Source organism: Struthio camelus, chromosome 2, assembly GCF_040807025.1.
Source record: "Struthio camelus isolate bStrCam1 chromosome 2, bStrCam1.hap1, whole genome shotgun sequence".
In the NCBI taxonomy this organism is placed as follows: Eukaryota; Metazoa; Chordata; class Aves; order Struthioniformes; family Struthionidae; genus Struthio; species Struthio camelus.
This window is the reverse complement of record NC_090943.1, coordinates 56382130-56454218: the sequence shown is the minus strand read 5'-3', so window position 1 is coordinate 56454218 and position 72089 is coordinate 56382130. Positions and strand designations below refer to the sequence as shown.

The window sequence follows — 72089 nt, the reverse complement described above, 5'->3', positions numbered from 1 at the left end:
AAGACATTACTTCATAGATTGATCAATGTAAAAAAGAAAAGTGAGCTTGCACCTTTGAAATCCATCGCAAAAGCGGCACAGACTTAATGAGGAAGCAAGATGCAAGCCACTGGGTTTTATGTGAGGTTAACGTCCCATTTTTGTGTTTTGTGAATAACAAGGAGTTTTCTCCTTTCATACAGTAATTTGTGGGGTTAGGAGGATTCTGCAAAGTTGTGTGTATTTTGAGAAGAAATAAAGCAAATGCAAATGGGTCCCTGTGTTCTGTGTAAATTATAATAAATCCAGCCTTTTCCATCTCTGTAGCAATCAGCTGTTCTTCTTTCAAAAAGGAAGAACTTCACTCTATCTATCACAAAACTGAGGAAAAATGTACTAAACCAGTAAATTTCAAACCCCTCTAGAGTCTACCTGATTCATTTGAAAGAAAATAAGATGCAATTTTGTTACTACTTTAGATGATATTACTGAAACACTTTGCAAAGTTACACATGGAATGCTACCTGCCATAGCTCAGAACCTCTTAGTGTCCTTGTCTTCAGATATAGAAATAAAACCCACTCACCTTATTTACAAAGTTTACTAAGTAGGGTTGCCGTTAGGTTGGTTTCCAACCAGCCTAGCCAGTTTCAGTGTCTTCTTGCCAGTGAGACATATGAACACTGTTGTTTTTTGTTTTTTGTTTTTTTTTTTTTAATGTGAGGAAGCATGACTCACTAGGTGCATTTGCACATAGCATTAGCTCTATCATGGGATATGTTGGAATGATGTGCTTCTACCTTGTTGACTTGCTCCTCCATTGCAACTTTAATACTTCCTGGATTTGTAAGGCACGTGGTGTATCTCCAGACTGAGTTGCACTTGACTGAAAGCAATCATTTGCCAAGATGACTGGTTTCATTATGCCAACTGAGTGAAATCCTGGACTCCCACTCCCATAAACCATCTAGTTCTTGCAAGACATTAGGCTGAGGATGCTCAACAGTAAATAATAAGCACAGTATCCTCCTTCAAATCCATCCTTAAATCTCAGCTTTGCAGTAATACCTATGAATATATTGACCACTCTTTGATGCCTGGTTATCATGCAGACTGACAACGTCTCCTGTCCTTTGCTGCCTGTGTGACCACCTTTTGCCCTTTAGATTGGACGATCCGTGTATAAAAATTGCCTTTTTGATTTGTACCTTCTCTAACACAAGAAACAGCCTGATAACAATGGAAATACAAACACTAACTATAGTATGAGGCACCTGTTGTGACATCTAATTGGCTCCAGATGTCTTGTCCATCAACCCTTTCTGAGCCATTTTACCAAGTCAGTAGGACTGCTTGTTTGAATCAACGTTTCCAGAATCAGGCCTGTATTTGCATAGCCTTTCTGCATTGACAAAAGCTATTCTTTCATGCTACAACGTTGATAGGGCCACCATGAAATAAAAACCCTTGCAAACTCACAAGCAGCACAGCTAACTATCCTAACTATTGTCACAGCCATCACTGTCAGTTGTTGTCATAGGATGCTGCCTATAACATTACTCCAGGAATGTGCAAATAAAACAATATAAAATGTATACTTCTTGGGACCTGTTTTAAACCTCACCATCTGCTGTTTTAAAAAATGCTTTGCAACAATAAGAAAGAGCCATATTCATCAGCAAGGGCTTATACAATTCTATAAAAGTTATGAACACTGGCTTCTATTGAACAATTGCTATGGGAAAAATACAGCATCTCTTGTTTGGTAGTGTGTTTACTGTATCGTACTGGTATACATCCATTACTTCAATTATCTAAAGAAAGAGGCTTTGATAGATTACGACCCAGTGATGCGATCCTTGTGAGAGGCACACACATGCACTTATTGTTTAAGGTAGAAAATGGTTGCTTTGTGCGTTTATGATTGTGTAGTGGAGAATATAGATCAGTAGAAGCAGGAGGCAGCCTAATCCTTAGTCATGTATTCCTACCAGTAACGATTACTTCATTACATGAGGTGAGATACAACCTTCATGGAAGTTTATCTAGGACTCTACACTATTCTGATCCTTGTGAAGGACTTGGGTGGCTTGGGAAATACAGAAGATTTATAGAAGATTCTATTTATTAATCTTCAACTATTTTTAAAAAGCTCCATCTGGTATCTTGTTCGTACAGCGTTCACAGTATGCAAGTCACTGAACTGGCAGATAAGAAGATTCCTACTTGAGAGAGCTAGTCTTAAACAAATGCCTTTCCCTCTACTGCCCTTCCACTTGCCAATATTCAGGCAAAAAGAGTGACTTCAGAATGACCAGCAGCAACGTGAACATGTGCAGTGCACCTCCTGTAATTCCAGTTCTCTGTTTGTTTATTTGTTAATAAGTAAACCCCACTGGGGTTGGGCAGGTCTCTGTAAATCCTTAAGAGACTTTTTGTATAGCCAGATGTGTAATCATTAATACCCACTCCTGCAGCTGAACCTATACTGATGAACCGTTGTGTCTGAGCAGAGTCCCGTGGGCATAAAGGGTCTGCAAATACTGGTAGCATTGCAGGAACAAGGCCTTAGGAGAGTTCATGCTTACTGCCTATTTGCATTAGCAAGTATTTCAAACTGTAGTATAAGATACTGTTGTCATTCTTTGCATGTTCCAGTAGGAAAAAATACCTAGACATTTAATGCAATTCGGCATTTTATTATATAGTTTTAATTTAAGGAAAGCAATTGTTTTCTTCATAAGAAAAATAACGTTTCTGAGCTTAAAAAGAATTTCCTGTGCAAATGTTATACATTTTTTTCCCTTTAAAAGAAGAATGTTACAGAATGAAAACAGATGAATTTGCTATGTATAGTAGTCAGCCCTCTATGCTCTTTACTCACTTCTGAACATTGTTTCTACAAAAAATACCGGCTAAGGTGTGAAGTAAATGACTGGTTCTGGTAGGAAAGTAGTACTATGTACTCTGTACCACTGCTATTCCAGTATTCTGGCTTTGTATTTCACAGCTGTATCCTCTTGATTAAAGAATATCTACATCACACTAGGAATATTGAATAAGGCTTTGTCCTTGCAAACACTGAAGCAGTAGCATGTCTAGTACTTGAAATTAGGCTTTTACGTAGCAGTATGCCAAATCAAGGCCTTAAATACAAAATTTGAACAAATGAAGCAAAACCACTTGCTTGACTTTATTCCTTTTCATTTACCTACGAAAATGGGACTCTACCTTCTGTCACGGTTGCTGGGCTAGCTGCAATCTGGAGCGCCCTCGGAGGTCTCTCCAAGCTCACTCCCAAAGTGATGAATCTCTTTCTTCCTATCTCCTAGGCTGGAATCTCAAACTGGACAGGTTGCACCCTGCAAGGGGCAGGGGAGAGAGAGGTCAAGTATGCCTGAATCCCTCTGCGTAGGCAAGTCCTGAGCCCATGGCTACGCTTACTCTTCAGATCTGTGTGTGACTCAGCCCCTACGTCCACCCCTTGGGGCTGCACCTGACACTGAGGACGTGTTGCTTCTCTTGACCATCACAGAGACAGCCCAGCACTGCACAGCGGGGAGGACTTGAACCTCCGCATCTGTCTAATCCGCTAGGCATGCACACCTATCTTCCCCTGAGGTAACTTGCCCAATGTAGTCACACCATCCTTCCTGGTCTCCTGACCGCCTGCTTTGCCTGAACAAAATTATTGGTGCCTTGACACCAGAACATCCACCCTCCGCGTCCCAAAAGCCACTTCTCAGATACTCAGTTTCACTTTTCTAATTTTCAATGTACTTTTGTTCTTTAGGTTTCAGCCTTGGCAAGAGAGTTGCTGAACCCTTGGCTAGAATCAGTGGATATGTTCTTTACAGTACATTGTTTGGCATTATCACCTGCTTTTGTCAAAAGATGGCTTATTTGTACAAGCTGTTGGGCTTTGCTGATAGTTTATCTAGCAGCAGCTATTAAACTGAACACACCTATGCATACAGTTCCAGTTAACCCCATATAGCTACTCACTACCCGTTCCTTACAACAAACAGTGATATGAAACACTTATCCATAGCTAAAAAGCAAAACTCATTTTCTTGAAGCCGTGTGTAAGGATTGGTGAATCTTGCTTCCACTGATGTCAGTGGCAATTTTGCAATTCGTTTTAAGGGTTATACTATGTCTGATGGTCAAATGTCTATTACCAGAAAACATTTCTCAAAACTATGTTTTACGAAAACAACAAACAGCTAAAATATGAAGGTAACAGTGTAGAAATACTAAAAGCACCTTAGAGTTCAACCCAGTTAAGCAACTTACAAAAACATTAAAATCTGAAATGTAAATCAAGGAGGATGCTGAATATTGATTCAGATTGCTGTTCATATTTGTACTCTGTATTGCAAAATGCTGAACTGCTCTTTGACATAAGGAGAATAGTACTTAGTGATTTTGCCATGATGACTGAGCAATACTAGAAATAGAGCATAGTTCTGAAAGAATCAGTTATGTAGACATTTGGGATTCATAATGGAAGATAATGGTCTTTTTGATGATGAACCCACTCTATCAGCCAAGAATATTTCAAGAGCTTGTTTCAATGTAGGTCCATTAGCATAACCCAAGACAGCTCTTTGGTCTTCCAGATTAAAAAAAAAAACCTCATATTGTTATAATAACAGAAAGCTACACTTACAGAGTTTTTGAAGAAATTATGTGCTTCTAGAGCCAAACTTAATGCTCCATTCTTTAAAAGTATATATTTTAATACAGATTACGTAATCTGTGTTAGTGTAGAAAAATTAGGGTTGGGGATTATTTGCATAACATCATAGATGTATTTTATGAAACAAATAACTCTTTTTTTTTTCCATTTCTGGGTCACATGGTCATCAAATGCCCTTCTAAGACTAATTGCTAGCATGGGCTTTCCCTACGCAGGATGTTTCTAAGCTCCTTGCCAACATTTCTTCTTCTGCTGCTGCTGCTGCTGCTTCTTTTTCTTCAAACAGTCAGTAATGTGATGCCCAATGTTCTGTAAAAACTGTGGTGGAATATATGAAGCATGTACTATTCGGTTATACATTGCGAGCACTATTTGATAATTAATCCTGTACTCTACCGAGTGCCTGGGAGCACCCCCGTTGTATAATATGCTAAACAAAGCTCTTATTTTAATACCTGGAATGCCTAGTTGCATGATTTTCTGTTTTGTGAGTTTACTGATATTTGTGGTATTGATGTCCTTTTTCGGTTGTTATTTCTCTTCACCAAAGACATTGTGACAGAAGTAGTCTATTGGATATGACGCTTACTTACAGTCTAGTTGCAGCACGTTCTTTATTTCCTTGAAATATTTGGCTGAAAAATTGATTCTTATTGAAAGAAGGTTCAGTTGTGCAGGAAGCAAATATATGCCTAACTTACTTCTCTTTAAAAAGTGTTTTGACTACTTTTATTGCAAAGAGTAGTAGTACTGTTCTACCTGTAGTGTATCATTGTGCAGCTGATGCAGTTACTGTTGGGTTGATTACTGTTGCTGGTTCAAAAAATTAGTGTATTTAATTTCAGTTTGCAAGCCAGTGATCTCCCATTTTATATCAATTTATTTATTGGTGTTCTTCTAGCTTATTGTATTTATCTCCACTATTTAAAATGTCTGCAAACATCCCCATGGTAATAGAATTCACTTGACAGCAATGTATAGTTATATGAATCATAACTAGACAGTAAATAAGTGGTTTAAGGCATAACTACATACCAAATGGAAGTTGATATGTTTGGTAATAGCAGAAGGCGTTTACTGTGAATATATTTCAAATGCCATTAATATTCTCTCCTGGAAAACCCTAACCGTAGAAAAAGTTGGTCTGAGCACATTTGAGAGTTTGGTCCTGATATTTTGAGGATCTTTCCTTGGTCATGAAGTGGAAATGGAAACCTTTCCCCATTGAAGGGGTGGATCACTCTGCCGTTCTGTTGTGCTTAAGTCCAGAGAGTAAAGGGGGCTACTGTAAATCTATTCGAAGGAATTTGGGTCCATTGAACGTTGATGATTATCAATCCATTAGTGCTGGCGTGCTGTCCATAACAGATAGCTGGAGAAGTAACCCTCCAAAAAGGTCCTTAGTTTGAGGCCGTGCCTTTGACACACGGCAGGCGAAAGCAGCATTTGTGGACCTTCAAAAGATCTACTGTATGTACTTTTAACTTTCAATGAATAAACAAGTCGCTGTTTTTTTGTAATGGCAAGTAATGGAATAAGGAGGCTGAATACTTGCAGAGCATTTTTTGCAAGAGAACAGTATTCAATTTTCTTGGGCTACAATTGGCAAAGACGCCTTTTTCGGAGGATTCATAATTATCACAGCTATGAAAAACGTGTCCATTCAACTTAATATCTGAGATGGTCCCATTAGCTACTGATGTCTCGTTGCATAAATGCACAGAGTTGCAAAAATGACACAGGTTTTTAATGTAGGATGGCTTAATTCATTTTGATAGCTACGTGGCTTCTCCTTCAAAACACAGTGGAGACTGTGCAGTCAAGGGTGCTTTAATTCCATATCCAAAGTTCAGCAAATGGAAGAGAGAGCATTCAAAGTCTTAACTAAACCACAATGTGATAAATCATAACAAAGTACAAAATGAAAACATTGTTTATTTAGAGAATGTTCTCAAAGAATGGAATACATCAGTCTCGAACCAAAGAATACATTTATCCAGACTGCTATTAATTCACAGTTTATTTATAAAATGATTCCAATTTTGATAACATCTGCATATGGCAAGGTGCCTAACCTCTGGGGCACAATGGGGAAAAGTTATTGAGCTAGCACTCTCCTTTCTCTTTATTCACAAGCAAAGAAGTGTACCCAGCTGGGAGGAATCGCAGTGTAACTCTGCTGACTCACTCAGGCAGCAACACCAGGTGAGTCTTACTGGCTTACACTCATCAGAGAAAAGACCATTCATCAGAGAAAAGGCAGAGCTCCTCAAAAATGGGGAGAACAGGAGATCTTGATAGGAGGTTCTCACAATAGCCAGCCATCAAGTCAGGCACAACACTGTTGACCTGTTTTGATACAGAGTCAACCCTTTGACTTTAGTCACAGAGGAAACCAAACAAGAGCAATCACATAGACTTGACAGATTGAATCTGCCATCACCTTATGCATTTTGTGTCAGCTTGTGATAAAAACTTACCTGTTTATAGGCAGCATAAAACTTATGGTTATTATAATTCTGCTTTTCTCTCTAGGAAAATGCTAAAATATAATTGCCATTTGTGCACATCTTCAAAAGAGTTCTAATCAATAGTAATGCACCTATAAAATCTGAAAATCTGATCTAAGTTGAAACAGAGGACATTTTTGTGTACAGAAATTCCATTTGCTGCATATCACTGATGAAACTGAAAAAATTGACATAAGAGTGGCCAAAAAATATTTTTCTGTAATACTAATGACCTAAAATATATTTTTGATATTGGAAAAATAACATATTGCTCATTTCATCTGACGGATTTTACCACTTCCTGCCTGATTATTGAGGAATTCAGAATGCTTTTTGGCCAACAGTAAGTATGTCTGGGGAATTTCTTGCTCTTTTTCAGCAAACACACAGCCACATTAGTGCTGTTAATGCAGGCTTTCTCAGCACCATTTATCTAACTCTGTCTGGGCTCCAACACTTTTCTAGATCTTTCCTCTCTTATCTGCTCAAGAGTAGGCCCCTATCTTGCAATTAATTCCACTTGGGTACAGAGGTTGGCAAAGCTCAGTCTGAAGTCCCATCCGCTATAGATATCTTTATGTAAACATGAGGGAGATAGCAGTACCTGAGCTACAAAACCAAGCTGGCAGCTTTCTCACATTAGCGTGGAGATCCGATTGAACTTGCTCAGATACAATTACAGAAGCCACCATTTAACCTTCAGGGCAAGGGCTGTACTGGATCGCTCCCAGTGAAGTGGGGTCTCCATCCTCACTGCGATGTTTGCTGACTAACTCAGGGCAAGTAATTAGAAAAATAAGGTGATACTAGACCAATCTGCTTTGCATTTTCCCTGTTGCTGTCTTCTCTCAGTGTGAACCGAGGAGATATTTTGATATTCTTGAGTTTGCCTGTCTGTCCCTTCCCTCTCCCTTCAGTTTTTTGAAAAGAAAGCTTTACTTTTCTAAAACAACACACTTTTATTTCATATAAAATGGAAGGGATTTTTAAAGACTTCTCCTTAGCAAACTGGCTTTCACTGAGCATTACACATGCCCCTGGTAATTAGGAGATAAAGAGCATTAAACTCATAAAACAATTGCTGTATTTTGCTGATGGTTGGCATCCCTGCGATACAGCTGCTTCTCCCAGACTCCTGGGAGTTAAGAAAGGGACAATAGCAAGCTATGCAGTGTGATGAACATCTCTTCTATGTCATCACCGTAAAGGCATACATACATAAAGCGGAGTCATTTCTATAGTTTTGGTATCATCTTAAAAGATTTCCTGTCACCCAACCAGGAGTAAATGGCTTCACGAGAGAATCAATTTGTGAAATTCCTATATGGATAGGAGGTCATACAGGATGGTCATAACAATCCCTTTTGGCCATACAATCAATGACTGAGTAGACAATCATACTGTAGAGTAGACCATCCATCCAAATGTGTCCTTTTTTAAAACATCTAGTCTGACATGAGCAGCTATGTTTGTAAGCAGCCCAAAATAGCCAGCTGTTGTTATAATAAAATGAGAATGGAATCCTGAAATGATGGGGGAGAGGAGTCCTTGCAGAAGACTGTAAGAGAAGAAGAAGGCAGTGACTTGGTGCCTACTGCCCAAGCAGATGAACCTTGACTCCTGTTGCACCTTTGCTTTCTTAAGAAGCCCCAACTGCTGTTTCTGATCAGAGGAGAAAGAGGCCTGCTGCTGTGATCCCAGTCACCACCTGTTTCCACTCCAAACTGAAGGTAACACCAAAGATCAGCAGTGCTCTCTCCTGCGTGCAACCTCCACACTGTTGTCTACATGGGGCCCCTGATTGCTCTAGCCTGGTCCAACACATTTCCTCCTCCACTGCTGATTTATGATGGTTTTTCATTAATCACACCCTGTTTTCCTGTGTGTGTATCCGATGAGGAGCGCTCTGCATTGAAGTAGGTGTTGAAAAGGGAAGAGGAAACAGGAAGGTAATAAGTAACTTGGTGATGTTTAATTAAATTAGCCTTCCAGGAGCTAAGAGACAAGAACCCTCACACACTATCAGGAGAAATCACTCCTCAGGAAATACTTATGGATCATTATTCCTATGGAATAGGAAAACAAGCCTCTCACAATAGAAAATATCTTCTCATCGGCAGCATTGGAAAATGATAAAGCAACTAAATTGTGGCAGAGTGAGTCATCACTCAACAATTTTTCTTCAGTGCTTTCCCAGTGATTGCTAGCAAAGGTCGTGGGTTGCTTGGCCAGAGTCTTGAGGCTCTAAGATGGGAAGCGCCATCTGAAAGTGTTGACTTAACAAGGATGCTGACTTCTAAGTTTCAGTCAAACTCAGAAGTGGAATATCAGCAGAGATATCTATCTTCATTGTTCTAAACTGAAGACCTGTGTTTTAGCAATCTCAGAAAATTGTTGCAGTTTTTAAGGATAAAATATATGCAAGGTTCAAAACTCAGAATCCACTTTTTTAGTAGATAAAAGCAAAGAAGGCAGAGGAAGTTAAAAGAGTTAGTGCTGTCATCCACTGCTGAGATACCCAGTTCAGGGTCCGCTCCAGGTTATCTCATGGAAAGTAGCTTTCACTGCGGTGTTCCCCTGCCTGTCATGATATCTAGCCCTAATGTCCTTTTACTCCACCAAAGTGACTAAAGCATGGAAGGTCTCCAAGTCATCATTCAGCTCCCTCTTCATTCCCTGTTTCAGCTGTCCAAGTAATTCATTTGCTGCCTGTAATTCTGTGATATTACAAGGAATTGAATTTTAAAAAGGTAAATCCCTAGATTCTGCTTCATTTTTCTTAAAACAAAAATCCTACAAAGGTGTCACATTCCCTTCCCTCCTGCAAATGAAGGCTTGTCTGAAATAGCCATCTTCCCCTAACATTCAGTTATCTCTGTGTAGCACCACTGCCTGTAGCAACACTGAGAATGATTAAGACATAAGTGTTTTATCACGGTGTGGGCTAACCCTGCTTAGAGCAAGTCTGGCTGATGTGGTAATAAAGAAAAATACCAACGCCTAACAGTAGTTCTCCTGCCCTAAAGCTCATGTTATTACTATTGACAATTCAGCCACAAGGGAAGTCCCAACAACAGAAAATGTTGTGGAGGAAGGTCTGGTGGAGATACAGGTTTTGGAGTGACGGTGGAGTAGTAGGAATAAGGACAGGGAAAAAATGGAACTAGATTTCATGTCTGTTGTGTTCTTATCTTTCTATAATATTCCTGTGGAAAATGATAGAAAAGCACTTAGGTATTCTTAATCGACTATTAGCAACCTAGCTCTAGGGAATTTACAGCTTTCATGGAGCTCTCTGTGGCTCTTTTTTCAAGATTACGGGGGTATTGTTTCATGTCTGCGCTTCATGATGGTTTGTTTAGCTGTGACTTCCCACCACCACCCTCAAGGAGTAGGCTGTGTTGCAGTCGAGCTTCTTTCCTGAGAATGTCCAGACGTGCTCCAAAGCCCTAATGAGATTATTTTTACTTTGTCTTAAGGGTATTTTAGATCTTCACAGAAAATGGGTTTTAGCTGCATACTGTACAGGAATATTATATTGCATTGTTTGTAAAGACGGATGTTGGCTGCACACAGTACTGCATGAAGTATTTCAGAAATATGCTACATATGATAAACACAAAGATGTGCTTGGGGTTGCTATCATCTTTCTTCCTAGTGAGGTATTCCAGGACTTGAACTAAATGCATATGTCTGACCAGAAAAGCTTATCAGGATCAGAATACGTATATCCCCATTTCCCTTCAGCCTGTGAAGCTGCATTACTACCAAAGCTGAGTGAAGTGTCTTTATTGAATCACTGTAAACAGGTCCTATTTAGCTCTCAACTCTGCAATCACACTATTGGATTTTTTTTTCCTGCAGCTTTTTTCTTTTTCGGAAATGAGAACCTTCTCATGCCAGTTGATCTCATCAGTCAGGAATTTAATTCAGCAGTCACCTTAAAAGGCCATTCATTTAGCGTTTAGGGAGGAGCGCTTTTGCTTCCTTTGTAAAATGTGAGTCAAGGTTTATAGATTTTTTTCTCAATTCATCTTAAAATAGGAAACATGGAGAGAGTAGGGTTTCTAATAGGAGACAGCAGACATTTATACAGTCCACCAAATGAACAAATCTGAAAGAATGACAGGCGATATGTTTCTTATTGAATGTAAGTGCACTGGATGTTCTTTCTCAGGGTCACAGGTACAGAAAAAGGCATAACCTATTTTGACAGAGTGCTGACTCAAGCTTCTTAACTAGCCAACTAAAGAGATCAAAGAGAAAAAAAAAGTCAGATAAAAGCTAGGTGCTAGTGTGGTTGTAATTCCTCTCCTAAATATCTGGTTCCCAGATTACAATGATGTCAGGCTGTGTCTGTCACAGTTAAAAGGGGGAGGAGGAAGATAAAACAAAGGCCTGTTTACTGTAGGCTTCACCAAAACAGTTTTTGCATAGAATTCTCCACATTAAATCAGTCATTGTAGGTGAGATTGGTGGCTTCACGTGTTATTTAAGTTGTCTATACATCTCATTATAAGGCCCTGTTCTCAGTTGCTTGTAACTTTTTCTAAGTTCAGCTGCTAGAATTGAACTGTTCAAAGCTGTTGGGCTGTATTAGGCACATGTGTACACACATATAGGTATGTGAAGGTACTTTTCAGATAAAGGATATAAGTGAAACATATCTTGGTACGGCCAACGGTTTTTGCAATGAATATTTGGCATTCGGTATCAGGAGGTATGGAGATAGGGAGGGGGGAAGAAGTGGTCTTTCTGAAATAGCTGTTTTTTGCAGTCCTTGAGCAGATTTGGTCACAGTTATCAAAGACAGAAGCTTTTGAAAGTTTGCAGCTCACACGTGTTCAGCAGAAACTTTTCACATTTTAGCAGCTAACACCCCCAATGATTTTGTCTGCCCTGAGCATACCCTAGCCCAAATTTAAGATTTTTCATGCAGTTGTTAGGAGGGATTGTGTCAGGTCAAGCTGAATGTTTTGGTCTGAACTGAGAGCAGGGGTACTGCCTGGTTTCCAGCCGGCATCACCTTGCTGGCAGTATGGAGGGAGCGTGGAGGGAGAAGGAAGCTGCCCAGGAAGAGGAGCCTCAGGGCAGCAGAAACTAGAGCCAGAGGCTGGCAGGAGGAAGGGCAAGAGGTGAAATGGTGAGGGCAAAATGGGGAGCTGAGCCAGGCAGAACGCTGACACTGAAGCAAACTGAAAGCCAAAAGCTGGGAGGGAGCTGTGCAAGCCCCAGATCTGCTGAGGGCTACAGGGGAGCCTGGAAGTATCTCTGAGCAGAGACTGGGGCTGAACCCGCAGGGCAGGGAAACCCACATGGGAGGAAAGGGGAGAGGATCTGAGGATGCCCGGGTTGGACAGATGGGTCAGCCTCGAGGACCTTGGGGAGGAGCTTCAGAAGGAAGGTTTGGCCCAGGAACCAGCGTTGGAGGGAGGCTGGAGGCCTGGCTGAGGCAGCATGGGAGAAAGGGAGCTGGACAGTGATGCGGAGCCAGGGAGAGGATGACCGTGCTTGTCCAGATAAGGAACTGGGGGTGGGTCTGCACCTCAGGTGTCCGGTCCAGATAAGGCAGTCTAAGATTTGCTGAGGAAGGAGATTAGGACTGGGTGGGAAGCTTAAGGAGCAGGGATGAGGACTGGCTTCATCAGAAAAACAGGACTTAAAGTCAAGGGTGGGGAGAAGACAGATCTGTGATGTGGATAAATCACCCCTGGGGTTTAAATGCTGCCTTGGATATTGTCCTACTGCTCCAGAAGTCCTTGTGTGGCGGACAAACTTTACATATGGTTACCTGTATGCGCCTCCTTTCTCTGGTACCTGATGTGAAAAAGTGTTGAGTGCTTAGAGCTATAAATTAAGTCAGTGGGGGCTGTGTTTTTAGAATATAATATCCACATAATATTAAGTACTTGAAAGGAACAGGTTTTAATTTCTCAAATTGGATGGCAACAATTAATTTAGCTTTCCTTCCATTTTTCATTCATCCATTTCAGAGTATTATGGAAAAAAACATTAATATTTGTGAAGTACTAATTCTAAAATGTTAAGTGCTATTAAAAACACAACCCTTGGGGAATTAACAATTCTGCCTTCAGAGCAAAATAAAAGAATACAGAACAGTAAAGTCTGAAGCCATATTAAAGAACCAGGAGAAAGCAAGTTATTGAATAGTGGCTCATTACATGAACACCTCTTCTTCTGTGTATTGGCTGAGGCAGTTACTCTGAAAAAATAGTTATGTAGCATGTCCCTAGGAGCTGAGTCATAGTGTATCCATGGAAGTACTAATTGGAAAAATACCATTAATTTCCTTTCATGTAACAGTGTAAAAGCAGTGGTTTTCAACCTTTCTCCATTTGTAGATCCTTACAAACTTTGCAGGAGAGATGCAGACTCTTGGATAGGGACAAGATAACTGGCTTGTTCCTTAGCTACCTCTTATGCACCCCTCAGAAGTCATCTATGGATCCCTAGGAGTCTGCAGACCACATGTTGTAAACTACTGTCTCAGAATGTATAGCTCACAGAGGCAAAAGCACTGTTAAATCAACACCATATCCTTGCTCTGTGTAATAAGAAAGTGTATGAAACATTCAACGCCCTTGCTGCTAGCAGTAATCTTGAAAGAAAGGAACGAGTTTGTTTAGACTCTGCCATATCAGATGTTCTGCCTAAGACTGTGTCTTCTTGTTTTATTTGTTTTCTCTCCCTCTTCCTTAAGACAACTACCACAGCAGTATCTTGCATTTGCTATAGTCAATGATTATTATTAGAAATAATTTGTATCCCTAAATATCAGTCAGAATTAGGATCCCAGTGCACTAGCTCACCTCTGCCAACTCAGTCTAGCTCCTAACGTGTACCAGGCAGGGCTGCAGTCTGGTTTAAACGCTCACATACTTGAATGTTTCCATTCCATCGCAAATTGAGAGTGTTATTTGAGTCTGCAAAAACAAACATTATGAAGGTGTTTCCTCTTGGACTTTGGGAACTTCTGTCACCAATGTGTAAGGATCTCTAATTACAGGAATGTTCCCCTCCATCCACCGCCGCCGTCTACAGGAATGTTCCCCCCTCATTAGAAATCTACCCTATAATTTAAGATTAGAACCGGAACATAAGGCAGTAATTGCCCCTTTCTCTTTGAGTCTTTCCAGAATTTACTTTGTCAAGCTGAGGCATTTGTGGCGCTTAAACCTTTCTGCCCCTTGGCAGTCGGGCTTTACTTGAACTTTATTTCGCTTTGCCTCGTTTGCATAATCAGTTCGCCGAGTTCAAATGCTGTGAGAGCTGCTTGTAGACAGCGTTTGCTTCAGGGAAGCACAAGCCTCAGGCTCGCCTGACAGTATTACGGCCACTGGATGGTTTTAATTTTCTTTTTTTTTTTTTTTCTCACCACTTGACACTCAGCCTTTTGCTACATTGGTGACCTATGTTACCTTCCCCTTAAGTTACTCTGGCTGTAAAAGTTTTGGAAGGAGAACTGAAAGTGATGTGAAGTGAGAGGTTTATTCAGGTTTCTGTTTTGAGTATCTGCTGGTTTCTAGAATACGGAGGAAGGCATACATAGCATTATTCTATGGGTCATTTTTATCTTTAAAACAATGTATTATTTTAAATTGTTGTCGTTCCATATATAAAATACAGAAATATAAAGACTTTCTTCCTGAGCTCAAAATATGTCACTTGCTGCTTCTGTATGAAAATCTTACTGGTAAGTGTTGGGCTGGAGACATAGGAGGTAGCTCCCTGCGCTCTTGTTCCTGCTCCTTTGTTCTTCCAGGCCCTGCGTCTTGGCTGCTCTCCTCTGAAAAACTCTTTGTTTGCTAGCGGGTTTCTAACAGCACATAGATCATGTAAATTTGCCAGTGAAGTTCTTTTAGCTCTTTATTTGTTTTGATTTCAATTTGCGAAATATATTAAAAAAAAAACAAAACACCAACATTTCTTCCAGGCTCCAAACACATTTGACAATGGATTAAAAATGTAATCCAACCCCTAAGAGCTTTAGCAAACCACTAGTTGCTTTTTCCCATATGCCAGGGCTCTGTGTCAGATTTTTCCAGAGTGGCAAAATGGACAGAAGGAGCTGTGTGTGGGTGGGCTTGGAGTAGAGGTCTAACCCGTGTGAACACAGGCCCAGAGCGCTTGACTGTTGACTTCTCCGGTCCTTCTGGCTCTTGCCTCAGTGTCTGTGCGGAGGAGCTGCGAGAGCACATACCCGTGTGCGTACATGTGCACATCTCGCTCCAGATACAACACCCACGTATTGGGAATTACGCTTTGACTGGGAATCTATTCACTGCACTAGCTGTTACTGATGTTTCCTGTTCCAACTTTCTCCTTCTGAACTGCCAACATTAAGTTACTTCCGGCTTTAATGTCAGCACACAATACAATACAACAGAAAAGTTTCTAAGGTCCACTGGTAATTTATAATGTTTTCTTCCTAATTACTGCCAGTTAGTGGGGATAAACATTTCCTCAGAAGACAAAACACTAACCACTTGCCAGGATTCACCTTAACTTTCCGGATAGATTGGCTTTTAAAAAAGCAATTTGCTTCTTAATGGGAAAAAGAAAATTCTGTCCTACAAAGTGCTTCTGAAAATCAAGTCTTTTTTTTAGAGAAAACCCTGCAGTCTGCATTTGCTGACTCTCTTCATGTGCTGCCAATTAGTTGGGGTGGCCATAGCCTGACTTTCCCTTTTTTCACTATATTTGGTGTGTGTTTGCTTCCCTCACAGGCTGTTTTGAATGAGTTTGTTTAGTTCTTCTCACTGTTTGTCATACTGCCTTCTTTATTCTTTTCCTTATGAGTTTACTTCTGTCTCTGAATCTGCACTCCGCTTTGCTCTGCTTGGCTGGGTTTAGTGTACTGATTGTATGAGGATGTGCCTTTTTTTTTGTCATTTTAACCTCTTGGTGGTTAGTGCTCTGTGGAAGACAGACTGCAGAATGGAACTCCAAAATTTAACACCCTAAAACAAAGTCTTAAAGAAAGAAAAATTAAAAAGCAAAAAGCAACAAAAAAAAGCACGCATAACTACATTAATAAAACAGGCATGGGATAAAAAAACTGCATATTTTTTTCCTCAGATATAATCCAGGTGTTACTTAATAAAAGAATTGCATTTAAATATAAGACAATCATATTTATTGCATTGTATAATCACTGGGTTTTTTGAATAAGAAAAATATGAAAAACCCAATTTCAGTAATGCATACCTTTCACAAGGATCCCAAATCTTTCCTAGCGTAGTTTAAGACTATTTTGGAATATGATCCTCTTACCTTTAGGAAAAGTCTGCAAGGCTTATCAGCAGCTTTTGACACAACTGAACTTAAGATATTGCTGCTGTTCCACAGAAACTATCTGGAATCAATGCGGTCATTCTAAAAATGAAAACTATCTGCACTCCCTGGAGAAATATCTGAGATGGTCATAATGGATATCGTCCTCACATCACATCCCCTCATAGGAGTCCATTGTCAATACTGGTGGCAGTGGGATGCCATTTTATAAGATACCTCAGTTGTATGCACCACATAATTTGTATTGGACATTACATTTACCTAGCTATAGCCGGGCCTGGGAACAGTGAATGTCAGAAGGAGAAAACAAGCCAACTCAAAATAAGTTTGAATAAAAGATGAGTAAGGCTGACAGATGGTACAGCACATTTAAGAAATCATGACTTTCCCCTCCTTGCATCAGTTGCTAAGGAGAGATTATATATGAGAGAGTATCAGTAATATCAGCAGTCGGGTGGTACTTAATGCTGACCAGTGTCTGTTCATCCATGAAACCACCTTACACTTCCATCTTAATCAGACCTGCTTCTGGGGGATTCAGCATTCATCCCTGTGGTTCTTTATTTCTAAGATGGATGTTAGGAATGCGCTATATTTTAAACTGACCAGGAAGCTGCTCGGAAGTGCTAACCAGCCCAACATGCAGTTGTGAATCTCTTGAGCTTGCAAAGACAAATGGGAACATGTCAGAACATATTTCCCCACAGCTTAGAGACTCCACATTCAGTAGCTGTTCTAAACCAAAACAGTGATCTTCTTTTCAGCTTCCCACAGGATAGGGCTTAACGCCATTAATGACTGTATTTCCCTCCCTACCACTCCAGGGACATTTGCCGAGAGGAGATGACTGAAATGAAATTCAGATGAGTTGAGGAGAATGAGTGTGAAGAACACTTGGCTACTTTCATATGGCAAAGAAAAAAAGGAAAAATTAAAAATAGCAGAAGCTCGTTGCTTGTTTTTTAAAAAGATTGCAAGATGCATATTGTTTACTCATGCCTTCCTTCAACAGAAGCAGTGACATATGTCTGCTAATCACCTCCTCCATCCTCTACTTTAGGTATATTATATCCACTAATTCCTCCAAAGACCAGAGCTATAGTGTACACATTCCAGCTGAGGCTGGACCAATAGTATCATCGCTGATGTACTAAAGTTTAGTATCACCATCTTAGATACTAAGTTTAGTATCATTGCTGATGATACTAAACTGGGGGGAGTGGCTGACACACCAGAAGACTGTGCTGCCCTTCAGAGGGACCTGGACAGGCTGGAGAGCTGGGCGGAGAGGAACCTCATGAAGTTCAACAAAGGCAAGTGCAAGGTCCTGCACCTAGGCAGGAATAATCCCATGCACCAGGACAGGCTGGGGGTTGACCTGCTGGCAAGCAGCTCTGCAGAGAAGGACCTGGGAGTGCTGGTGGTCAACAAGTTAAGCATGAGGCAGCAATGTGCCCTTGTGGCCAAGAAGGCCGATGGGATCCTGGGGTGCATGAGGCAGAGTGTTGCCAGCAGGTGGAGGGAGGTGATCCTGCCCCTCTCCTCAGCCCTGGGGTAGCCTCACCTGGAGTACTGCGTCCAATTCTGAGCTCCCCAGTATGAGAGAGACACGGCACTACTGCAGAGAGTCCAGCGGAGGGCTACAAAGAGGATGAGGGGACTGGAGCATCTCTCCTCTGAAGAAAGGCTGAGGGAGCTGGGCCTGTTCAGCCTGGAGAAGAGAAGACTGAGAGGTGATCTCATCAATGTGTACAAGTATGTGAAGGGGGGGTGTCGAGAGGATGGGGCCAGTCTCTTCTCCGTGGTGCCCAGTGACAGGACAAGAGGCAACAGGCACAAGCTGAAACACAGGCAGTTCCCTCTGAACATGAGGAAAAACTTCTTTATTGTGAGGGTGACTGAGCACTGGAACAGGTTGCCCAGAGAGGTAGTGGAGTCTCCTTCTCTGGAGATATTCAAAACCCGTCTGGATGTGATCCTGGGAAACATGCTCTAGAGGAGCCTGCTTGAACAGGGAGGTTGGACTAGATGATCTCCAGAGGTCCCTTCCAACCTCAACCATTCTATGATTCTGTAATTCTGTAATGGTTCTCAGAGCTGGATGAAACCATGTTTGCTACAAGCTCCTCTCAAACGACACACAGCACGCTAAAAAGTTATTTCTGGGTGGCCACATCCCCCCATCTGAGGTAAATCAGGCTTTTGTATTACTACAGTGATGCAGAAAACTATTACTTTTATTTGGTGGCTCTACACAATAATGATCATTATGATAATAACGCATACCAATTAATGAGCACTGAGACGTGTCAACAGAAGTGTTTGCAGGTATATAGGATGGAGTTCCTCCCCAGTGCAGAGAAGGATGCAACTGGATGCTCTAAACTAGTATCTAATGAAAGGCCTTCAGGGGAGGGAAAAAGACTAGGCTTATTCATTTTTGCAGAAAGCACAAAAGAACGCCCAAAGCACCCTTACTGTTACTGGCAGAATCGCTTCAGCTGTCGTGTAGGTGTGCCTCAGGTGACTGGTAGCAAAATGTATTGCAGATTAACAGCACATGATTGTGATACCTAAAATGGAGGGTACAGAAAAAATGAGACTTGAGGAATTGGTAAGGAGGACAGGGCCAGTGGTGGTAGCCAGGGGATATTCCTAAATGTTATGGATAGACAGGGAGATAATAATAAGCAAAGGCTGTAAAAGTGACTCATAAGGTTTAAGGCCACTAGGGAGGAGCAAAACTGAATGAATGAAGCGGTCACTGTACGATACATTTGTGTTAGAGCACAACAGTGAGGATAAGGATGAATAAATGTTCCCCAGACCTGTTTCCCAGACCCTTCTTAAGAGGCACCGCCTCCCTTATTCCACAAAACAAAGAGTTTCTTCCTTAAGATTGCTCTTTTTTAGCTTGACTTTGACTTAACTTTAACAAGCTGTCTTTCATAGTGGCCCTGCGTGGCCTTGTTCTTCCACTTGCTTTTTGCCATTTGGTCGGAAGTTTTCTCAGTCAAATTGCAAGCTCCATAGTGCGCTCACGGCTCCCTCTGAAGTCTTAAAACTCTCTCTCTATATTGTGTTTGTGTAACGACAAAGTATAAAGCACAGACTACTACAGTACCTAAATGCTATCTGAAGCACTCTTCTGATATTCTATGAATAATAACCTAACAACCTGTAAAAATGAATTGCATAAATATATTATAAACAGATAGGATGCAAAATTCTATTGTTGAACAGTGCCTACAATAGAGTTGAAATAGTAGCACAGCAGTTTTGAGGGAAAAGAGTAGTATCAAAAAAAGTAATTTTAATTTTGAGAGGACCTTATGTGCAACAAGAAGGCTATGAATATTATAAGCATGCAGAAGAGAGTGGTACCTTCGCTACAGTACAATGAACCAGATGTGCCTGAGATTTCATCAGATTAAGATGCAGTCAATAATTTTAAGCATTAAGCTACAGATTTTATTTAAAACAAAATCTTAGTAGCATAAAGAAAATTCTGCACCTGGTGAGAAAGGTGTCATATTTCTGACCAAGAAATATCACAGACAGAGTTGTCACCAGTCGAAAACAATCTGGATGCAAGTGAAAGAAATGGTTAAAAAAAAAAAAAAGATAATAGGAAGCCATTATAGGACACTGGGGGAGGATGAGAAAGCAGAACAGGAAATGTTTATGCAGATAAAGGAAGCCTGCAAAACAACTACAGCAGGGATCATAGGAATTTCAATCTGCCTGTCACTGAGTGGAATTGTAATTAGGAAATATCAAATAAGCGTAAATAGCTGAAGACTTAACATAGCCCTGAATTGTCTTTGTGCAGATTATGCAGAGTTATAGATAGACAAGTAACTGCCTCCGAAAGCTCACGTCATGGAGTTCCTTGCTTATCTCTCCAACGCCAAAATAGTACAGGTCTGAAATAACCAGAGGTTATCGACCTCCTGGGTTACCCTACTCGTTCTCTTTTTCTCAGGCTTTTTTGCAGATGGCTGGGGGCTGGTATATTCACAGAGGATGTTGTCCATTTAACTTGTGACTCTTGTCATGTTTGTGGAGGGAATAGCATCCACCCTCCAACTTAGCATTGTTGGGAGGACAAGTTGGTAAGCTACGAGAGGGCTGAGTCTTTATCTTTCTTGACAGGGAAGTGGGTATATGTTTTTTATCACCTGACCTTTTCTTAAACAAAGTTGGAATATATGATTGGCTATAACTAGTCATATATAGAAATTATCATGCACATTAAAAAATGTATTTCCATTTTCAATTTTAAAAAATTAGCTAAAAAATTCTATTATCAGCAGGATGATTTCACCTTGGCTTTTGTGAAGTTTAAATTCTCCACCGCAAAACTGCAATTAAGAATGTGAGGCTTTGTCAAAACTTTTATGTGCTGCGGTTGTGAGAAAGAAAAGTTAAGTGAAAGGTACTGGAGCACTCAGCTGATGTTACCGCATCAGGCCCGGCACCATTCTTTGTTCTGTCCATCCCTGGCTCTTGCTTGCCTTTTGCCCAGGCACTTTGTGTATGCTGTGCTGCAGCAGGCCTGCCTTTGCCGAGCATTGCCGTCTGATCCTTCCATTTGCCACTCAAATGCCCTTGATACTTGCCTTGTTCAAAAAAAACATTTTGAACATTGTTCAAATGTTCATTGGCCCAGCATAAAACATAGGAAAGCCTCCTCAGCTCTGGAACTGAATAGACTCACGGCACATCATGCCATATTAAAGGGACCAAAGCTAGGAAATATGAAGAGCTATGAGAGTAACCATCAAATATTTATGGGCAGTAGTTCAAAGTGTGTTCTTCTAAGAAGCTGAAGCAGTTAAATTTATTGTCCTAGGCTTCATTTTTGCAAAGATCCATCTCAAGACTCATCTGTTATGTTCCAATTCATAGCATACGTGTTTGCTAATGCAGCGTTCTGCACAACAACAATCACTTTAAGACTAGTCCTGACTTTGTTCAGTTTTACTACTATAATGCAGATTATTCCTTGACATCTGCTAAAATTAATTCTACCCTTTAATCGTCTTTTATCTTTTCTGTTCTTTATTTGTCCTGGTGAAAGATGATCTGATTTGATATTTCTCAAGACGTAATTGTTGTGTCTGAAGTCATACTTGTTTGTGTACTAGTGATTGCACTTGTAAGCCTTGAAGATAATTCAAATGAGCACTGATTTTATGAAGAGCCTGAGATTAACTAAAGTTTCAATGAAACTGCAGAAGAATAGTGTAGATAGTTAATTCCACTTTCCCCTGGTTGTGTGTGTATGCTGGGCTCCAGCAGCTCTGCAGAGAAGTCTTCAAGAAGAAACTGTAATCAAACCTTTTGCTAGGATACCCTTGGTAGCAGTCTGCAGAAACGCCTGCTTTATTTTAATGAGCTCTTTCAGCAGTATCACACAACTGTTTTCATATCTCAAAGCTCTTCTTTAAATAGCTGTGACAGTCAAGTCAATTATGCTCCCATGGACCAATTTTTAGTTATCTTTGGTTGGCTTCCACAAAAAACATATTTGTGTCCCTTTGCTGTCAGCCGAAATATTTTTTTGAATTCAGTATTTATTTATTTCACTAATTAGCCTTTAACTTGCTTTTGCTTATTTTTACAAATTTCCCTTTTTTCCCCTACTAGAATATTTATTTTTTTAAAGGCTTACTACTTATTGTTTCTACTGACCTTTGGATTCTTGAACCTAAGAGGCTCTGGACTATTTTTCCTATTTAAAATCCAAAATGATGTATTCCAGTTTCTAGTATTTCTTTTTTTCTCCCTAAATATTTTCTGCCGATAATTCCCTTTGATATCATTGCTTAATTTTGTTTCCCCAACTCCTACAAATTCAAGTTAAAATAGGACTAGAGGAGATTCTTCTGGCAGCCTGCCTGCTGAACTTCAGAAATGCCACTTCACATAGTCCATGCTTTAGAGGGTTGTATGGGTTCTAGAACATAGCTGGAAAGACAAACCTGCAGCCTGAAGTCTTTTAATCTGAGGATAGAGGAAACCATCCTCTGAATTGCTTCATCCTAATAATCACGTCTCCTTTTTATTCTAAGTGCTTATTCTTGACAAAGCAACTCATTCTCTTTGCCACTTCATTTGTTGGCCATCGTGATGGCCAACTGCAGGCACTAATGGTGCCAGTGAACTTGGTGACACTGACACCCATTTACTAATAAACATATTAAAATACATCATATGGACAATTATACAGTTATCAGATAGTAACAACTTTAGACCTTTGCTTACCTGGATCTCCTTTAAGACAGCAGTCTGGCTGTGAAAGGATGATTCTGTTGTCACTTCATGGTCATGTCCCAAAAAAGATGATCCCAGTTATATAATTTAGCAGTCCTAAAAGCATGCTAGTCTTTACTAAGTGAGACTAAACCGCAAGTTTACACTCGGTCCTTGTGTGGAAAATGACAGCAGATTTTCAGACATCAGCTTCCCAACTGTTTTTTAAAATCTAGGTCATTATATATAGGTGGCATCAGATAAGTCTCTTTGGGAGCTTTCAGAATGTTTTAAACAGTAAAATGGGTCAGCTTTCTTTCAGACTTACAGCTATCTAACACAAGTTTTTCATACGTGCACAGTCCAAGAAAGGCTAAATATCTCTCTTGACCCCTCATTTTGTGTGAATTATCAGCGTTCCATGTTCTCATAGCTCTGTAAGGCACACTTTTGAGGTAAATCCCCTTGCTATTTCAATCTGTAGTTTCCTGCCATCCAGTGTGAAACCAACTAATATAAATCATTCCGTCTCGTTCCAGGCCTTGGTTGTTCATTTCCACATGCTGTGCAGTCACAGTGCTGTAGGCATTTTCCATGAGCTGAAATGTTTGATGTGCCTCAGATACTACAGTTTCTTTGATTTTGTTACTACTGTTCTCCTCTTTATATTGGCCCAGCCTGGGGCTGAAACGGAGCTTCCAAGATATGCCACGCTCCCTGTGTGTTCTTTTATGCAAATAACTTATTACATTCACGTGCATGCTTTCAAACAAATTTTCGGTTAACGAGCAACACACACTAGTCTAAGCCATGGCAGAGCAAAGGCACTCCTGACTGGGTGCTGCTGGGAAGTAACAAGGGGAGAGATGGTTGCCAAGGCTGACAGTGCCAATTGTGGGGAAGCAGAGGGACGCTGAACCCAAATATGCAGATGATTTCAGTGGCTAGAGCTGTTGGATGGATAAAGCATAGCAGCTTGAGGTGACTAGTGCATGCTCTGGCTCCTGGACTTTCTACAGGTAAAGGTAAAATGTTTGCTGGCGGGGAGCCTGTTGTAACTGGTTCCAGACATGTCCACTTGGGAACCTTTATCCTTGTTCCTTTGGCCTGGATCAGGTCCACTACTTCTGGGCACAGCCCAGTTAAAGGCAAGACATGGTTACCTGTCTAAGGAACAAAGCCACAGGGGCCTTTAGCAGCCTCAGGACAGAACTACGAGCAAAAAAGCCTGCCACGCTTCCCTGCAGCTGGCCTGAGTGCCTGAGAAAGCAGCAGAGAGCCAGGCCAGTGTGAGAAGGTCCCCGCTAGCTTCAGTAAAATGCACGACATTTGGCAGTTCCACTGCTCTACAGGCTATTGAAACCCATGACAACATTTTCAGAGCTTTCAGAGGACTACAGATCCTTCCTACAGGCTCCTTTTCCTGCACCGGGACATCATTCCAAGAACTTCAGAAACTGTTATCATCTTCTGGACATAAATCCACCTGCGTCTCAAAACATTTACTATTTCTTTCCTGAGCTTTTTACATCTGTTGCTTATTTTCAAGTACTTGCCCACAACTGGCAAAAAAATAAACTTCTTTCATTTCTTCCTATTCTGGCCAATACAATTTCCTTGTGCCAATTATAAATTCCTCTGCCACCGAGCTCTTCTGGCATCATGCTGGGCTTGTATTTTTAGGGCAGAGGGGAAAGGTTTTTTGTGTGGTCATTTAATGCATGAGAAAACTTATGAATAGGCTTTCTCGGTAACCAAAATGTTTTTTTATCTGCAGAATAGAGGCAGCCTAACACTGCAAGCTTATTCCTGCTGCCCTGGCAGTCTCTTGCAATTCCAATTTGGTGTGACTGCTTTTTGGAAAGGAAGAATAGCTAGAACTCTGTACTTATTCACTCTCATTGATGGGGCTAATCAATGAAACAATTGTATTTTCTGGTGTATTACAAACTGACAGGAGACCACTGAAAGGTATTATTGCATAACCAGCAGGTAACAATTAGAAGAACCCAGGATAGTAACTATGAATATGGACCAGATCTGAGCCCACGACACACAGCATAAAAACCTCGCAGCCCATTTCTTAACAGCTGAAATATCCAGTTCCTCCATAATGGAGTCTTTGTGATTTCACAACCCGGGGTGTGAGTTTAAGGTGAGTTTAAGTAGATTACTTTACTTCAGGTAAGGCAAAAAAACCCAACAGATAGACTGCTAAACCAGAGTGTTAAAAAATTCTGTGCAATTAACAAATAGACAAAAACGGAGGAATAATATTGTATTTAAAATGGAGCCATTTTAAAACATCAAAATGCAAAGGTCTCCATGTACTCTCAGTGGCTCCTTGTATCTCTGGGAAAAAGCTTTCCCTTTCTTGGCCATAGAAATGGAAACGTATTCCCTGAAGACAGCTAGAAGCAATACAGCCATCTACCGACTGACACGGTTAACCACAGCATGTTTATATGCTTGTCATTTATGTTGCTCTCTACTTCCATCCTAAAATTGTGGCCTGTGGAAAACCGGTTTTCAGCAGAAGCTAATTACTGAAGCATACAATTAATATCTCATAGTAACCGCTGACTCTTCTTATTACTCATTGGTTTGACATCTGGTTAGGCAGTTGTGTGTAGAAGCACCTCTAAGCACGTGCAACATATTTTTCCAAGTGTAAGAAGGCACCACATATGCCCTGCAAGGGCTCCATTCCCAGTCTCCACTGCCGTGTCCAGCTAGGAGAAAACAATAATCACAATACATTTCAGTGGAAGAATAGGACAAGATTACCCGACTGTGGCTATCCTGTTCCTATTTTGACATCTGAGGGTGGTGTTAACACTGATCCTCTTGTAGATGTCAGAGAAAGACTGCATATACTGAAAAGGGGAAAGGCCAACATAATGCTGACAGAGCAACCTGGCAAAATAAAGGAGGTGGGAGTGTTTGACTCAAGAATTAGGCAGGGTTTTACTTGTGTTTGTCTGAGAGCTGTTCGTAGGTTGTGTGATGATGGAGATATTTGGAAACAGAGCCTGGCATGTAACACCCTGTGTGCTACGTGATTTGAGAGCTCGTATGCTCTAAGACCACAGAATCTTGCAGGAAGACCACATCTTGCCACAGACTCTCTCATTAAAACAAATACGCAACATTTCAAGTTCACTCAACTGTAATGAAAGATATGAAAATGGGATCAGAGTACACTCTGTTTCATAGATGAAATCCTACTTTTAAAGATGGCTTGTATTGCAGTAACACCTAGATCCTAGATGGCTATCAGGAAGTTCCCTCTTTAACCACATGGAGCTTTGCTTAATAATCATGTAAGACTCAGCAGGAACTGTGTCAGTGGCAGCAGACTGAAAAAAATACCTAGCATACTTGGTGCACAAGTAGCTCATTGAGCAGTCTAAAAGGCACTCATGAAAACATGGTGAGGCAGCATGCTATTTGTAAATATAAAAACAGTCTTATGTTATTATGAAGTGACTGTAGGGATCAAGACTGACCAGAGTACCTGGCTCTGCAGAAGAAGCCTTACAACAGCTTACAGAATCATGGTTTTTATATAAGGTGAATGAAGGCCCATTAATCCTCCTCAGACTCAGGAGGAACTGGGCAACCTGCAGAGCTGCTGTGAAAGTCTTAAACACTCTGTAGACAGAAGACTGAATCTTCTGATCGCACCTACTGGAATTAGGTGACTATATATACAACTGGGAAAAAAAAAAAAAAAAGATTTAGTGTGGTATCCACCCTTCCTGCAACCGGAGTATCCAGGTTTAAACTTTTCTTTGAAGCATTACTATGAGGAAACTGGGCCCTTCTTCTTTCTGAAGACACTTTAGCATGGCTTGGATTAAATTTTAACCATGTCTAATACCTACTGCCTACACAACATATATGCGGAAAACACTTGTGGGCAAATTTTAAAACAATCGAAAGCCAAGTCATCAAGAACTACAGGCAAAATTTCACTTTTAGCTTATTTTACTGTATCTTGCTATTATAAATAATATGATATGCTACTACAGATTCTCAGATAACTGCATAAAGCTCCATACATATGAGCAAAAAGCATTGTTTCCTTTAAATTGAGACTTGAGACTCTGCTTATGATATTCAAGAACCTGTAAAATTTTCTTTATACAAGTGTGTTATTTAATGGACTGAGATAAATATCACGCTATTATGAAATCTTATAGCTACAGGAATACGTTTTCAGGCTGAGGTTATATTTGCCAGGGAAGCATTTGGAAGCAAAACATTTGAAAGCATTTAGAAGCAAAAGCTAAAACAGCTCGTTTCTACTCAAAAATAATTGTCAACACAGCAGGCATGAGACAATGGCTCAAACAGAACAAATTATGAAAATAAGAAGTATATTGATTTCCAGAATAACTGGATCTCAATTCTGTAAATACTTGAGTGGATGCATTGAGTGGATGCAATGAGTTTATCAGGACTGTTCATGTATAAAGTTATTAGTTAGAGTCCATAAGTCTCCAGTCATGTGCAATGACATTTTCAAACCTGCAGGACTGGAACTTTAAAAATGATAAACTCTTCTAAAGAGATATGGTTTCTTTTCCATGGTTTGCAAGCATTTGGTCATTTCTGTTATAAATAATAATAAGCAGGACATGTAAAGCTATAAAAGCAGAGGCTGAGAAAAGGTTTGACATTTCGTAATCATTTGTCTGGCAGTTCTTGAAGTTCTTCCTCTTCCCCCTCTCTAAGACACATGCTCTGCTTTGCATGCTCTCTCCACAATTTGCAAATTGTTTATGTGGCAGTTTTCTACCTGTGAAGCATCGGCACAGGGCATACGGTAGCAGCGGAGAGAGAACTGCTGAGGACAGGGCTGGGAGAAATACTGCCAGGAGACAAGGGCTACGCTGCATTTGGGAGCAGTGAGGAGCCACGTTAGTAATTCTGAGCTTTTTAATCGCTGCATGCCTCACATCCTATTCCTACCTGGACATTTCTTCTCTAACCTCACTCTTAACTCTCCCCGTTGCGCCTCAGATGCCACTGGAAGAAGGCAGTGGTGCTGGGCCATGCTGAGCCTGGAGCGTGACAAAGAAAGCTTGGAACTGGCAGCGTGGCTCTGCTCTGCCCTTACCGTTTCCTCCATGCCACGGCCTGAGGGTAGGAGTGGGAGCAGGAACAGGCAGGATGTGTGCTCCTGGGAGGAAGCAGCAGTGGCGGGGATGGGCCTGCCAGGAGTGCTGTGGCTACTGGGGAGGCTCACAGGGACCCAGAGCGCTGTAGCTGTTAACGGAAGAGCCGTCCTTTCTGTAACAAGAAAGCTGGGTATTTACTTACATATCTTATTTCTTTCCATGCCTGTACTTTCTTGCCCCCACCCCCTAAATTTTGTTCAAGCAGAGAAACAGGAATTTGGCCTCATGTTTGGGATTTCTGCACAGCTAGCAATCTGACTGGATCGGCAATAGAGCTGATCAGGTGCTGGCTGTCCTGCTAAATGACTCTTGTACATATACAGATCGACTGCACTTCAGATGAATATAAATCTGAGGTATCTGGAGCATGTCACGCTTATTGCACAGGTGCTAGTTATCAGAGTATGTGCCAGGAGATGCCTATATCCACATTTCTGCCTCGGCTGTCCTGAGTTGAAATTAGAGATGCTGGCACAAATTCTACATAAGGCAAGATAAAATACTTTTTAAATATCTGACAGAGCCCTTGTGATGTAAATCAACAACCAATCAGGTTTCAAAAGAATTTTTCCTTTGAGCATGAAAAATGGTGGCTATCATCAAGTTGCTCATTTTCTTTCCCAAGTTTTTAATACTGAACACAGTCAAAGAACATTTAGACTATAGGGAGGAACGATCTTTCAGTTATCGTAAACGTATCGTAAATTTCTACTGATCCAGGTGAGTCCTTGACTGCCTCCCGCAGGTGGAAGGGATTACCCCTGCAACCCATCTCTCAGTCTGGGTTGCCGTACGTTGTGGGAAACGAAACGAGGCATCTTTTCAGACTGCATTTGAGCAGTTCTTAGATGGGTTGGAGTTGCGCTGTTCCCCCTGAAAGCTGTTTCTTTCCCTAGCCAGTTCCTTCTTGACGCTATCCCTGCACAGGGGCTTGTCAGTATCTTGAGGAAATGAGTTCCATGGACTAATTACATGCTATTTTAGAAAGAATTAAGAAAAAGGGGTCTACTGGTTTTGTTTCTTCTTACTTCAGGTAAAATATCACTGTCTTCTCAATTATAAGGTAGCGCTTAAGGTTTATTATTTCTATCGTTACGGGCCTTAGCACTCTCAGGCAGCACGTCACCGTGCCAAGATGTAATGCACAAATAAGCCCTGATTCTGCACAGTTATGCACATACCTAATTTCACACACGTCCATAAAGGATAATGGGGCTAGTTATATAGCACACAGCTAAGCATTCTGAAGAATGGTCTCTGCCCCAAAGGGTTTATAACCACAAAAGAAAGTCATATGAATAAAGAATGCTGTGGATGAAAGAAGTTGTTGGATCACGGCACTGATCTCCTTAGTAGCCCCTTGTGGGCAATATACTCAAAGGCTTTTTAAGACGAAATATATTAATAGATTTCCTTTTATTCACAGCCCTGTGGAAGAGATCTTCCTTTACAGTGATGCTGATTTGTTTCCAGTTTTTCTTGGTAGAGAGTTAGGACTATATGAAATTTAAAAACACAAATAATTTGCTAAGTGGAAAATGCTCGTTTTTAGAGATGAATGTTCTTTTTGAAAAATTCATCATAGTAGCTGGTTGTGCTAGATTTCCTGTGATCATTTTAACAATTCATTTCTGACTTGTATGTTTGAAATGATGTTTCTTTAGCGTTCCAGGAGTAGCCATTTTAATAATGGCTTTGATAAACCTCATAGTTTTTCAACTGGATGAAAAATAATTAAAGAAAATGGTCTAATGTGAATTCTGTGCTTTGGGAAGAACTGAAAGCATAAAAAATATTCTCCAGACAAAACTCCAGTCTTCATGGTGAACGTGTAAACAAGAAGCTGCTCGACATAACACCACTCCATGCCTGAGATCAGTTTGCAGATCTGAGACTGTGAAACACAGCAGTATAGCACTTATATGCTGGAATTTTACAGGATATCCTTTACAGGATAAAGGAGAGTCTGTTCAACTTCTACCTCAGAAAGCTGCTGCTCACTTAAATCTTTTCTATCCCTGCAGCTGTTTAAACAGCATATTTACTGTTTGACTTTCCTTGAAACAATAAGATACCAAGACATTCTCTTACCTGTATACCTCCTTTGGAGCACCTCACATGTAAGAAGGAAAATTTATGGATGAATATTGCTCCTCTTCAGTCTTTGAGCCACCACTAGGGCGAAAATATTTGCAGATGAATCACATTTTCATCTAACCATTTCAAGAAGTTATTCCTTATATCTTTGTTGACAGTTGGACTACCAGAGCTAGTAGCATTGCATCCAGTAATACATGTTTTCAGGATTTGTCAGTAAAAACATCTTCACGTCCTAATAGAAACCAGATAGTTGGTCTTGCAGCACTTTATTCCAGGTGACTGTTGAAACTGTATCGCCTGGCTGAATTCATCGGTATTCCAGTTCTGTCAGTCAGCCACCTACTGAAGGCTAGTGGGGCCTTAAACTCTCATGTTCTTTAAGGATGACTTGCAAGTGAAAGCAAGTACTTCTGTATTTCCCTCATTTGAGCTCTCTGATGGCTAGAAAGGAGAAAGCTTGCTAGCTTTCTCATCAGCAGGGACACTTTGAGGGTGTCTCCCTCTTACTGGCCACCTAGTTCTCAGAGTCTGCAGTACTGCAGCGTCTAAGCCTGCTACTCCTTCTGAAATTTGACTGAAATTGGCCAATGAGCTCCAAGGCTAGTGGGAAGATCAGCCGGTAGGTATAGAAAACATCACTGTATAAGTCTTGTCCTGACAAACCACCGAGAAGCCATTATATTTAAATACATGTACATTTCAGCTTGTTTGCTTAAAGAAGTATCAGGACCAGAACAAATTGTGTGCCTCTGTTGGCAGACTCAGATATGCAGTCAAACCTGTTTGTCAGTGTTGCTAACATAGCAAGAAAAACAAAACCTTCCAGAGCCATTTTTGCTCATGGACGTTTCCTGATGGAAATTCCTATAGCCCTGTTGGGAATTTGCAAAATTTCTAGTACAGAGGAGATGCTATACACTTCCATGTAAACATGACCTTTCCCTTAGTTTTCGTAAGGAATAAACCTCTCAGGCTTCACATACACAACTGAGAGAAGTCAAAATAACACAAACCCACTCCTTCCTCCATGTAGATCCTCTTTAAAACTTCCATATTATTAGACAAACATATATTCTGTGATTAAGAACAGAAACTCTTGGTGGGGTCTTAAATTTGTTTTTCACAAAGCCCTTTATTCTAAAGAAGGAATGTGGGATTCCTTGTAATCTTTCCATGGTAAGGCAGAGTTTTTAAAGTCTTCTCAGAGGAGACTGTTTCTGAGGTTACAGATTCTCAAGCTTTTTCTGTTTGTGATCCCACTTACAGGTCACTAATTTCACATGACCCCAAATACTAGTAGAAATAGCAGAAGAGACTGAATTTCTGTCACTCCAAACCCAGTTCGTAACTGCTACAATCTTACTTGGTGTTACAGCTCCTAGGTTGAGCCCTGCTGGTTTGTGCAGAAGAATGAAGGAACAAGTTGATCCAGAGATTATGTTTTAGATTTCACTCTATCAAAAAAAGAAAAAAAATCAAGAAAGTGGGGAAAGAATCAACTGGTAATAACCTGAGATTTCTATCTATTTCAACTTGATAAATGGACACTAGCATGTAGCATTCATACAATCTATATTCTGTGCCTAGTTTATTTAAGAGTCTAGAGAGGTGGGATCTTAGATGCTTCGAATTGTCCTCTGGATATTCCAATAGGTGTATAAGAAGCCTAAAGTCCTGAATCAGGTACCTCTTTTAGACACCTCAGGTCAGAAGATGATCTCTCAATCTTTCATAGCATTTTAAAGCATGAATTTCTTTTTTTTTTTTAATGGAAAAATGAAAAAAGATTACTACATCCTAAATGCAAAGTTTAAAATTATAATTTGTTTTGCTTTTTGTGTATTAATCCTTGCAAGTGCTCCTCCAGCCAGTCCGTTTTGGTGCATCGCCATATCTACAAATATTTGACTAGTACTTGGAAATTCTATTCTATTCTTGGAAATTCTTGCGCATTCAAGTTACATGCCCTGGACAGCATGTCCAGAATTTCAAGTGCAAATAATTGTTCTTCTATAACAAGGGAAGGAACTGGGAAACTGATACAAGTATGTTAAACATTACATTTGAAGATGTTGTCAAGTACCAGTTGTCCACATTATGACTTGGTAATACGCATGATAAGCTATGGCAAGAGTAACAGGTGCTGTAGAAAAACTGAAGTCACAGGACCCATCCAGAACATGAGGTTTGCAAAGGAGTAAGTTACAAAGGCAAATAATCGGAAGTGAATAAAGAATAAAGTTAGGACTGTTTTCTCTGCTTTTGCACGTTCTCACGTTAGCTGCCGTCTGTACCCTGGTTTTATTTAACAGAAAGAACTAGGTCCCTGGTGCTTATGATATTCCTTCAGGCTCTTCTTTTTATCTTTCCCTTCAAACACTAGAGTTCCTTAGGGTCATTTCTTTCTCAGCAGTCTTTTCTGTGTCTCACTGCTTGTTCCAGCTGCAGAGATTAACGAAGGGTATGATTCTTTGGCGCTAAAGGGACACTGCCGACTTAAAAAAAAATCAGACCTGTTTGTAACGCTTGTGCCGTCTGTATTTACAAATAGCGTTTGAAGATTGTAAGTCATAGGAGGAAAGCCTTGTTTCTTGCATCTTTTCAACAGATACTAGGAAGCATTTTTGCTCATAAGCGATTTATTGTTTTCCTATCTAATTAACGAGGCTGACTTCTACTGTAGAGATATCTAATACTACAAACGGAAGAATTTTTCCCTTCCTCATTGCCAATTTCCATCTGAAAACACTAGGGTTATACTTTCGAAGGGTTTTCTTCTCAGCAACCAAAAAGCACATAAAATGACCGTAAGTTGACAGTGCTAACCTGGGACTCCAGAAGCTTGTTTTACGATGTGAGACATCAGGCACACCCCTCACTGTGCCTTAACCCCCTTGCTGTAAAGCAGTACTTTCTGACCTCACAAGAAGGTTGCGGACAAATACAACATGGACTCCGAGGGCTCCCCACGCAACAGGTAACAACGTTTCAGCCCGCTGATAAAAGTACTTAACGTTTCCAGTCTCAGGACCGGCTGATGAACCAGTACCACAACGCAAGCAGCTTTGCCAAAATCCCATCTCCTGTATTACGAGCCACCACCTTCCCCGGACACAAAACCGGTGAGACAACACCCGCCTTTCCGTGAGCCCCTTTTCCCGGTATCCCCGCCCCGAACACCATCCCAACGCCAAAATATCATTTCAAAACGCCGGAAACGTTCCTCGACAACAGACTTTCCCCCCGCCCCTTTCTTTAGCATTCACCAGGCCAAAAAAAAAAAAAAAAATCTCTAGAGCGTTTTAGCGTTATTGCGCGGCGCCTACACGCACATCCGCCGCTCGCCACGGCCCGGCCCCGGCCCCACCCCCCCCAGCAACCGCCCCGCTGGCCGCGAGGCCTCGCGCGTGACGCCGGCAACCCCTCCCCCCGCCCTGCCCGGCCCGACCCCGCCCCCGGTCCCGGCCCCGCCCCCGCCCCCGCCCCCGCCGAGGCGCCGGCCAGTGCGCGTGCGCAGTGCGGCGCGGCCGCACGGCCCGCGGGCGCCCCCTAGCGGCTCGCTAGCGGGGAGAGGGGGGGTGGGGAAGGAGGGACGCTTCGCTTCCGGTCTCCATTTTACGCAAGCGACTTGGCGGCCGGAGGTCGAGGCGGTGCCGGGGGCTGTGGGGCCCGACCCGGGCGGCCTGGTTCCGGGTACTGAGCTGTCCCATTTCCTCTTCCTTCCTTCCCGTGGGTGTGAGTGTGGGCGCGGCGGTGGGCTGGGGGCGAGCGGTGTGTCCGTTGGCCTGCGCGTGGGGGGCGGGGCGGGGCGCGGCGGGGGGGGGGGGCTCAGCGGGGCGGGAGGTGGCGGCGTCCGGTGTCGCCTGTTTGGGGGGTGCCCGTGTGCGACGAGCTAAGCCGGTTCCCCTCCCTCCTCTCTCTGTCTCGTCCCTGTGTTTTTGTCTCCCCCCCGCTTCGCGGGCAGATCCCACGCCGGGGCGCTGCCCGCCGCTGCCCTGCCCGCGGTGTGAGAGCGAGGGCGGGCATGGGCGCCCCCAGCTCGGCCAGGAAGTTCGTCCCCGGACACTGAAACCTGCCGCCGGCGTCGAGAGATTCAGGCAGCTTTCGTCTCCCGGGGGGCGGAGAGGGGCGGGCAGGCCGCCCGTGCGAGCAGCATGGACCAAAGCGTTGTGGATCACCCGGTGACCCTCATCATCAAGGCTCCCAACCAGAAATACACCGACCAGACCATTAACTGCTTTCTGGACTGGACCGTGGGCAAACTGAAATCTCACCTCTCTAAAGTCTACCCCAGTAAGCCGGTGAGTTGTTGGCCAGCCCTTCGTCTTGCTGCGAAAGCTGGCGTTACAATAATTTCTGGACTGCCCATCCAGATTTAGGCTAGATGCTCTACAAAATAAATAAGGAGGAGTCCTGCTTCTGTAACGACTGGCTCTGTGCTTTGGAGGAAGTAAGAAATATAAATAGCCACTCTTGTATATATTTTAGAAAGAACAGAATTTAATTTCCTGAAAGGTGGTAACAGTGAAGACATTTATTAAATGCTATATTAGTCTTTAGGAATTGGAACTTAAGTATCTCAGCTGAATTCAATATTATTTCTGTAAATAATGATTCTGTCTAAAATAATTACAGTGCTTATGTGATACTAATGAAACTAAAATGATTTAGTGAGCTCGCTGAAGGGTGGAACAGGTAGATGATTATTCTTAATATTATTTGAAACATGCCATTGAACAAACTCTGCAAAAATCTTTCTTTTCTTTGGGAAGCCTATTTGTTGAGGTTGTGCTAAAAACTGCTATGCTCTCAATTGTTTTATATGCTCTTGTGACAGGTCTGACTGTGTTTTGAAGTTCTGTTAACGTAAAAACCTATACTTTTTTGTTCACCGTGGAAAATACGGTTTGTTTCTAAGCTCTTTCAGTTCTAAAGTTGAGGGTTAAGAGGCTGTGAAAAAGTATATTGTTGTAGAAAGATAGTAACATACCTGTTTAGAATGGCAGTTGAACGGAACAGTGTGTATGTTTGTTTGTTCTTGTTTTAAGGGAAATTTGCTCCAGAAAACTGTATGAAGGGAGTGACGTACTTTGCCTTCACATTGCAGCATGTGGGGCATGGACCTTGCTGTAGAAAACATCAGGCAAAAGCTACGTTTATACTGTAAATGATGAATGTACGTCTCGTTCTACAGAGGATTTATTAGCATTGTTAGTTACTTTTGAAAAGCGTTTCAGAGGTAAAATAGTAACTAGTTCTGTGTTTGGAAGGGATTCTTTCCTTTTGGAGAGAGCAGGAGAAACGCAGGCAATGGTTTAGGCTGTATCACTGATACATTAGAGATCTGTTAAATAGTGTCTAAGAGCTTGTGGATTTAATTACTGCTGTCAGTAATTCTCTCCTAAGAGAGCCTATCCCCTTTAAAAGAAACAAATATACAATTTCACTTCTTCCTCCCTAAAATGTTCTCCTGTAAAATACTTGTGTGTGTTTACCCGTTAGTTTTCTAACTCGCCTTGTGATCTTGCTAAATTGGGCTTCTAGGAAGAATTAGTAATGAAAGAGTTTTAAACAGCACATTGATATTAAACTTCAATTTCCTGATGCAACTTTCTTCTGCTGAAAATTGATTGATTTCTCCACATGTTTCTCATGATTAAAACTTACTTTAAAAGTTCAGAATCCTCAAAATTATTTTGGTTTTGGGTTAAAGATGGGGGAGTTTTAGTGGAAGTTCTGTCAGTTACTGAGATTTCACTTGGATTTACTGTACTTAGTACTTTAGATGGACCTGAGCACAATATTTTGGTTTATAGAACCTCTCAAGTTAAAGTAATAGCATGGGGGGAAAAAAGTGTTTTATAGGATGTCTACTCTATGGGGTAAAATTGAAAAGCTTATTTTTGGCTTGATATGTTTTGACCTAGAGTCTTATTACTCTTTCAGAGTCTGTTTAAACTTTTGTGCTAGTAGGGGCCTTTTTTAAGACCAGAACAGTGTCAGAGGCTTGTCAGTCAAATTTCTACATTCCCTGAATGTGCCAAGTCCTGGAAATAACTTTGGTTACTGTGCTATTTTAAAAGTGCAAGAGTACATTAGCTCACAGATGCTATACGGAGGTATTGCGGTGTTCTTGAAGTTAAGAGTGTAAAACAGAAACCAGCTGCCAGCACTGCCTGAGCATAGTCTTTCAAGTTGTCTTGTGTGACTTGTACCTTATTCTCCTATGCACATTTGTAAATTAGTATCTTTTCCAATTGGTAAACTGAGGATAACTCTGAAAGTAATCTTTAAATTTACCATTTATTAAGAGCACATCTTGAGAAAATGAGCTGGTTAAAGTAGGCAAATGAGAAGTTAGGCTTTGAGGCAATGTTGTATGTAGTTTTACCAGATTAATCTGGTAAAAAATAATTTAGCTAAATATGTTTAAATTCCAGTCATAGGTACATTTAAATATGCTTAATCATTATTAATTTTGACGTAGTTACTTCACTCAGCCACTGTAAACTCGATGGGTTTAAGTCGGTATTAAATGAGTTTGTGGGCCTATACTAAGGTTCACATTTGTTAGGTTTTTCTTTTCAATTGCACTAATTTTTCATAGCTAGAGTACTGCAGTTATAGCATCCCTAAAATAAATGTTTATTTCAAAAAAAGAAGAGTTTGACAAACAATCCATGTGTCTTAGTTGGGCAGATCTTATGTACAGTGCATTAATCAGTGCATCAATCATGCTTACAAATGTTCACTTAAAATTTGCTGTTCCTCACTTCCTTTCGTACCTGTCAGCTAGTATATATTTTGTCCACAGTCTGCCCAGCTGTGTTCAGATTTTTATTGCCTATGGAATAATGGCAGATAGACCGAGTGACCAAAACAATAGCTGCCCTGTCACTGGAACTGAGGAGAGCTCAGAGATGGACTGTATTTCCAGAAGAAATTGTTGCACGAGGTTAGGTTTGGTCTCCTTAATAATGTTCTAAGCATAGTTAACTTGGACCAAGCATTGCAGAAGGACTTGTGCGGGGGGGAACAAGTGTGTGTAAACAGACCCAAATCCTAATGTTTTCTTAATTTAAAATACATAACTTTTAGGTTATGGTCTGGAAACTGTCTTTCCCATCTCAAGTATGAGCTCTAAGATCTAGATTATAGAATTGTTCTATGAACTTGCTTCTGAAAATGGGCCACTATTACTAATAACAAAAATCGTAAGACCACTGTTTCTGTGACACTGGAGTGTTTCACTCTAGCAACTAGCATATTGCTCCTTGAAGTGGAAAGTGCAGTGGGGAAACTCCTCTGGCGCAGGAGTAAATTACTGTGTTTTCACATTTATCGTCTCTTCTGCCACCTGCGTTTAACACCCTTGCCCCAGATCTCAGAATTCCAGGTTAGCTTTCAACCCTGAGAATTCCAGGTGGTAATTCCTGTAGTGCACAGTTAGGTGTTTAAGTTGCATGGGGAGGAATGTGGATTTAAGACCTCTTCTTCCCCAATTAGTATCTCTGGCTGAGTGTCATTCACAGCATACACTGTGTTTATGATTTTTTTTTGTGTATGTGTGGTTATGTATGGAGCTGAATTGCATTATTTGGGACTATGTAGTAGTCTGCTCTGAGGGATCAGTTTAACCTAGCTCTTTCTTGTTTGTGAAGTCCTCACATTAAGAAATCTGATAAATAATTTATATACAGGGGTAGTTTTGGAGAAGGTATTTAGTTGTGTGGGAGAGAAGGGGAAGTGCCTGTATAAAATGCTGCAGGAAAAAAATCTGAATTTGACCGTGCAGAACTTGTGTTATGAGTGGGGCAGGTGAAACAACTTCCCCTGTTCCTTCATCTTGGATGATAGTGCAAGAATTTTTCTTCTAGGTGCTTATCACAGTTCTAATTAATCTCTAGAGAAGCTATCTCAGGACCCAAAAATACGGTTTCTGAGGCTCTTCTTATGGCTCCACTGATCGTTCTGAAGCAACAAGTTTCTCACTTATAATGCATGCTGCAAGTTCCAGAGAAGAATGGAGAAGAACATAGAAAACGTTTCTTCAGTATAAGTGATCAAAACAGTTTTGTACTCTATGTGGCAGGTTATCCACTCATTGTTTAAAGCTGTGGATTTACTCATGAACAGCTAATGAAAAGACAGTATGCATTTGGTTTAAAAAACAAACAAACAAAAATAAACTTGTCAGGTTTACTATATACTACTTAGAATTCTTTGCTTAGAGTAGCCATAAATCTTTCTAGTAAAATGATTAGATCTTTTGGAGAAAAAAAATTTAGAAATGTTCTGTAACTCTTCTGTGTTTGCTGAGTTATTGTGAGTCTGTAACAGATTATTGCAAGAAAAGAATGTGTCAGGACTTCTGTGAAAGCTTTTTTTCACCTTAGTTGGATTTCAGGTCTGTAGTTCTTACCGTTAGCATGAATTAGACTGCAGAGTGAAGGGAGCGTGAGAAAGAGGAGAGATGCAAGACTAGCTGTTTGCATGATGGGGAAATTCTTCAAATTTTTCTCACTGATAACGCGTGTCTGTTCCACTGATGTTAGGCTAGATTTCTTCTTCTAGCAGTAGGTTAGGCTAGCTCCCTCTTTCAGTATGTGTCAGTAACGTGGTGGGAATTGTTACAGCACTGCTACTAAGTGCATAATCGCAAAAGTTCTTTCAGAAATCATTTGAGAGTTGGACTTGAAAAGCCTCTGAAATGTTTTTAAGGCTATCAGTTGGTGGTTGGAATTATAAGGTATTTCTCATCTGCAAATGCTATCTCCAGCTCTATATCTGTACAGCTAGAAAAAGCTAAATTCCTTTCTTTGTCCCATCTCCTAGTCTACAAAGGATCAGAGACTGGTGTATTCTGGCAGACTGCTTCCTGATCATCTGCAGCTGAAAGATATTCTCAGAAAAGTAAGCCTTATATCAACACCCTATGATACCTGAGCAAAACCAGTTTTGGGGAAATAGGAATTTAAATTTGCATTGTTAACGTCAATTTTTCATTGTTACATTAAGACTGAACTTACTGCCATCCAAATAATGTTGATATGTTGTGGAAAACGTATTTTCAAGTATCCCCTGGTTGTAGCACTACAATCAGTGCTTGAAGACTTGGAGGTTTCCCATTGGTGGGAGAGGGAGTAGACTATGCAAGTCCCAAATAAGTGATATACATATATATATATATAGCATAGAGTGACTTTTTTGGATGGTTCCTGCTATAACTTAAACAGGACCAGTTAACAGCTTTGTGTTTACTTGAGACATCGTTTCATTTCCTGGACTTAAATCCAAGAACTTACATTAAAAATGGGACTTCTGTAAGCAAATTAAGGGTAATATGTTTATATGTAGAAATAGACTTTCAAACTCCTGAATGCTTTTGCTGGGAAAGCTGTTCGTTATCTGGCTTTATTCTTCAGATATTAACTGTTCCATGTTCATGTTCGTAGAAGTTTGTTGATACTTCCTGTTTTTGATATTTTGCTGATTCATCTCGGGGAGAAAAATTTACTAACCTAACTCTGTCTTCTTTAGGCAACATGCCCATTAAATCCAAATCCTAAATACACACGACATCCCACGTAGGAAGTCTTGAAATAAATACTCTTAGTTCTCAGATTGGGTCAAATAGCCTTGATCAATGCTACTGAGAAATGGGGACTTCGTTAAGTTAGTAAAGTTTCTGAAAGTGTTATAAGATGATGTTTAGGGCAAATTATCAAGAATTGTGTATGTTACAATTTTTGTTGGTAGCAGAAAGCATAGTGCTTTATGTTGAATATTCTTTAAATTCTTTGTAAGCAGATCAGGAAGTATTGATAGCTATATTTTCAAAATAGTTCAAGTTATTAAGCAATCACACAGTTTTTTAATCCTGCAAATTATGTGGATACTGTGATGCAGTACCACGGTGTTGTTGATAGGTTTTTTTTTTTTGGTAAAATAATGATGTTAAAATCAGCATACAGACTGCAAGAGTGGGTTACATTTAGTATTTAGTATGCACACAAGTTTTTGTAGAAGAATAATGCTTTATAGAAGTCAGTCTCTTAAGTGGGCAACTGAAGTACTGTGATAAATATGAAGAAGCTGATGAAGAGGAATCTTGGGCATTGCTTGCGCTGACTAATGCCGTTTTTCCTTTTTAATCTTGATTTTGAAATAGGTCTTATTTGGATTTAACTGATTAGGATAAGGGATTGAAATTTACTGTGTGCGGTTTTGCTAGAAAACTGGAGATGAACTATTGCCAACAAGTGTGTATCTGGTACCACTTACAGGTGTATATGAAAATGCTTTGCTAACTTATCTCAAAGCTTAATTTTGCTTGTTATGGGCAAAACGTAGTCTGAATCACTGAAGTTTGGTCAGCCTGTCTACAACGGTGTAATTTTTAGGAAACAAATGCAACCCTTGTTTATGTGCTAGAGGAGGAGGTTGCCTAACTAATATCATCTTCATTCGCTTTACAGGGGAAAGGTGTGTGGGTGGGTGTTTTTGTTTTTTTGTTAAAGCGTTTTAATAGCTTGTCTTTAATGGCCTTGGGTTTAGTTAAAGGAATTTAGTGAATTTAGAAACATACTCATCACTCTAACTGCAGTGATAAAGATCTGTGATGGAAAAGTTCTTTGTGTTTAAGCTTTCTGGAAAAAATATATGATTACTCTTAAGTTCAGTCTTGCTCTTTGGTATGTTCTTCCTACTTGATAATCTATAATTCCTGAAACTACCAGGAGATTTACCGGATGCCTCTGAAATTAGTTCTGTGATACTTGATGTTTGATGTTGAGTGATATTTAGCTGGTATGAAATATTTGGAGGTAGAAAGTCTGGAAGTCTGTATGCATAGTGATGTCCAAAACATTAGGTATGAATAAAAGTATATTACAATGAATATCCCCTTGAGTAAAGTTGTACACTTTTAACTTGGAGAGACAAAGGAAGCTAGTCATATTACTTGCAAGTGGTTTAAGTCTTTCTCCGGAAAGAAGATAGCTAGTTAGGTTAAAGGCTTTTGAGTTGGTCAGAATGCTGATCATCTGTGTTTGGTGCTCTCTGATTTCTGCTTGCTATCACTGACTAGTAAGAAATTGCTTAGTGTTCCACTTAGTATAACAGTGAGGGCATGCTTGGGTGTAGGAACAAATACAGGTGGAGGAGTGGAATGAGCATGGATATGGATAGCCTACTTTAGCAGGAATACAGAGTGTTGTATAAAAGCGGCTGTCCCGTTGTCTTCCAAGAAATTCATCCTTAATAGTTAAGCATAGAGAAGCCTGTATTCTGGCATTTTTCTAATTAACACAAAAAAGTGTTTCTAAATGTCTTTTCACTAAAAAATGCAACTTGGCTGGGTACCACCATGTGACTCTTGAAGATGACAAGTGTTTTTTGTCTGGGTGGTTTTCCGTGTTGTGTCCGCCTGCCCCCTGCTTATTGCCGCAGCTGTAGTGCGCAATTTAAATATATAGTCCCGGCTGTTTTTGTTGCTATCACCATATAAGCTTCATGCGTGTTGATCTAATGGGGTGCTTTCATTTGGTACAATGAAGTAGCTGTAGATTATGAAGTTGTTATGGCTCTATGTTTGAAAAACAACATATTCTTGAGGAATTGGCATGGGCTGATTACTTGCATGTTGACTTAGCTTCAAGTGGTGCCACTAGTTTCTTTCCTTACTTTCAAGTGTTTTTGAATACTTGAGTCATGTATAGTACTTCAAAAGGGTAGATTTGAGACTAGCTTAGAGTGGAATGAGGTAGAAGCATGAGCTGGGGTGTTTTCTGGACTACTCCTGATCTTTTAGCTCCTACGTTTCTTTTTTTTTAACTGAGCTGCCCTTATTGACTAACACTCCTTAAATCTTAACACAAATGTAAGCCTTCTTAAGGGAGACTGAGCCCTAGAAAGAATTGAGATTTTTTCCAAAATATTTTGAGATAAGGTAAAGCTTGGGCTATGCTTCCTCATGTTTCTCTGTGTGGTCTTTTATTGGGGTTCTGCCATGCTGCAATTTTAGGGAAAATTGTGGGTAAGTGAACGTTCAGTGTGTTGTTGTAGACAGCTGCTAAGAAAACATGAGTTTTGAAACGCTGAGCTTCTCTTGTACTAGGCTCAATTTTGCTTTGTGATCTCTCCATTTTGTCTAACGTGTCTTTATTGATTGCAAACTTAACTTTGAAAGTGGATTTTAGAAATAAGTTTTTACTTGCAAATTTCACACACATTGTGCTTCACCTCTTCAATTTCTTTAATTTTTAGCAAGATGAATATCATATGGTTCATCTGGTATGTACTTCCCGGACACCCCCAAGTTCTCCAAAACCCAGCACCAGTAGAGAAGGTCATGGAGCTTCAACATCCAGCAGTAGCTCAGTGAGTTTTTTCATATACAGGACATGGATTTCTTCTACCCTGAGGAAGCTTTCCAGTAATTTCTCTTTTAGTTTTTAAAACTTGCCTGTAAAATGTTACGATGAAAGTACAGCATGGGATATGAATTTGTACAATTTGACTTAATGATTTAAGCATGTCACTTTAAACAGATACAACCCTTTTTCAAATTGTAACACAATTATGTACATTAGATGATGAAACACACTACTTTCTCTAAGCTAGTCTTTTTTAAAATATATTTTCTTTATGGGACAGTATGATTTTATTTTCCTCCCTTTCCCCATATCTTTAGTAGAAATTGAGCCATGGATTCAGACATATTTTAATTAAAGTTCTTGTTTTGGGAAAATCATCGGCGCTCTATGGAAGAGACCAGTCAAATTGGTGTCCTTGTTGTGGGAAAGGCAGGTGGAGCTTGGCCACTGTTCATTCCGCGTGGCAAGAGTTGGCCAGTACTTGGGTAGCTTCGAAGTAGTCACAGTGTTTGTAGTCTGTGAGGTAGTGAGGAGTAAAAAGCATTTATAAGCTTTTTATTAGGTCAGCTGTTTACAGAACGCTCTTGTTCTGTGCGTTATCAATCGCTCATCTAACAGAAGTGCAGTTAATGTTTCTGATGAATTGCTCATCATTGCTGTGATACTCTTGGCTTCTTCCAGAGGTGATGGTATCACTAAGTGACCCTTGAAGGTTAGTCAGAAAAGAATATATGCAAAACCATTGTACGTACTTTCATTTGTGATATTTTGATTATCAGCACACGAGCAATGCCTTTGCACATGCGGTAATAAGATGACTTTCTTCCTTCTTCTGTTGATAGAGTACTGTTTGAGGCTGCTATGTTGTAAGTATGAGCAGTTTAAGCAGTAGTAGAGGGTGGATAGTGGTTATATTCTCTTTCGAAAACCTATATCGTTGTTTGCAAGCAGGACAAAGGGGGCTTCATTTGTGATTATTTTATTGCTGCATAGGTGAGATGTAAATGATATGCTTAAATGGCTGTATACCAATGACTGCCTAAAACGGTCAGTAATACACAGTGCCAAATTCTTAATACTTTGAAGGAAACAATTCCAAAGCATAAATGGCCTTTGTTCTTCCATCTGTTTTTTCCCCACTGTCTAGTGGTAAATTTTTCTTGTTTTCCTTTGTAGGGCAAATGTGATATGGATGTCTTAAGTAATTGCAGCTCCTCACTTCCTGAGTTGTCAAAGTTGAAGAGGATGTTCTACTGAGTAAACATTACAGTAACACTTAGAAATAGGATTTGGGGATTTATTAAAGCTAAAATAATGCATCTTACTGGCAAAATTATAGCCTTGTTATGGTGACAAGTAATCTAGGAGAGCCAGCTGTTATTCTACTTCCGGATAGATAAGTATCTATCTTGTAAAGCACTGAAGGTCTGAAACTCTAGTTTCACGTATGCCTCTGGGAGCCTGAGTAGTTTTTGGCTACTTCCCTATTCTCTACCCCCAGCCTCGTCAGTTGGCATAGAAATTTGGATTGGGCAACTGGTACGGTGAAGATGCTGATGATTAGAAGAGTAGAAGGGGAAACGGAAGACAAGGACAGAGGAAAGGTAGCTTTTAAGCTACTGCAGGACTGCATCCTCTGAATGTAAAGCTATAACCTGAGGTTGCAATTACTTATGTTTAACAGTAGCTACTAGAAATCTTACTGCTGCTAAATATCCTTCGGATTAAGGTTTAGTTTGGTCCAGCTTTTTTGAAACTTTGTCCAGTGACTTGTGGTTTTCTCTGGGAGCTATGAGGTGTTGAGTTTTTCTGTAAACTTCACTTTCTTATATGTGCACCCAAGTGTAATTTTGAGTTTGTTTTAACTATAGGCTTGCCAGAACCAGTAAAACCCCACCAAACTTGCCTGTTGCTGCGTTGCTTATATATACACGCAATAAGACTCACGACAAAACATAAAAGCAAATAGATTTTTAAGACGAAGCAGTAAATCTTGTAACTGAGGCAAAAAAAATCCCCAACCTCAAATTTTCTTTTTTTTAAGAGTTTGGACCGTTCTGGATCAACTACTGCTTCACCCACAAACCAAGAAGCTTCGTCTACGTCTTTGAACACTAGTGCAGATGGAATGAGGCATCGTAATCTTCCACAAGCACAAAGCAATCCCATTCCAAGCCACCAGTTCCCTTATTTAATGCAAGGGTAAGTGAAATTGAAGTAATCCTCAGCTCTTTGATACTCTTCAGAATATTTTTAGATGTTCAATTACAATTACGTTTCTTTCATAGTCCGCAAAATGATTTTACTACTTCATCTTGAAGCCTAAATTAAATTTAGAAACATTTTTCATGTGAATGTTGATGTTTTTAGCCAGGAGTCGCTCAAAAAGTAAGTGTTTAGGTGCCCCCCTTCAGGTGGTTGTTTATTTTTTCTTCATGCTTTCTGCCCTGGGCTTTCTGTTGATAGGTGCAGTTGTAATATTTATCTAAGTGCACTTATCGTAGATGCACTTAGTAATATAACGAATCAAATGATTGCTTCTGGCTGCTTTTTCTAGTCTGTTATATTTCAATATAGCCATTAAGACTAAAATCTTGTCAGAATACGATGATGCGTAGTTTTTGGCACGTGAGTTTGTAACTCTTCACTTCTGCCCGTATTGGATTTAGCAGCGGAAATGATATGCAGATGTTTTGAGTAAGTGTGAATCTACAACAGAATTTCTAAGTATTTGCATGCTCACATAACAGAATGAAATGTAGCCAGTGTACTTTTCTAGATTAGATCTGTTATTCTGTAACTTTCAAAGTCATGTCTTTTTTTTGTGAATTTAAAATTCAGCTTCAGGAATTTTTAGCCCCTGTGACTTCTGCAGCTTCTTAAACATTCTTTGTTTCTTCCAAGGGGAGAAGAGGAGGATAGTACATTCTGGTTTGATAGCTTTAGTGTCCTCCGGGGACACTTACTTTCAAGGTTTGGTTCTGCCAAGGTGTTTTCCCCGTCCCATGTAGTTTCCAGTAATTTTATTTTGCATTTATTTGGCAGGGGGCGGAGGGAGAGAACGTCAAAGCAAAAAACTATAACTTGCTAACAGATTAATGACTCTTTCTTTCACTGGAAAGACAATAATTGTCAAGAAGTGTTTAAAATTTAGTTCAGTTACTCTCTTGTTAGAATCTAGACTTTATTAGTTTTACTTGCCACTTTTCATCCTTAATTCTTTCAAGTCCTTTTTATTATCTACATGAAACTTATGTATGTAGATAGAAACTTATGTATGTAGAAACTTATGTATGCTAGGATGGAATCACCTTTGCAGTAGCAGGAGCGCTCATATTCTGACCATGTTAATCTTTGCAAAAACAGTTATGTTTGCCTCTTTGAAGAAATTAGGTGAGACTAGTTTGACTGTCAGGGATACTGTTCTGTCTACAGTAAATTCATTCCGGAAGCTATTTATTGCATGCTGTGTAAATTACTAATCTGTAAGAGGTTTTAATTTAATCTTTCATGTAAACGTATGGCAAGCGTGAGCTTTTCATCAGTATGTGTGATGAACAAAATAGATTTTGAACTTCAAATAGATGGCAACCATTGATTCTTCCCACCTGTATTTTAATATTGATTTTTTTTTTTTCAGCTGGATAATCTGGAATATATTACTATGTTTTTAAAAAGTTGGGGTTTTTTTTAGGCTACTCTAAGGCTACGTCTTAGCGTGGGTTAAGAGGAGTGGATCTACAGATCACTGAAACAGTTGGTGCTGAGAACATAGCATCAACACTGTCCGTATTTCAGGGCTTTGTATCTTGTTTGGACTATCTGTAGCTTAGTCACCTGGAGTGGGTGCTCATTTGTGGCTGAAGCACTTTAGGAGTGCACCTAAATCACATCTTTCAATTTAGTTTCATCCAAAAGGAATCCAGTTCGTGATCCAAGAGTGTTCTATGTCATAACCAAAAAGTCTAATAAGAGGGAACGATTGAGAGGTTTGCTTCAAGAATGCAGTTCAGATCCAAACAGAAATATGAACATAAACGCACCCTAAATGATTTTAGGTCTTTCTCATAAAGGTAATTTAATGGAATGCTGTCAGAGCTTTAGGCAGATTTTTTGCTGTAGGCTACCGGGCACTGGCTCTGCTCTAGTCCGAAAGTCAGTCAGTTTGTGCCAGTGCCTGCTGCAGTCTGCGGTCTTTTTGAAGCATCCTTTTTAATGCTTTCAGTAGTCTTTACCAGTTGGATGCATCTTTGTTCTTGCCCTGGGTCGCTGCTACCTATATTCCAGCATTAATAAACACCTTCTGTTTTTAGCCACTCTCTTAACGCATCATTGGGGGCAGTGAAATCGAACTTTAATGTAATCTGTTCACACAATGAGACTTATTAGGAACAGTCAAGATTAGAAGCTTAAATTCTTGTTGCCTTGTGGATTTTCTGTATTGTTCTATGACCAAACACTGTTTTATTCTAGCTGCACGATGAACTGTAGACTCTACTGATCGAAAAAGTCACCAGATACTTGAAAACATATGTGAGGGTTAGTGTCCTTGGGCATTTTGCAACACTGTCATTAGTAACAGTAATTTGTACAAATAAATAATACAAATGTCAGGTAGTGAAGTGTGATTTTGCTGTTTTTTCATTCTTAGAACAAAGTTGCAGTGTGTGAGTTGCATACACTTTGGGAAAATAGCTAGCTCGGGTTGTTAAAACATGGCAGAGAAATAGATCTTTATGTTACTTTGAGGCAGAAAACCCAGTTTTTCAAAAATCTAGATTTGAGGTGGGAATATGGAAGGAGTTTATATTTCTACTAAGCCATTATTTTGCTATGCAGAGTAAAGGTAAGTTATTGTCTGCTCCTATGGACTTAGCACAATGGGGCTCTGGCCTATGGCTACACAGGTGAAAACTCAGAACCAGTGAGCTCAGTCCTGAAGTGGCTTGCATTTCAGATTAGAGAATACTTGAAAGCAATCAAGACATGAGGAGCATCAAGGCAGTAAGATTATTTGTCAGCCTGAACAGCTCACCTAATAAAGCTGTTACATACATAATATGTAGTCATGTTGGAAAGTGAACAAGATGGCATACTGGCAGCATACAGTATGTTCTGGCACACAGATACCAGCTTTGCTTCATCAGTAGCCTCAGTTTGCTCTGTGTGTGTGTGTGTATATATATATATTTTTATATCTATATCTATTTTTTTTAAGTAGCAAATACACAGTCAATATTGAAATAGCATTTAAAGCTGATGTCCCAGTCTCATATGAGACTATGTAGTAAATGAGATTGGTCTCATCATGGGTCACGACCATTAAACAAATGCAGTGATGCAAGATGACAAAGACTGAGCTTGTAAGTGGGAATAAAGTCATCTTTTTTTTCCACTAGTGGTGTGCAGTATCTTTATTATAATACCAGTTTTTAACTGTAAAATGTTAACCTGTTCCAAAACCTTACTCTGAAATGAGTATTAACTCATTTTAGGTTTCTACAATATACTGAAAGTAGTGAATTCTGGGATTTTTAGCCATTTGAGGAGTAGTGTGCCTCTTTCTTCTCAGAATATTCTGAAGCTACCTCTGCATTTGAACCTTAAATCTATTTTCTGACTTACCTGACTATTCTATTGTCTGCAGTGCTTGGTTCTCCATTTTTAGAATGCCTTTGCCTCTCCAGTTTACTTCCCTGTTCTTCTGCTGTTGCTGCCATTCTCTTGAAATACTATTTCCTGCCTGTTTCTCCTCCTTTTGGAAAAAAGATGAGAAGAAAGCATGTGCCACTTTCTTTTTTCCTCTAACTGCAAGCCAACTCAATTTGCTTAGAAGGACCTCTTCCTTTGGAGAGGTTCTTCTCAGTGAAGTGCCCTATACCAGATTTAGAGTTGCTTCTGAGTTTCAAAAGCAAAGTTAATAGCTTGCCACCTGTAATGGCTATATAATTTACACCATCTTCCTCATTATGTTTTTTGATGAGCAAATAAAATACTTCTCTGCTAGTTAGCATTCTAATGGAGAGACCAGTTCTTTTGATACTGATGTCTGCTTCATTTCTCGTTAATGATACCGGATTTTGAAAAAGTCTTGCTTCTCAAAAAGTCACATCTCCTAGAAAAGAAATAAATATATAGTCTATATTGTGTGTGTGTGTGTATGTATGTATGTATTTGAATGTGAAAGGAAAGAACTTGACATAACTGAAGTCTCCTACGGTTTATCTTGCTTGACCACTTCTCGTTCTATGCTTTACCCTTAAGCTTTAAGACATTGAGAGAACAACTTTGGAAAGAATTTGGAAGAAAGCGGAGACTCAAATCCTGTAATATTTATAAAAGGCTTGTTTGTGAGGAGGGCTATTAAGAGTAAACCTCCCAACTTTTATTGAACTCAGCTCGACAGTTTTAAAGAAAAACAACCCTAAAATCTTTATCTAATTGGAAAAAGAATTGTTAAATTCCGGCAGAACTCACTCTACCAGGTTCTTAGGTAGCACTGTCTTTCAGTGACTGAGCTGCGGATATATTTGTGGTGGAACAGTGATCCTGCTTATTCTCATTCCCATACCATAATCCACCTGCATGAAATTGAGACAATGATCAGTGTTTTGTCACAATAAAGTACTTAAGTCAAATATGCTATATAGGTATTTTATCTTTACATTTTGAGGGTCAAGTGAGGGGTCAGTATTTTATGAGAAATAGGACTCCTCTAAAATTCTTAGTGTTTGTCAATTTAAGAGGATGCAGCAATCACATTTTTAAAGTTTACAGCCTTAAAGATAAGAGCTTGATTTTCATTCTTGAATAAGAGCTTGACAGCTTTACTGCTCAAACATGTTGATTTTGCAGAAATAAGTTGCATCAGCAAGGCTGCTAGTTCACCCTTGCAATTTACAAAAGAAATCTAGATTATCGCTTATAACCGTCTAATTTTGTATGTGGTTCTAGGAAAGTAGCTTTTGCTTTATTTTCTTTTTTATTTTTTTTAACTGTTGTCAAAACAGGTAATGACTACAAAAATAAACTCTTTTAGCAGACGTCGCAGAGTTGCATGGCAGGCTCTTGTCCAGAATTGCAGTGAAACATTCACTTTATCATATATAAGGTGGAAACAGGTTTTAATGTCTTCCTCCCATCTTTCTGGGCATGTCTTGCATATCTGGATGCCTGGTAGACTAATGAAATCTCTTGGTGATATCTTTGCAGGGAGTTCCTTACTTAGGGAACAGGTGTAGTCTGCAGTACAATTACAGCAGTCTCAGCTTTTGCTACCTGCAGTCTGAATAAACTTATCTTTATGCTTTATACTCTCGTGCTGTCCTGAAAGATGTCCTGGTTTACTACCATTTACTACATCAAAATCTTGAGGGAAAGAGTTGGAAATCTTGCCAAAACATGCTATATACTCTAGGAGGTAAGAGAGGCTAAAAGAAGTTTAAAAGCAGACAATACCAAACCTAAAACCTATGTAGGAGCTGTATATCTCTTGCACGTGAACTTTTGTTAAAAGCCTGTACAGCAGAGAATCCCTTATGCACAAAATGGTAAGTGGGGAGAGTAATGCATTTGCAATGTTCTCCTAGCTGTGGTCTTTGGAAGCTGCATCTGAAGATGAAAGATGAGTTTGCTGTCTTTACTCATATTCAGTTCCTGATGTCGTTGGTCACTGTAGTGTTTCAGGTGTTGCTTCTAAAAGCTATAGAAGCTAGTAAGTTTTACGTTTATAGCTCTTGCAATGCCTTTAGGGGTGACCTCTGAACATACGAAGTATTATTTGGAAGAATTTCTGCATTTACATACAAAATCTTGACAAACTTTTACTGTGGTTTTGTCACAGAGATGTAGCTAGCAAGAGAATTCTAATCGGAAAAATACACATGCTTTTGGTACAGAAATCACCAAGTGTTTTGCACGAAAATGAAGTATTCTTTTTGGAATGGGTTGGATAATCTCACTGTATGTCATTTCAGTTATGCTGAAATTGCGTTACTGTAGGGGAACAAATGAGAAGAAAAATGCTACTTTTATTTTTTTATACTAATGCATTTTATAAACGTGGCAATTAGTAAAATTCAGTGCTTTACTTTTACAGCAATATAGGCAACCAATTTTCAGGCCAAGGTGTTCCTGCTGGATTTCCTATGTACCCTGCATTCAGTCCCTTACAGATGATATGGTGGCAACAAATGTATGCACGTCAGTACTACATGCAATAGTAAGTTGTTCTGTGCGTTGTCTTAGATAGTGCTGAGTTACGCTAATGCAAGGAGGGTATTAAAAACTGAAACGCTGTCTGTAGGATCAGCACCTCTGTGCTTCTTTTTTGTGGCTGGGCTGTCTTATGCTGATAAATTTTGTCCAGCAAACTGTAAAATCCAGTTTCGAATTGGAATTAAATGAATGTTTTAATAAGCAAAGATATAACGGAAAAGCGTGTTTTGTTTTAACCTTGTATTGTATCGGAAGGGTTTTTTTTCTCCAGTTAGTGCAGAGAAGAAGACAGAGTAGGTTTAAATGTTGTGATGCATCATGTTTCTTTTTTTCACAAACCGGTTTTGTATTTAAATTTTTAGCCAAGCTGCTGTTTCAGCACAAGTGACTTCCAGCACTGAGCCAGTGAGATCTGCAGTTGCCCAAGCTGTAAATTCAGAACGTGCTCCTGCAAATGAGCCCGCAGCAGCGCCAAATGTAGCCGTCCAGGAGAACAGGCCTGTAAACCCAAATATCCAGATGAATGCCCAGGGAGGGCCTGTAGTGAATGAGGAGGACTTCAACAGGGACTGGCTGGACTGGATGTACACATTTTCTAGAGCAGCTATTCTTCTCAGCATTGTATACTTCTATTCTTCCTTCAGTCGGTTTGTCATGGTAATGGGAGCCATGCTACTGGTTTATTTGTGAGTACAACAGTTAAGTACAGCTGCAGATCAGATATGTGGAGTATGGTGTTGGTGCATAACCCATCCAAACTTTGAAAAATTACCCAAATTCAAAATTTTAGGTATTACTTCTTTAAGATATGGTACACGCAAATTTGAATTTCAAACAAGCAGAGGAGCTGATTTGAGAAAAGTTTAAAAAAAATACATTCTCGAAGAACTTTTACAGTAAGTTAGATACCGATTTTACCTGAAACAGTGCTTCTAATTGTTGGTGATGTTAACAGATCAGTGTTTTAGAAATGGAGGCTTTTGGGATGGAAATATAAAAAGTGAGAATGGAAAAGAAGTTCATATAATTAACTCAAAGGTATGCTTACATAAACTTAAAACATTTAATGCTTAGATATGAAGGAAAAATTGCAGAGCTAAATTCACTGTAACTTAAAAAGAAATTTACAGAATGTGTGCAGTAAATTACGTTAGATCGAGTGCTGCTGTAACACTGGGTACTAGACTTGCCAGAAGTGCAGGGACTAAAAAAATGTTTACGATGCATGCTGAAGACCTATGCTCTCTGCCCATTTTTGTTAAGAAATATGAGACGTCGTCACTGTTTCACCCTATATATGAAAATACCTCAGTGATACAGCGTGGAAAATGGCAGTAATGCTTGATATTGTAGACACGTCATTCATTGACAGTTCCCTTTACATGGTAGTCTGATCTGTGTAACTTAAAGAACGTATTCACAAGAGCTTTTTGTTTCTGATACAGGTATGATAGAAGCGGAAATCAGAGTATAGACACTTGAAAATGTAGGAGAGGCTTCTTTAATTTAAAGCAGTAATGTGGTTTGAGCCTTAGCAAAATTTTAAATTGTTTTTCCCCCAGAAAAATCAACTCTAAGCTTGAAACTTAAGGCTACCCTGTGAAAATGAATAAAACTTAGGCACTCAAAAATGGGGAGGACACCCTCCCCACTGCTCCACCCCCACAAAAATATATTCTGTGTATTTCATCACCTAATCCTGGTAGACTTCATCTTCTAGAACAGTGGGCTGTGAACAGCACTTCTTTAAACTTACAGAGCAGCTCTCAGAAAGGCTATTCTTTGATATCTGGGTTAATAAGGGTTTTGCTATCTAGAAGCAACACTTCTGAAAGAATACATGCAGCCTCGTTCAGTTGAAAGTAGTTGAGGAACCTACTGCAGTAGGTAGCAGCAATAGCAGATCTTTTTCTTCCTTTCAAAAGGGAGGTTTTCAACTATTCTATTTTATTAACTAGACACCAAGCTGGATGGTTCCCCTTTAGGCAAGAGGGAGGCCAACAACAGGCAGCCAATAATGTGGAAGTGAACCGTGATGGGCAAAATGTAAATAATCCTGATCTTGAAGAGATGGTGAGTAGTGGCAGACTTTTTTTGAGACTTCTATATGTTACCTTGCAAAGTATTTGTAACTATCTGTTGATAGTACAAAACTAACTTGAATTGGGAATGAATAAAGCTGGCAAATGCAACTTTGTTTTTTTTATAGTTCAGTAACTTTGTTGTAGTGGCTGGACAGAAAGTCAGCTTTGTGAAATATAGCTGGCTCAACCAGAAAGCTGTCAGCGTTGTCCCCAGTGTTGTGCCTACTACTTAAATCTGATTTTTTTTATTTTTATTTTTAAACAGACACTGATTGATTCTTCTTCATTCACCAATTTTCTTTATGCTAGTTATTCCTCAGGACGTTCTTCTCAGAAGCTATTTGGCATAGGGAGATACTGCTGTTAATTTATTTCAGGGCTCTGAAATGAAGCAGTTGAATTGCTTCAATTTCTATTTTTAAAGGAACGACTTATGGATGATGGGATTGATGAAGACAATGGAGAAGATGCAGGTGAAGATGCCAATACAGAGCAGCAGCCTGGATTCATGGCTTCTGCTTGGTCCTTTATCACTACTTTCTTCACATCGCTTATCCCTGAAGGGCCTCCACAGGTTGGCAATTAAAGTGCAAGAGGAACTGTGCCAGGCAGCCTCTGTAGCCATACTTAGAAGTGGAGCAGATTCTAGAGAGTGTTTTAAATACAGTGCAATTTCAGAAAATTTATAAAGTTTTCTTTTTGATCATGGTGTACAAAAATGTGTATTTTTTCTTTTGGCTTTCTCATGCATTGAATATTTTAAGCACAAGTGGACTTCTAAACGCTTTCTTTAAGATTCTTCTTTTTCTGAAGAATGAAATGTAAAGATATTGGTCTTCCATGTTTTGTTTTTAATTTCAAACGTGTATTACACTGAGGCAAAAAGCTTGTACTTAGTCTGCACCATTGTCTCTTTAAAGAGCTGTTAAAGTGTGAATGTTGACAGATTTTTCCAAATACAGTCTATTCATCTGAATAGCTTCAATATATCTTGTGTTAGTTTATGCAGGGTATGAGTTCTTATTTGTGATTTTGTCATTCCAAAAAGAACGCTATAAACACAAGGATTAGTTACTAATGGCATGTCATTTTCATGCCGCAAAATACGAAGCCACTTCTCATATCTTTAGAAAGCTAAAAGCTTTTTCTTGCAGTTACACTGAAGTTCCTTAAATTTGGTTGTGTTTAACAGCTCTTCAAAGAGAATTAACAGTGATGGGATAAAACTTAAATGTTTGATACATACAGTACTTTTTAAAATAAAAAATAAAAAAATAGATGTACCTGGGAAAAACATGTAAATTAGTTTTTTTTTTTAAATAAAAACTGTTATGGTAACACTTTTGGATGTTTATATGCATATTTGAATGCAAGCAACTTAATAGTGCCTCATTTAAGGATGAGGCTATAATCTGAGATCAGAATAAAGTTATCATGGTGGCATTACCTATATTGACTAAAGTGGTGTATGTTTGTAGTGGTACATATGCAATTATGAATATGATCTCAATGTGAGGATATCTGTTTTCTTAAACTTCATTAACCTTTTTTTGTTTTGCATTCCTTCTAAAATTAAATTGCCAAATGGAAAATTGTACTTGATAGTAGCACAGTGCTTCTGGGGCATGACATCTGGCAGTGAATTCTGAAGTTGTTTTCTTAGGATTTTTAACCACACAGTCAAGAAGCTTTACTTTATTTTATTTTTCTGTCTGTGAATTCTGAAATAATCATATCTGACGTAATTTTAAAATGATTTTAAAGATTCTGTTCATACTACAACTAAAAGAAAGCTTGTCCAAATTTCTGATTTCCAAATACAGGGCAAAGTTCTGAAATAATTTTGAATGAGTAGAAAAATAAGGTTTTAATTTTACTCACTTGCCTCTACCTGCTGAAGCTCTGCAGTGAAGATTTAAAGCTTAAAATAGCTTCTTTAGATTTATACTATGTAAAGCATTTGTCAGGGTTCCTAGGCCCCATTGAGAAGTAGAATTTCAATTGGAAAAATATATATGAACAGTGATTTTAATTTGAACAGCTTAAATAGGATGTTTATTGAGTTACAACGTAATTCCCATTTGCAAATCTATCGGAAGAGGAGAAATAGAAATGTAATTTTCAAAAGCATCAGTTATTTTATTCATGGAATAGGGAGCAATGATGAATAAATCATGCTTAATTATGCTTTTTGGCTCCTGCGTTACTGTGGAGAGCTGCTCTCAATTTAGGTTCTCTTTACCACATGAACATAGAACACACAGACCTTGTCCAAGAAATTTTGCCCTTTTAACTTGGATGGATTCAGTTTGACTGACATGTAAAAACTATTGCAGAATCTCTTTTAAGTTTTTAAAGGAGTGGCATAGACCTGCTGTGGCAGGTGGCAACCTTAGATGTCATACGACTTAGTCATTCCTAGAAGTGCATTGAACACGTTTCAGCTTTTTGGCTTATGTGTTCTCCCTACTTCTTTTTCTAAAAGTTTACTTTTCTTTGTGTATTGCAGATGGTGCATCTGTAACCTGTACAGTTATGACCTAGTGGTATCCAGTTACTAACAGCTATTAGTAACTTCTTGCTGTCATGGTGTGGGTTTTTCATTTTGCGTGCTATAGGAAGCAATTGCTGGTGGCTCTCTACAATCAGCAGGCTAGATTAAGAAAGTTACGCTTAGGCTGTTAGCCCTGATCTTGATCAAAAGTGCAGAATTGTCACTGCTTGGTCGTATCCAGATTTTTGCAGAGAAATCTGAGTATAAATGAGGTAAAGTTGAAATAGGGTAGTGGGAGATCCTGGCAGTTAGATGTTTTTACGGGATGTGTGCTGATGTTTTATCTAGGTCAAGGTACTGGAGCAATGGGTTGAAGAACCTAGATTCCATAAGAACATTTTTAGATCATTGAACCTCCCTGCTTCCAGAATCATACTAAGATGTAAGCAAGGAAAAACTTAAGAGGGTTATTGAGGCAAGAGAAGGGGAGATGAAGGATGACCAAAAAGAAGTGGAAGAGAGTGGAAGGTAGAGGAAAAGCCAGTGGGAGGAACAGAGGAGGGAGAGAACGAAATCATGAGTAAGTGTGAAGCAAGGATCAAAGAGAAGGTTGAGCTAAGAGAAGTGCAAAGTTTTTTTTTTCAGGAAAGGGAAGTAAACTTGATGAAAACTAGTCAGATTTTGTGCTTGTATATAGGGCTTTTTGAGCATTTCAGATACAGAAATGAACAGCATGAAATGTGTAGCAGGTAATTAGAACAGAATGGAATAGAAATGAAAAGCCTAGAAAAACCTGCTTGCTTTTTTTCTGAGTGTATCCTCGTTACAGGCACTGTTCTGTGGCATAAAACAAAACACAGTCATATAGTGCATGTGTATAGGCAAAGCAGATGCTGAATTGTAGCGAATCTATGACACCAGATGGAACAAGAGGCACAGAGTTTAAAGTAATATAAGATGTGCCACAGCATTAATGTATACTGGTTCTGTCACATGTCTGTGCATCACCCGTCTTTAACGTTTTAATTTTTTGAACATAAAGAATTGATTTGAAATCCGTTGTCTTTCCTTCACCTTACAAGAAGAGAGGAAATGACAGTATCCTACACGTACAGGAAGTTGGTATACCTAGTAGCAGGTCTATGCTAGCATGTCCAGCAGTTTCACCATAGGCTAAGGCAGAAATGGACACACAAGATCAAAGCATATTCCATTCTTAATACCTGTTGATGTTGTGAAGAGATAGATGAGATCACCAGCAGTGATGCAGCAGGTGTATGCAGAGAATATAATAGCTGCTCCTTTGCGTAATTTCTTAGTACTGTGGATATTCCAGAAATATGTAGAGGAAGCAGTTTAAACTTTCATTTCATACTTTGCTCTGTGGGCCTTATGGTTGCATAACTGTTATGCCTGAGTTCTGTAATAAAGCTGGTCCTAAAATTTGTCAAGGCTGTGGGAGAAGTAGAAGGGAAGGAAGGATTGTAATTCTCGAATTTTATTTAGACTTTTTTCATTGCAACTCCAGGCAGTGTTAACTTTTATCTTCCTAGAAATAAACTTTAGAATTAGTAGTCATTTTTGGAGTAGGGAGCTTGCATTAGGGCAGCTGTAATTGTAGTTTAAATCTCAGAGAGATGAGATATGCCTGTGTAAGTTGGACAAAATTTACAGGAAGACTTTAGACTGACACTGGAAAAATTCCAGGAGGGAACATCTAGGTGTGAGGAGTTTGTGACACAGAATAAAATTGAGTTGTGGGTATGTTCATTTATAAAATGTTTATTTTTCTTCAGAAAGACTGACCTTAACTGCTGGTTAGAAAGGAAAACCAAAACCTAGTGTTTATGTTAAAGTTAGCATGTTTGAGTGGCTTTCTGGAAGTGTTTTGATTAGTAACTTGGTGCTAAGTTAAATTGTAGTAATAAAATAACCACAGTAATATGAAAATAAACTGCTGCAAAAATAAATGAGCAATTTGTCTAACCAGTGTGAATTTTGTTAACCAAAGATAATTCAGGAAATGAGTAATACACAAACTAAGAAAGTAAGTCATGTGTGATGAGGTGATTCTTAGCCACCTTTCCAGAGGGAGGTATTAATGCCACCCTATTCCGTAAGGGTATATTGAGTGCAAACAGGAACAGACAGGAAAGTGCATCATCAAGGGCGGCAGCATTTCTCTCATACCCCACTAGATGGTGGTACAACTACGGTCACTGCTACCACAACTGTATTGGTTCAGAACTTGTGGTATGAGAATAGCTTGTTCTTTAGAGAGCACTTTCTGAACCCCAATTTGTAGGATCATGACCAAGAAAACCTATGCTGGTGCAATCAGTGTTCTTGGTGATGAGAAGGCAGGGCAAGGTAATGTGAACCTGGATTGCATAGCAGTCGGTAAAAGTGATTGTGATAGGTGTGAGGAAAGTAACATTTTGGGGCAAACCGGTCCAGAGTCTAACTGTACAAACAAATATTTTAGAATATGGAGTGATACACTTTATTGTAAAGATCTATACAGTCACTTGCCCATGGGAAAGTTTTTCTTGTAATATCAAAGAGTTTGATAGTTTTTTGTCTGGAACATGTCTTTAATGTGTTTCCGTGTCCCAGATCCGTTTTAACAGTACACTTCTTAAAAAGCAAGCCTGTTACATGTTTGCCCTCCTGCATCAGTGATTCACTGAGGTTAGTAAACATGCTGAGTAAACATTGTCTGCTTTAAAATATGTTCTCTGTCACTTTTACCAAGTATCTTTGCTAGCAACAGAGGTGATTTTCACTTTGTGAGGTGTCTGGGTCTCTCATTCTTTTTCCAAGCATTTGCTTTCTTTTTAAAAAGAAGTACAAACTCAAAGTCTTCTGTGGTACTCTCAGCAAATATGAGTCATTTAAGTTGACATGAAGGCTGATGGTTCCCTCACTCTTAAAAGATGCAAGTCCTACTTGAGGTAAGTGGACGAAGTATTGTGAGGGAGCTGTGAAGTCGCTCCCGTTGTTGCATCTCTTTTCTGGCTTGAGGGCTTCACACTGGAAGCTGTCTCCAAACAGTCCTGTTTGTAGCTTGCCTGTTTCCAAGAAGTTAGATTTTTCTCATTCAAATGCATGTGGTAATACTCCTGCTTGGTGAAGCAGTGCTGTAGTGGGTTAGGCACCCTGCTGTCTTCATCTGGTTGGAAAAAACAGCCTCTAAATTTTGTGAGATTGAGTTGGTTCAGGGAAATGTGGAATCAGCTCGTTGGGCTGTATGCTGGTCTCCTAACATAGTTATTTCTTTTTCCTGTGGCCACAGGGAAAGTTTGTAGCATGTAAGTTTTATAGCATAAAAACCATTAATTAGATGTTTATGCCTGGCTTGGTCTTGATGTACCTTTAATCTTCTTAGCATTTTAATTATAATGTAAAAAACAGCATGGGTCTTCCTAGCAAAAAGCTATTGTGATATATGATTCTTCAGAGCAAATATTCTTTTTTTAGTTGCTAAAGTAAACATTCATCTGAAGTCATCCAAATAACTTTTCCCCTAAACCAACAGTTGCTGGTAGAGGACATCTGATACCTTCTAGGGTTCACCGCTTTGCTCACTGCACCTCTTTGGTGAAGGGTGGAATTTGTATGGTTTCTGACACAGCTCATGAGGTCCTTCGAAAAGTGAGGTGGCAGTACCTATAGATATCCAGTGCTGTAATATGTATTATTGGTGACATTATTTAGTATTACAACATGGCACTAGACATGGGCTGGATTCTGTAGAGGTTTTTATGGGATTTTCAAAGGCTGAGTCAGTTCACTGGTCTGATTCTCAGCACAGCCCCATGAGCAGATCTTCTGGTACAGTGGTGGGGGGGCAGCATGTCATGCCATGAGAGTGGTACTTGGCAGTAGAAATACCTTAAGAGGATGTTGCTATCAAAAACTTTATCTCATGAGACTATAACCGTTGTTCCAATGTCCAGTTCAAGAAATAGCAATGCACTTTTTTAAGGAACTAAGCTAGTCTGGACAAGGTCTAGTTTTCTGTATTTCAAGGGAAATGCATATGAGTAAAAAGTAGGCAGAACCCTAAAGTAACTGGCGCTCTTCGTCTGGCATAGGTGGGCTCTATGAAGCAAGATAATAGGCTACATGGATATGGGCCTGCTTGCACTGCACAAGAGTCTGGCCCCAGCGTTATCTGAACTAAGCTACTACTAGGTTATACTAGCTAAGCATGAGACAGATACTTTATGTACATGTACAATTAAATATGTGAAATGTATATCTTTCAGTTTCCTCTCTACCTTGGACTCTTGGACTGGGGGGCCTGTCTTAATGTGGAAAAAAGTAGATTTTTTTCTTGCATCCTCTTATAGGTGCAGTCAAGCATATATATGTGTGTATGTATATATGTAAGCACTCAAAAGACCTCTGATGAGAAGCGGATCCCATGGATGGGATGGGTTTCCTTCCATCATCTTTGTACTTGTTTCATCCCCCTTTTTTGTTACTGCAATTTAATTGTAAAATGTGAGGCACAGATTATAGTGATAACTGTGCAGCTGAAGTTTGTGTTTCTCATTCCACACTCTCTTACTGCTTTGTTTCTGTTGGGCTGGTGTAGCATGAAGATGGGCAGCTGTGCAAAATGGTTTCAGATGGTGAAGCTCATGGAATATGTCATGAGGGAAAAAACCTTGTTGGAAGGGTTTCTTCTCCATTGCTCTGTGTTTGTAAGCATTCTGAGATGCCTGATGTCTGTTAGAGAAGTACAATTTTAATATTTACTGAAAGATACCAGTGTCTGATTTTCTTGTCAACCAAACTGAAGAACTTATGCAAGCAATTGTAGGTTATTTTGCAATAGTGATATTTTTTTAAACAGCAGTAATAATAAATCAACAGCTATCTTTCCATTGCATTGTAAATACCCAAGGCGATTTCTCTTTGGCTGGAATGACACTGCAGTGCTTCAAACTGCTGTTGGGGCCTCTCTTAATGTGGACAAAGATCCTAGCCTCTTTTGTGCATTCAGGGCTGCTGTTGAAAGGTGCTGTCTGGGAGTTGGCTTTTATGATGTATGAAATCACCAGATGATCACTTGGAAAAATCTTTGCTTCTCCCTGTGCTCTGTTCTCCTCTCCCAGCAATTCTGTGTCAGCTCCAGAGTTGGGCTTGCCAGTGCTTCTGATTTGTATCAGAGCTATTGTGAGGAATTTGGCAACATGAAATGCCACTGATTGAGATGGAGGTTATGAAAGCACTTCCCTTAAGGTATCAGGTTAAACTCGGTGTCTACATTTCTTGGGGAGGTACTTCCAGTTCACACAGTATAATTGCCCAGCCCATCACTGAGGACTTGTGTTGTTCCAGCAGTACAAAGAATAGGAAGGCTGGGAATACAAATAAGGTTTTTATATCAGGTATTTGAATGCAAGAAATAATACTATTGAACAAGTTTCAGAGAGTTTTGTTGATTCCATAAAAGTAGAATTTTGCTTTGTCTTTCAGCTGAGGCCGTGTTGCCTTGGTAGCTGCATCACAGATGATATCACTTAATATTCTCTGGCTAGTGTGATGCCAAAAGAGAAATTAGGTCAAGGAACATTACCGGTGAATTATTTGATTTTCTAAGTGTAACAGAAAATTGCAGAGTTCATTGCAATATGTTTCTTTTGTGTAGACTTTTCCCTTTTTAAGAAGAAAAGCCGTAACTGCAAACATGGAGAGCAATCATCTCTAAAATCAACTTGATTTTGATGTTAGTGGCTACATTAATGTTTTTCACCATTGTAATTTAATAGCAATGGTGACCTTCCTTGTGGGGATAACAGACTGACTCACTCTGTATAGTCACATAGACACACACGCACTCACATTCAATTCCATATGTATCTAAGGAGCTACTGTTTAGTTTGGTTTAGCTTACTCATACATGTTAGCAAAATCTGCCGCAAAAAATCTTCTTGCGAAGAATGGGAACTGTGGGCCCTAGACTGGGAGAGATTTTCTGCCTTTACTTGGAGCAAATGAACTGTCAGTTGTTGATTCCATTGAGGATATGGAGATAACCTTGGCAAAAGGCAAATAATTGCAGATCGGGGAGCCCGGAGCCATAAAGTTGGAATGAGAGTGCTGCACTCCATGCTTTAAAGACAAAGTAACAGCATAAAAGAAGTGGCTCAGGTGGCTCCTGAGATAACAGTGGATCTAATCTGAAGAGGGAAGGTGACTAGATGCCAAAGCCGTGGGATGCTTATTGCCCTTAAGTTATGTGTGTGTGAAATATTGCTGGAGACAATAGGTAATTTGTGGCCTAAAAGTATAGCTGGACATAATGGTGTAACTCAGACATAGATTTGAAGATGCAGAGGAAAGAAGAGGTATTGAGCACTGAAAATTTGCAGACAAACTTTCATGCCAGTTTCTCAGTGGAATGGATCAAGATGACTACAGGCTAGGAAAATAGTAATGAAATGAAGTGTCGGAGGTGTACAGTAAAAGTTCTTGTGGCCCTAGGGAGAACCAAGGCAAGTTAGCACAGGCCTCTTGTTGTTTTAAGGACATATGCTGTGAGAACAAGGTTATTTGACCACAGGAAGCTTTCATGGCCTCTTCATGAAGAAGACCTCCATGTCCACCCAAAATTGGTGCTCTAAGGAACTGAATGTAACTGATAGGAAGAACTAGGGAGTGCAGAATTTAAGAGGCTTGGTGGTGTCTGTACATAAGAAGAAGAAAATCAGGTATGGAGGATACAGTAGTAGATAAAGGAGTGTCAGCATTGAGAGATGGACAGGGAGAAGAAAGCAAGCACTGACTTTGGTGATTGCAGGGTCAGGGAGGTGACAAGGATGATCAGAAGAATTCTTCCCCAGCCAGCTAAGGAGCAAGACATATGTATATAGAGTGATATATAATTCTACAAACATCTCAAATTTTTTTTTTAATATTACAATATCAAAGCTGGCATGTTATTAGTGCAAACATATAATTAACTTTGCACTGGAGTAATATGAATTACCAGTGAAGGATCTCAGAGGGATTATGGGTACATTTTGGCAGCAGAGATTGTATAAGGAACTTGGGTGTTCAAAGGGGTGCACTGTTCAGGAAAGATTAATAAAGCTAATTTGATTGATAATTCTATGTTCATGGTGTGACAGATGATAAAGAGGCAAGAAAAGATAACATTCGCCAAACGTGCCCACTTTGGTTTAGATATTTATGGGAAGGCTGGTAAAATGAATTCCACTAGTCCTAGTGTTATAAGTCTTGTTATAGACAGCCAGGGTTAGGTTTAGAAACGGATGTATTTCTATGCTTAAACTTGTGCTGGAAATCCTTTATTAGTAGGATCCAGGTATTCTTGGATGCAGTAACCAGCAGAGTTAATCACCACTAGTTACTGGCCTAAAAGGACTCAACATTATTGCAGACTCATTTGGGATAAGCAGCAAGGATATTACTAAAGACCTGACTATCAAAACAAAACTTCTTTGATTGACTGAATGCCAGTAGACTTGCTTTAAATCAAAAGACAAGATAAAGAAAACTTACTGTATCTGAGATGCTTTATTTCAGGAAAACAAACATGGAGAGATCATGGGATCTAATGAATGGAATAAGGTCGACTAATGAGCTCAAGGACTTGATTGTAGAGGACTCTTGGTATTCTTAACATCCAAGTGCAGAACCTTGTCCAACTTTTGAATGAAGAGAAAAACTTTCCTATAAAGTGCTGCAGACGCAACCAGAACGTGAAATGTCACATCTGACAGAGCAGATTTTATGGTGCTTTGAGAGCATTTATTAGTTAAAATGGATAAGATGGGGATTAATACAAGAGCTAGCTAAAGAAGGGATAACAGAAGTTGTGTCAAAAGGGGCATTACGGGACTGGAGACATATTTTGAAACATAGCCTCGAGGAAAAAAGTCATACTGAATAGTTCAATTCATGATCTTGCACTAAAACTTGCAGCAACTGTAGGAATGGATTAAGAGGGGTAGTCAGAGGCTAGTGGGATAACAACCCTTCATTGGCCCTTCCAGTGCTAAGTTATATGTTGCGGTTACAGTCATCCTAGCCGGATCGTGCCTGTGGCCAGGCTCTGGAGTGTCAATGACATTTGCTCCTTGCACAAAAATGAGGCTTCAGCAGCATGAAAAGGATGGTGATATGCTTCAGGGGTGACTGGATTAATGAAAATGGGATGGAATGCAGGAATGCAAAGAGGTAGGTGAAGCATTTAGTAACTAGCATCAAGAATTACTATTGTAAAACAAAAGCTTGTCAGTTGGAAACAGCAGAGGATGCTGGGCATGTTGGATGATCACAGGTTCACAAGGAGTCATAGGTGTGAAGTAATCACGAAAAAAGTATCTACGATCCTAATATTTCAAGTTATCTTAGATGATGTATTGCCAGAAAGAAAGTAATTATTAATACCACTATTCAGTTTGTTAATGTGCGATGCAATGTGCAGTCCCAGTCACCCGTTTTCACCACAGGTAATCTCAAAACTATAAAAGGAGAAAAGAAGGGGGGCCACTGGGATGATCAGGAGAAAGGAGAACTAACCATGGGATACTTCAGCTTAAATTGTCCAACAGAATTAAAGTTGAGAAGTTATATGATTGTTGCCTGTGATCCTGTTAAGCGGATAATCTCTGGCAGGAGAAAGAGCTCTTTAGTGTATAGGACAGAATTGGCATAAAGAGGAATAGATGTAAACTCCAAGATGTAACTTTGGGCCAGAAGACGATTCCTAATCTTGGAAGTGGTATCATCCCAAGAAGAGTGAGGGGGATGAAGATTGCAGCTAGGTATAAAAGGAGGCATGAGGAACCCTATGAGATGGTAGACGTCCCTTTCAGTTCTCTGTTCCGATGTCCTTACGAGTGTGTGCTTGCCTTATTTGTGGTTTATGAGGAATTGTACAAAGCACCGCTGGAGTACCATATCCCACAGAAATCATGGGGTACATGTAAGGAGGTGAAGTGTAACTACCAGACTTGGAATTTGGCCTCTGTACTGAAAGTAATTCTTGACTCTTTGTGAGAAGTCATCTTAGATTCCCGAAGGCACTCAGTGATTTTGTTTTTTTGTATCTTCCAAAAGGCTAATAACAATTGCTTTGGGGACTTCAGGGAGCTCTCATTCCTTACATCATTGTCACTGTCAAAAGAAGAAAATCCACTGCCTTGCCCTGGACTGGCAAGGCTCGAAAAGGAAATTATTAGATGTCAGTGGTTTAAATTGGGTTATGTCTGGAAATAAATTGTATTTTTTGTGACAAAGCCTATTATTAAGGATACTGTGGATGACTGCTACTATAAAATAGTCTCTTTGGTCTCTGGATAAATGCAACTCTGAGTGCCTTAGAAGTTCTGTCTATCAAAATGATGTTAGACATTGATTGCTCTGTGCAGTGGATTTGACCCTCTAACTCACCCTCATTAATACAGTGCAAAGCTGGGCAAAAAAATATGGAGTCTGGTTAATATCAATATGGCAATACTCTTCAGCCTTCTATAACTTAAAACACTGAATACTGTATGAATAGAGATTTCACTCAGAACTTCAAACATGCTTTCTAAACTATTCAAAGTTAGTGCTTTTAGCAGAGGTAAACCTAAATGGAGTTCTTAACCTCTGAAAGGAGAGTTGCCTACCCAGCTAGACCACCCGTAAGCTACTGGGCTCTCGCACTTCTGCTGCGTTGTGTTTGTAGTTGTTGTACAGCAGATCTCTACACTTGGCACGTCATTTTGGAGGCTACAGGAGCAATGGAATCCTTGGTCTCGGACACAGATAAGGAAAGACAAAGAAACATAAGAGACAAGAAGGATGTAAAAATGCCTTAATGAACTCGTGTGTCTTGAGAAAACCTCTAATCTAATGAGAATGGATTTTGTTTGAGAGATTGTACCAGAACAATTAATTATTCATGGCAGCGACATCATTAGGATTTCATTTTATTTAAAGGCCTCTTAGTGACTTGGAAAATTGGGTTAAGCTGAAGAGGAGTTTCAGGAGAGAGACAGGGGAAAGCTTTTCATTTTATTGGCTTTGTCCAATATTTTCTGGATAGCCATTAGAAGTGCAAGCACAAATTACTCTCAAGCTCTAAAATTCCTGCATTAAATGTGAGCATAATTTTGAACAACATAAATATGAAGTCTGGGCCAAATTGGAATCACAATGGCTTTTTGTGGAACTCCTTAGATATCATTTAACTGACCTGCTGTCAGTAACTTGGGCCTTGCTGTACTTCAGCACTGTTCATTAATACCAGGTTCCGTGATCAGTGGCTCCATGCTGGAGTTTCCCAGCTTGGATGCCTAATGTCTCATATACGGAAATAGGGGGTCATATGGCCTTTCTCCTTGTCTCGCAGTAGCTTAAGTGCAGGCAGAAATGGACAACCGTAGGTTGTGCCCAGCTCTTCTCTGTAAAACCAGAAATCTTTAGCTGAGGTACATCCAGAACCAGGTCTAATATACACCTACCTTGCTGCAGTAGAAAGAAAAGGCAGAAACAGATCTAGAGAGCAGTGGTGGCCAGACTCCTCCTTCATGTACAGTAGCTAAAGCTCTTTGCTTTTGAACAAACTACCAAGTGTACTGCTTATATATCCACAGACAAAAGCTCTTTCCTGGATGTGCTCCCCTGCCCATGAGAGGGCAACCTATACCCCAGCCCAAACAGGAGGGGCTGCTGCCCATGGCAGAGTCATATGACCTGAGACTGCATACCCCATAAAGCACAACTAGTGGGAATAGAGCATGAGTTACGCTTCTCTGGCCTGCTGGTAGATCCGTACCCGATTCATGGGTAGGTTGTGCAGCCTCTGAGCTGCTATCAGTTGTATGCTGTTGAGGAGGGTGTGTGTTTTTTTTTTTTTTTTTTTTAAAAAAAACACATGGATGCTAGCCTGGGAACTATCCAGGCATCCGAGTGTTTAAAAAGTCTGGCTTTCTTTTTCTTTTTGTAATGTTTATTTGTTCCTTTCTTTGTAATTCTCCCTGTTAACTCATGGACATCATTCAGGGACAGATTTAAATCGAAGCAGACAGACTCCAGTTCTGTTCTGTCCCTTGAACAGTTTAGATTTGTTTAAATGTGCCGTTGGGAGAACACTTGGTATGGCTGGAATGTTCATGTCTTTATTTTTCATTTCATATCACATGTGAAGTATCTCGGCTATAACTTGCGATGTTCACATGGTTGTCGTGGTACAATCTCTGTTATGAGTAGCCGAGGATTTTGTAAATTATTTGCAACAGTTTACTGGGGACAGTTGGAAACAATGGACCGGCCACCTAGAGGAGTATGGAGAATGAAGCACATATGGACCTAAAGAAGAGGCTTTGAGAAATTAGATTGGGCAATGTCTCTTGAAAATGAAAGAACATGTCTCAAAGTGCTGGCCTGGATCCAGTTTCAGGCTAGGCCTGAAACTGAGAAACAATCACTTGCTTTGGTGTGTGGAAGGGTTTATTTCCCAACATTTATATCTAGCTGACACTAGGAGGGAAAATCCTATTGAAATTGTCTAAATAAGAGGAAGTTTCAGTAAGACTGTCTTACATTCATTGTCCTACAATCTTCGAGGGTTGCTTTATATGAAAATCTACCACAGCTCCAGGTTGCCGAGCTCCTTCTCACCTGAAAATCGAGATGGGCCACAGCAAGTTTCCCCCTGGCATTATGGATATTAGCTGGGAATCCCCCACGCATTATTGATATCAACCCTGAATCAGAAGAAAAAGAAGCAGCTGCTGCTGAATTGCTAATGCTGGGACCTGCCAGTGGCATCTCCCAGATGATTTCTCAGGCATCTTGCTTTAGCTACAGTTCAGCCGAGTTACAGCTGTGCAGCCTTCCCGGGCTGTCCAGCCCCCTGCTAATGGAGGGTGCTGTGCCTATGGAGCTGCGTGTGCAGTGGCTTCCCAAGAGGCTTAAAGGCGTCACAGGTTGAACTTGTTCAAGTGACGAGTGCCTCTAATTGCCAGTGAAATGCAAAGATATGAAGAGCACTCAGCATCCTGCAGGTCAAGGCTTTCTAGAATAAAAGGACCTCCTAAAGCATATAAAAGTTGAACCATTATATTGGCCATTAATTTTCTGTGAATAGCGTGAAATGGCTCAGTCCTAGGACTTCAGGTGGTGTTCCTCTGCACAGTGTTATCCTGTTTTTTTGTGGCTTATAGCGTATGAGGGGAAGGAGTGGACATCTCTGCTACTTCTAATGGCAAAGACTAATCATTTTCCCTCAGCTGCAGCTGGGAAATATTGGAAATATCTTCCCACAGTGTCTCATCTTAATCAGTCTGAATAGGTGATTGTTTTGGGCTGTGAAGTCTCTCCTTCAATTCCCTGAGGTCCTGCTTGTGCTGCTCACCAGGAGGAAAATTTTTGTACTTTAAACAATCGGGCTCACAGCCTCCCTAAGCTCCTAATAGATGGAATGTGGCTGCAGTCTTAATGTTTATTTAGGCTTCAAGAAGAAGGAACCACAGAAGTGAAAAAAAAAATCTATTCAAATAATGAAACCTTTTCTCCTGATGACTTTTTGATGACATTACTTTGGTGGCTAGACACTTGACTTTACAATATGTAAATACTCATTTATTTTCCCGAATGAGGAGAAAATTCAAGTCAAATAAATTGAAGTCAATTTGGTACTTTAATTCCTCTCTCTCCTTTTAGAAGATTCCCTATTATTTCTGCAACTAAGCAAATGTGTTTGACTAAGCTTTCTTTTTTCCCATGAATGACCTTGGCTAGCTACTATAATTTTAAAAATATAGGTGAAATGCACCTTCTCAGTACAGTGAGCCTAGCATAGAACACTTCTTTTCTCATTTGTTATCTGCTATGGCAAATGTAAAGCTTAAACCTGTACGTATAGGTTGGCAGGACCAGCTTGAACTCACGAAGATGATTTTTCTTTAGCACTGGTTCACACAAACTTGATTTACTCTTCCTGGGAATGTAAAGGCACTTTTCTAGCTGTTTGAGGATTTCCTTTAGCGCTAACCCTGTTCTTATCGGAGCAAATTTCAAACCCCCTGTTCACTTTATTAGAGCAGTGGGTTAGCAGCTAGGCAACAGCTTTGTTGGCTCGGGGCCATGGCAATATCAATATATGTTGCTTTACAAAGACAGATCCAGATTCTACCACCAGGTTTGCAAAGGCTTATGTTTATGGGCTCAGTCAGCCCATTCAGCGTACTTCAGAGAAACTCACACTTTGATCCTGTTCATTAACACCAACGTCAGGGTAAGCCTAACTGTTTTCCTCATTTGGGATGGATTTTGATATGTGTTCACCATTAAGTGTTTTTTTTAATAAGTTGACCTCTCCTCTTGGAAAGAGAGACTTTTGGGCCATTCCTCTCTACTCTTTGGCATGCCAGTAAGGAAGAGGACCGTACAGTCCTAGGCGACTAATTAGTGCTTGTTTTTGTTTCTTTAAGAGTCACAGTCCAGGGTACGCAGTATGCGGTAGCTGCTAGCAAACCAAGGAAAAACCCCTAAAAGGGATGGTACCATATATGTTCCCTCATAGCAAGAAGCATGTTTGTCGGAAGTAGCGACGGCATCTACTAAGCTCTGTTATCTCAGAGCGAGACAACTGGAAAAAGCATCAGCTGGGAGAAAGCCCGTTCCAAGTTACAGCTGATATCAATTAGCACAGGCCTGGCAGGAGCCTATAGGAGGGCTGAGTCAGAGGAGCTGTGGATTTTATGGAGCTGGTGGGAGAGGATTTTATGGTGGTAGGTCTGTAAGGAAGTGGTGGATGTAAAGCAGGCAAATGTGTTACAACAGTTTGGTCTGTGTTAGTGTTGTGGGTGTAAATGATGAGATGCTATGAAGCTCCTTGTTCTCAAGGAGCATGTTGATGATTGTGAGCTTGAAGAGTGCTGAAGCTTTCTAGACTAGAAATAAAATGGTGTAGGGCTCATGAGAAAATGGAGGCTGGGGCCTTGGGGCAGCCCTATGGGATATGTAAGAAAGGATAGGTAAGGGGTAGTAGGTACCATCTTTTGGTGGATACTGTTTGTTTGATTTACATGGACTGCTGTGATAATAAGCAAGTCAACTGGGACTAGAAGACTCGAGAAGGTAAGCAGAAAACAGACTGGATTTAATGGAGACTGATAGGAGATGGAAGTAAAAGCTTTCCTGAAAAGGAGGGGGATAGAAATATTGTGCAATGAAATACCTTTGAGACTGAGCAGGTGGCTGTATTAATGAAAGTAAAGAGAAAAACAGGCAATCCTAAACCTGAAGTCACTGCCTAAGCCTTCTCAAAGCACCTGGATGCCTGAATGCCGTCCAACAAGGGTGCCTTAGGTAGCCAGGAAATACTTCAGGCTTTCAAACTTAGAATGGAGGCGATGTAGAAAGGGACAGTTGACAAAGCTGTGCAGAAGGTGATTCAGTTCGGTTTGGCAGAGATGGCTGATCAGAAAATGCCTTTAGCGAGCTTGGCGTTGGCTGCCTCTTGTCCTGGGGCTTGTGTTGCCTGTGTTCGGCTCGTTGTGTGGTTCTCTGTCTTTGCGTGGCTTCTGCAGGCTTGGACCTTCCCCTAGAATGGGCTATTGGCTTGACAGCATACCCCAGCAGCGATAAGCATGTGTCTGCTTTTTTTGAACTGAAGGTTGTTTAAATACATCAGCGAAACGCTGTGTACTGGAGAACAGCAAAAATAAACTTTTGAAACTGTAGGCTCCTGACTGGTGCCAGCAGAATGAGTGATGAAGACTTTCACCTCAAAATCCCAGCATTAACGGGGTCTGAGGGGGGCGAGTCTCTGTGCGTAGGTAATGGGCATAGTGGTAGAACCTCACAGATATGATTTGTCCTGGTTCTCCCATCACATACTAGAATACTGGGAGCAGAAGTCTTGCCTATTTGAAGAAAAGAAAACAGAAGTTGAGGATTAGATTTAATGAAAGCACAATTCCATTATTTTCCCTCCTGCTTTTTGTTTGCTTGTTTGCCTAATTCAATAAACATAAGGGAAAGTTAAGAGTTACGCAGTTTGATGCCTGATTCTCAACAAATTTAAATTTAGGCTTCCACAGTGCATGTTCCACATGGTTATCTAGCTGTGTATTGAATTTTAAAACGCCTGTGTTGTATGCTACCTCTCAATATTGGGTGTTGTTTTTCCCCATTTAACAACGGCAGGTGGCTAGCTTGCTGCTGCAGAGTGTATATATACTTCTAACTGTTAAATATTTAGTCCTCAAAAATAATCCTCCCTCTTGGGGCCAACTCTTTTCCCAGTTGGTTCCCAAAGCTGGACCTCAAAGCCCTGTAGAAATTGAAGGTTGAGACTCATCTATACTGTTCTTATACTTCCTAAGCTGTAATTGCTGCTGCCATATTTGAAATGCACTATAGTTTACCTAGATGAAAACTGCCTACGCAGGTACTAGTAAAAGCAGGTCAGAGCTCACAAAGACTAAATGCTCAAATCCTGTTACTCGGCTGAATTTTGTATTAGAGTTTCTCTGCACTGAACTGCAATTATGGTAGTGACTACAGTATAGTCATAACACAATTAGGTGTTCTTGACTATCCCATTAGGCACCTAATACTCTCAAAGTTTTAGTTTTAAGTCATTTGGGTGCTTTTTGCATTATAGCCATGGTGCTTTGAAGTACACAGGAAGCCTTTCCAGGTTCATATCAATTTTCAAACTTGTTATGTGTTTTTTCTCTGAAGTGAAAAGATTGTATGTTAGAGTTGGGTGTTTTGGAGTGTTTTTTGTGTTTCTAGTATTTCTTCCCCTCCCCCCCCTCCCCCCCCCCAAGTAATCAGGGCATCTGCAAATATACTTTTTATGTGAAGGAAGAAGGCTGGGTTTGCATTAAATGCTGCTCTTACCACTCTGACTTTGTGTTAGTGGTCAGTCTGTGAGTGGGAAGATGAGGCTGTCCATGGCTGCGTGAATCCTAGGATGAAAGTCTCATTGCACAGCAAAGCCGTGGAAGTACCATGTGTTGCATGTGAGGATTTCTGTGTGCAGGATGGGATCCTGTACTTGGTTCTGGAGCAATAGCATTAGGCCAGACCACTTTGACTCTGGCTTATATTTGGCCAAAATCTGGTGACTGTTTTGTAAGTTCACGTGAATGTGTGTGTGCATGCAAGTGCCTGCACCGCTCTTCATAGATGTTCTGTAGCAGAACTGCTCAAATGTATTTGAGTTATTTGTTTACTTACTTTTTGTCTGGGTACATACATACTTCATCAGATCCGAATTGCTCCATTAAAAAATGGGCCTCTTCTTGAAACTCTACCAAATTGCTTCTCTTCTTTCAGTTGTTAACAGAAGCAATTATAATATACAGAGAAGTGCTGTATGTTATTCCCCTAGTTTAACACATACTGCTTGCTAAATTCCTTTACGTGGTTTATACCCTAAACAGCTAAATGTTTAGTCCTCAAAAATAATCCTCTCTCTTGGAGCCAAATGCTTTCCTTTCAACACGGTTTCCTTCATACCATGGTGAGGGTGGGATTCCCAGCCTCAGGCTGAAGTGCAGCTCTAGACTGAAACCAAATACAATGCCCTGGGACTAAGTCCCATCATCTGCAGAAGCTGGGCAAGAGGAAATGTTTCTTGTGTTAGCTCAGCTTGTGGCCACACTGGGAGAATTTATTTTCACACCAAACAGTTGGCTGACTCCTCTGGGGAAAGGAGAATCAAGGACTGATCTCTGAGAGAAAAGATCATACCTTAGCAGTAGCCCCCTCTTTAAAGAGGCAAGTTATTTAGAGAAGGAAAAAAAAAGCTATAATTTTTCCATAGTTATACGTATATAGTACTTGCCTCTATTAAACACATATGTAAAATTTTGCT

General features: G+C 40.0%; 1 protein-coding gene and 1 long non-coding RNA gene across 10 annotated transcripts; one reads left to right on the top strand and one right to left on the bottom strand.

The window, feature by feature from the left end:
• Positions 1-24657: 24657 nt before the first annotated feature.
• Positions 24658-33215, bottom strand: LOC138066359 (uncharacterized). 2 transcript variants are annotated; one of them, XR_011139756.1, is made up of 5 exons: positions 33100-33215; positions 31414-31504; positions 30042-30125; positions 27890-28062; positions 24658-25496 (listed from the first exon to the last, which is right to left on the bottom strand). It is a non-coding gene; the product is annotated as an uncharacterized lncRNA (long non-coding RNA). The 2 variants fall into 2 exon arrangements; XR_011139757.1 differs by having other exon boundaries at positions 32877-33203.
• Positions 33216-33537: 322 nt separating this feature from the next.
• Positions 33538-57195, top strand: HERPUD2 (HERPUD family member 2). Of its 8 annotated transcripts, none has more exons than XM_068935879.1 (9): positions 33538-33779; positions 34015-34351; positions 38886-38963; positions 42318-42431; positions 44472-44629; positions 50526-50648; positions 51007-51330; positions 52603-52717; positions 53153-57195. In XM_068935879.1, the coding sequence occupies exons 2-9, from the start codon at positions 34205-34207 to the stop codon at positions 53312-53314; spliced, it is 1221 nt and encodes a 406-aa protein (XP_068791980.1). In that variant the 5' UTR covers positions 33538-33779; positions 34015-34204; the 3' UTR covers positions 53315-57195. The 8 variants fall into 8 exon arrangements, with proteins under 8 accessions (XP_068791980.1, XP_068791979.1, XP_068791978.1 ...); XM_068935878.1 differs by having other exon boundaries at positions 33553-33785; XM_068935877.1 differs by having other exon boundaries at positions 33566-33743.
• Positions 57196-72089: the final 14894 nt, after the last annotated feature.

Excerpts from the sequence above, each read along its gene's own strand:
- HERPUD2 (XM_068935879.1), top strand. The coding sequence starts at position 34,205 with ATGGACCAAAGCGTTGTGGATCACCCGGTGACCCTCATCATCAAGGCT. Across the intron at positions 42,432-44,471 it reads CAACATCCAGCAGTAGCTCA|AGTTTGGACCGTTCTGGATC; the intron begins GTGAGTTTTTTC and ends CTTTTTTTTAAG. Across the intron at positions 51,331-52,602 it reads GCCATGCTACTGGTTTATTT|ACACCAAGCTGGATGGTTCC; the intron begins GTGAGTACAACA and ends TTTATTAACTAG.